This window comes from Typha angustifolia, chromosome 15 (assembly GCF_048772165.1).
Source record: "Typha angustifolia cultivar Huaian chromosome 15, ASM4877216v1, whole genome shotgun sequence".
NCBI classification, from domain to species: Eukaryota; Viridiplantae; Streptophyta; class Magnoliopsida; order Poales; family Typhaceae; genus Typha; species Typha angustifolia.
In genome coordinates, this window is record NC_133253.1 from 14,643,262 (window position 1) to 14,696,162 (window position 52,901).

The 52,901-nt window shown below is 37.0% G+C and overlaps 2 protein-coding genes and 1 long non-coding RNA gene across 3 annotated transcripts in view; 2 read left to right on the plus strand and 1 right to left on the minus strand.

Moving 5' to 3' along the window:
• Nucleotides 1-9,751: 9,751 nt before the first annotated feature.
• On the plus strand, nt 9,752-36,715 carry LOC140778932 (uncharacterized). Its single transcript, XR_012107265.1, has 3 exons — nt 9,752-12,174; nt 36,139-36,353; nt 36,438-36,715. It is a non-coding gene; the product is annotated as an uncharacterized lncRNA (long non-coding RNA).
• Nucleotides 36,716-48,083: 11,368 nt separating this feature from the next.
• LOC140779473 (alpha-1,3-arabinosyltransferase XAT3-like) lies at nt 48,084-50,090 on the plus strand. Its single transcript, XM_073124549.1, has 3 exons — nt 48,084-48,321; nt 48,478-48,546; nt 48,610-50,090. Exons 1-3 carry the CDS (start codon nt 48,147-48,149, stop codon nt 49,812-49,814), a joined length of 1,449 nt encoding a protein of 482 aa, XP_072980650.1. The 5' UTR covers nt 48,084-48,146; the 3' UTR covers nt 49,815-50,090.
• A 2,499-nt stretch (nt 50,091-52,589) lies between these two features.
• LOC140779402 (alpha-1,3-arabinosyltransferase XAT3-like) overlaps nt 52,590-52,901 on the minus strand; it is a 2,384-nt gene continuing 2,072 nt past the window's right edge. The window contains exon 4 of the mRNA XM_073124440.1: nt 52,590-52,901. This exon is cut by the window's right edge and continues 1,054 nt beyond it. Coding sequence (XP_072980541.1) covers nt 52,799-52,901 — 103 coding nt within the window. The 3' untranslated portion in view covers nt 52,590-52,798.

The following is a 52,901-nucleotide window of genomic DNA, read 5'->3' on the forward strand; positions in this document are numbered from 1 at the left end:
ATGAATTACCATCTCCGAATGTCACAACTCCCCCTTCATGTTTTTCAAGATTAGAAAATAACGACTTGTCACCCGACATATGTCTTGAACAGCCACTGTTTAAATACCATAAATCAGAATTTAAAGCTTTCAAGGCTGTATGCACAACATAACATTTCAAATCACTTTTCTTGACCCATATGGTTTTTGTTTTCATCCCATAAATGAAAGCAGTTCTAGGTTTTTGCAAAAATTTACAATAAGGTCGAATATGCCCTAGAATGCCACAATGATAGCATGTCGGAACAAACCCTTTTCTACTCACCTTTTGTCGAGGAGTGTGACTAAAGTTTACCTTTGGTGCCGTCAAAGATTCACCAGTTTGTAGATTCAACTTCAATTTTGAAGGATTCATCCAGGATTGCTTTGAAAATACGATTGATGGCTTCAGGTATTCTTCCTTTTGTTTACCTGCAGAAACAAAATTAGTTTTATTATTATTTGAATTACCAGTATATCCAACACCATACCTGTCTTTTCCAGAGATCTGAGCTTTTAAAATCTCGTCCAGTTTGTTCTTCCCTTTTAGAAAAGTAACTTCCTTATGCAATCGCTCTAGTTCAATTTCATCAGCCTTCATTTTATTTTTCGCATTGTCAAGTTGTTCAGAAAGGTCTTTGACACGTTCAAGCTCCAATTTGTACTTCTCCTCAAATTGAATTCTTTCTGGTTCAATTTCCTTGAGTCGTTGAAGTAGTCTAAGATTGCTTTTCTTGAGTTTAAACGACTCCAGGTACAAGTCATTATATGCCTTTTGAATTTTAGATTCATCTTCCTCAGCCGGTAGCATATCAAGATCATCTGTACTATCAGTATCATCAACAGAGTCAGTATTAAGCAGAGAAGAGGCAAACGCTACAAAGTTTTCTTCGTCTTTATCAGAATCATCATTAGATTCATCTGAATCATCCCAAGTAACTTTCATAGCTTTGCCCTTTCTCTTAAGACGATTAGGGCATTCTTGTGCGATGTGTCCAAAACCAAAACATTCAAAACATTGAACTTTATTTTCAGAATTCTTATTTTTCTGTTTGACATTGTTGTTGCTACCACCTGTATTCGAAGTCACAGTATTCTTCTTTTTCATAAAAGTTTTGTTTTTTCCAAACTTTTCAGTATTCAACTTGTTTGGCTTCCGAAAGAATTTATTGAACTTTTTGACAAACATAGCCAACATCTCAACATCTAAATCACCTTCATCTTCAGACTCCTCTAAATTTTGTTCAACAGTGGATAGAGCTATCCCTTTGGACTTCCTCGGTTTTGAAAGACTGGACTCAAATGTTTGTAGATTTCCTACCAATTGTTCAACTTTCATAGAGTCAATGTCCTTACTTTCCTCAATAGCTGTAACTTTCGCCTGAAACCTTTCTAGAAGAGACCTAAGGATCTTACGGACAATTCTATTTTCAGGAATTTTCTCTCCTAGGTTGAAACTGGAGTTGACTATATCACTTAACTTTGCATAGAACTCATCAAATGTTTCATTCTCCTCCATACGTAGGGTTTCAAAATTAGTAGTCAACCTCTGAAGTTTCAAAAGTTTTACAGCCATAGTACCTTCATGAGTTGTTTCTAAGATCATCCAGGCTTGTTTTGCTATTTCACAAGTAGATATTCTTCTAAATTCTTTCGAGGAAACACAACTAAAAATTGCATTTATTACTTTGCTATTCCAGCCAACTTTTTCATAATCTGTTTTATCCCATGACTCAATCGGTTTCTCAACTAACTCATCATTCACCATGTACATTGGTGGACTCCAACCGTTCATAATGACCATCCAAACTCTCTCATTTATAGACTTCAAATAAGCTCTCATCCTAGCTTTCCAATATCCATAATTTGATCCATCTAGAATAGGAGGTCTAATAGATGAGGGTCCATCTCTATGAAAATCCATGCCTATTTGATCTCTCTCAAAGAGTGAGAGAACCCGCTCTGATACCAATTGAAAAACCCCTAGACACACGTATGTATCTAACCTCTAGGCAATGATACTTCTCGTTCACTTAAGTAAAAGTCGGAAGAAATATTAAAAACGAAAGTAGAGATGAACGCCAAGATTTTAACGTGGAAAACCCAAACGGTAAAAAACCACAGATCCAAACTCGGATCAAAACCAATCACTATGATAGTAGCAGTTACAAGACTGACTCACAAAACAACCCGTCGATCCAAATGACTTTGTTCCTCTCAGTCTTGATCGCTAGAACCCACGATTCACTGCTTCTTGTGATTGAAGTCCAATCTCAGTAACCCTCGAGATTGATCTTTCGTCTAGATAGACCTTAAGACGAAAGATTAAGATTTGTAGATATGAAGGGCCTTGTTTGTTGAAGAACCGATGTAGCCTCCAAAAAGTCTCCTTGAATAATCTTCTTCAACCCCCCTAGGTTAGGGCAACACTATCCTTATATATGATCTCCAAGATAGAGCCAAATCCAACATATTCGTACTCACGAAAATCCAATAAATTGCAAACTTCATATGTGCGTTCGAATGCGGCCCGAGTGCGTTCGAACGGCCTAACTTAATCTCAGGTGCGTTCGAACGGGCCCAAGTGCGTTCGAACGCGACAGCTTGAATTCTTCAGGTTGCGTTCGAACGCGTTTGTGAATGCTGCTCTCGGTCTGTGTGAACGTAGTACCCGCGTTCGAACGCGTTTGTGAATGCGGCTCTCTGTCTGTGTGAACGCAGTGCCCGCGTTCGAACGCGTTTGTGAACACGGCTCTCTGTCTGTGTGAACGCAGTGCCCGCATTCGAACGCGTTTGTAAACGCTGCTCTCGGTCTGTGTGAACACAGTACCCGCATTCGAACGCGTTTGTGAACGCGGTGAGAACGCGAGGCTTTTCTCCAATGATCTTGCAATTCTTCACACCAGTGATATTCTAGACTTGTGTAAAGCTCAAATACATGAAAGAATACACTTAGAATATTTTGTACAAAATTGCCAATAAATAAAAAACCTAACACCTTTTGTCAATGAAGTTGTAGGTGGATCCGGTGTCGATCAAGATTCTCACTATAAATGTCTTGATTACACCGTTCACCTACAAAGTCCATGGTGCGGCTGTCTCGGAATAGACGTGGAGGAAGATCTAGGCCATCATGTCCTCCCTAGGTCGCTCCTCAGCTACTCCTCCTTGCTGTCCAGCCACACGGTCATCTTCATTTGCAATCTCATCCTCAGCCTCCTCCAATCCATCTATTAGCATTACCGATCCCATCAGTTTAGCACAGCGATACCCGGGTACAAACTTTTCATCACAGCAAAAGCATAGGCCTTTGGCTCTTCGTTTCTCCACTTAAGCAGGTGTGAGTGCTCATTCCGGACCTCTAAGTGCGTACTTCACATCTTGGGATGGCTTCAGGGGTGCTCGAGGAAGCACCATTGCAGCAACGGTTCTTAGTACTCTAGTAACATTTCCTGCCGCTATGGTTGGTTAAACTGAATTGCAGCTTACTTGGCTCGTTCAATTCTGTTTTAGGTGTAACTTCATGGCCTTGTGTTTGTCTTCCGTGAGCACCGCATCTTCGAAGGCCTCCTTTAAAGTTCTATGCCTTAAATCCCTCACGTCAGCTTGTATGTCTCCCTGCAGCCCGGAGATAAAGGTGCTGCAAAGTTGCTGATCCGTCCATGGGGGTTGACATCGACTACTTATCCTCCCAAATTCTTCTTGGTATGCCTCAACCGTGGTCTTTTGCACCATCTTTGAGAGGAGAGCATCGAAGTCTTCATACCCCAACGCTCCAAATCGTCGCGTGATGTTGGCACAAAAGTCAGCCCAAGTTTTGATAGCCTCATTGGCATTGGCTGCTCTAAACCAATGAAGCGCCGCATCTTCAAGGTGGAAGCCCGCAAGCATCACCTTATATTCTTCCGTCGTACCCTGGTATGCGAAGAATTGCTCCGCCCTATACAACCAATCGATCAGATCGCCACCTTTAAACTTGGGAAATTCGAGATGCACGATTTGCCCACGGATGCCGTTGTCTTGATCTGGATTATATCCAAGTCCTTGTCTAACCAAAGGAGGATGCACCATGAATGGTTGATGATCCCTCCTTCAATTTTGATTAACTCGTTGTGGTTCAGGTTCGTATTGCCCCGCCCACAGATCTAGATCTCCAAGGTGATCTCCAAGGTGATCTCCATAGTGGTTAGCTCATCGGATGGGCTCACCTGCAGCTGGGCCTGGTGGAACCATCCTTGCTAGTCTCTGGCCATAGGATGGTGGCAGCAGCGGCTCTCGTGGTTGCAAATTCTGGACTGGTGGCGACGAGTTCATGGGAGTGGGCTCACGTCGTGGGGTCGATGGTGCGTTTCCATTCGCCATGGCTTCCCTTGTTGCCCGTAATTCCCGCATCATCTCCATCATCATCTGGTTGTTATTGGCCATTTGTTCAGAAAGAGACCCCAACACGGCTTGAACACCACGTTCTTCTGTATTCCGGTTTGGCCGGGCAGTTCCGCCGGTGGAAGTCCCTGCGACCGTTTCCCCTTCCTCTATTAGGAGAATCTCTTCTTCCTCGTCTCATCGTGCAGCCATAGCTCTAGTTGTCATCATAGGAAGCACGTGTCCGCGGAAAGGTGGCTCTGATACCAGCTTGATACAATCTCCCATTTAGGCTAAGGTTCGATCTCTTTCGATTTTCAGATCTGAACAGGATCTGACACGGAACTTTAAAAATAGATTTTGAAAGATTTCATTATCGAATCAACTTGAGATTTTGATATGTTGTAGCCCTAGAAAAGATCGTTCCAACAAATTAGGTTTTAAGTGAATCGGATGTAGAGATCTTAAGATATCATCTCATTAGTGGATGAACATCGGAGGGTTTGTCTAAGGATCCGTGGATGGAGGCACGAGATCCTAGATGTTGGTGGATGGTGGTGGAACAACGTTAATGGGGTGGCACCGGTGAATAAGTGGTGGTGGAAGGGTTTTGGGTGATGGAAGGGTTAGGACAAGTGTTGGATAGATTGGAAGAAATGGGAGGAGTGGGCCGCCCTAAGGGACTAAGGTGATTGGCCAGTCGAGGGAGGTTAGAAGCGGTGTCACCAGGAATCGAGAGAACGGGAGAGAAGAAGACGAAGGAGACGAGGTAAAATACTCAATTCATCAATAATGACTATGGTTGCCATCCACACCTTTAGAGGCTAACCAAACAATTCAAAAATAACCCTAAATAGTATATTTTTGACGACCGCGTTCGAACGTGCCCGATCGCGTTCAAACGCACATATTTCTCACTTCTTTAGATTTGTGAATGCGATGCAGGCGTTCGCAGTACGTTCGAACGCACATATTTCTCACTTCTCTGGATTTGCGACCGCGATGCAGACGTTCACAGGTGTATTCGAACACACAATTCACTCTCGGGATGTGCAAACCTGATGCAGGCGTTCACAACAGCGTTCGAACGCACTCCACCTGCGTTCGAACGCGGCATACAAAAAACTTATTTTTTTAAGAATTAAACACTAAAACAAGAAATAAAGACATCCCTAAAGTGTATCCATGCTCGAGACAACATCGGTGAAGTCTGAATCATATCACACTGCCCCTGTTGCTGGCTTGGGAGGAGGTGCTTTTATCCTTCAAGAGATTACAGCTTGGCAAGGTGAGCTTACATCGAGTGCTTGGGGTTGGATTTGGCACTAGGTTTGGTAAATCACCTTCGACGCTTACGGAGACAAAGGGGGAGGAGAGGGTGGAGTCAGGGAATGATTGAGGGCATGATGAGTAGGAAGAGTAGAATGGGGATGTCGGAGCTCGATGTGGACTAGAGTTTTGAGCTGGTGAACTAATATGGGTATGCCTACAAGATGTTCGTGAATATTACTATTTGTGGGCAAAAAGATATATTTTGTAGATATATGTGAAAGTGGTGGTGGGAAAGAGAAGGATTGATCTAATTTTGGGGTAGGAGAGTTGGATTAGACCTACCAAAAGAGGAGGTGCATTAATGGATATTCAAGTTGTGATTTCGATTGATTTCTTAGCAAATTGTTGTGCCACTTAACTTCTTTGCTTATGTTTCATCTAATTGTTTATTACCGCTTGAGTTTATTATTTAGTTTGTCTGACTTCTATGTGAAGTTGTCATTAGATGTCATGTTTTATTTGTCTAAATATTGTAATATATCTACTTTCTTCCATTTTGCAAATTTATATGAACAATATATTGTTTATATAATTTGATGAAAATAATTTTGAAGAAGAGAAAGAAGTTAGTATTTTGGTTATAATAAAAAGCCTCTCTTAAGTTGTCACCTGAGGGTATTCTCACCATAAGTTGTCACATGACCATTACATAACAACTTAATATAACCCTAACAGAATGGGTCGAGCGAGGTTTTTGATAGTTTAAGGAGTCAGTGTGTACTAACAAAAAAATATTCAAGGGATCATTGGAAAAAAATGATAGTTCAAGGGATGAAAAAAATGATAGTTCAAGGGATGAAAAGAGAATTATCCCTAAATTTTACCCTAAGTAAGAGGTGGCAACTAGTTGGGTTAGCCAAGTTTGGGTCAGGACAGATATAGGTCAGGACATAATAATGCAAACACGAATACAAGTTGTATATTAAATAGGTAAAAAATTTAAACATGAACACGATCCATTCATTAAATAGATTATAAACGTGTTATCGGGTGGTACAAGTTATTAACATGTATATAAGTTATTTTGGTTATAAATAAATTTTTTATTATAATGAACTTTTCATGTTATAAATGGGTTCTTTCATATTATAAATGGGTTGGCTAAGTCATAAATAGGTTTTCTTATTATAACAAGTTATTGTGTTATAAATGGATCGGTGGGTCAAGTCATAAATGGGTTGAAGAATATGACTTGTTTAATAATCAGGTTAGATGAGTTGACTCATTTACAATTTAAACTCAGTCAGATTAAATTCAAACCCATCAAAAGTCGGGTTATCATGTTGAATTACTAGGTCTAATCAATTTTTGCCACCACTAATGCCAAGTTATTCCAATTTTAATCTTTGTGAGCAAACCCTCAAAAGCAAAATTGTGAGAAAAATCCTCAAGTCACTTCTTAAGTGGGTTCAAGCTAAAATGACAACTCTAGAAGAGAGCAAAGATGTTGATTTTCTTAACGTTGAATAATTGTAGGTAATTTTCAGACCTACGAGGCCACCCTCCGACCACCCAAAAAGAGTAAATGAATTGATTTGTCATCCATCAAGAGAGACAATGATGAATGATGAGTTATATAAAGATGATGACATTAATCCTAAGATAATTGAGATCACGAAAAAATTGACAATTTTTTTTGAAAAATTTGAAAGGTACCATGACCAACAAGATTAAAGCTTAGGGCCAAAGTTCTAGAGAAAAACAAAAATTCTTGTCAATCCTCCATTATTCCTATCACTAAATGCCTAAGGTCTAAGAGCAAAAAACAACGGAGAAAGGTTCAATATTATGAATGTCATGGTTATAACATTGCTAAAAATGTATAAAACTATAAGAAAATATGCAAAGTTCTACAAGCCACTTGAGATAATACTAATAAATCTAAGGATGATGATCCTAAACCTAAGCAAGAGAAATTTATTATTTTTATTAGTTCATTGTTATCTACAAATTGTCTTTTGTATGATGTCTATGATGCATGTGAACATAGCAAAAATGATTATGATAATAATGGAGAGATAGACATTCACACAGCTTATAATGAACTATTTAGATAATCATAAAAGTTTAAGAAAATCAATATAAATCTAGATTGTAGAAAAACTTAAAACAACGATAGATAACAAACAAAGATGCTAAACCATAAATACATGATGACATAAAAGGAGGAGAAAAATAAGCTTCAAGAGAAATTGGATAACTCTATCTATCTCTCTAACTTTAACATCTAAAAATTCTTTGCTAGTTGATAAGATTAAGTTTTTAGAAGTGGAATAAGGCTAAGTTTTACGTAGGTCTAAAAAAGTTTGAGCCAACCAGCTGTAGCTCAAAATGAAGTTACCCTTGGGAAGGTGTTTGTTCATATTAAAATTGTTATATTTGTGTGTGCCCTTGTGTTTCAAATTTTGTTATTCTAAGTGAAATACATCTTCTACATAATATTAGATATTCTTTGGAACTGCATATACGAGTCTCCAGCAGATTAGTGGTTGATTTGATGACATGTACTCCTCAAGTAGATAACCTAGTGCAATCATAGCATAAGACAACTGATATCGAAGTATCATAGAGCTAGTTGGTATTACATAGTTTTTGGAGTATGGAAAAGGTTAATAGACTCATTCAAGTAGATAAAAAAATATATATAGTTGGTTCTTTTTATCATATTCATCGTCATTTTATCATTTCAACGTTACGGATCGACAGGCAAAAGAAGCAATCCGTAGAAAGATTTGGCACAGCTAACTAAATTTTGTGAACTATTATATATTTTTATATATCTTTTCTTAGACTTCTTTTTGTTATATAAAAACTCCTTAAATTATTGTGAACTAAAAAATCTTCTGGATATAATGTGAAAACTATATAATAATTAAGAAGATCTAACTGAAATTATCGTTTTTTCTTAATAGCTAAAAAAGGGTTAGCCGTAGTACTACGGGTGTGATCGAGTCAAGCTTAATTGGGCCAAACTCCAATCAAGTTTGGCTTGGTATTAATTAGTTCGAGCCCAAGTCAAAGCATCAAGCTTCAAATGATTAGATTCAATTTGAGCTAATTTTCAGCCTACTAATTAATTCATGCCTATTTTGTGCTCGAGCCAGATTTCACACCCTTTTAATAAGCAGATTCAAACTTATTTCAAATTAAGCCTAGCTAATTAGATAATGTTAATTTATTTAAAGGGATCATAATATTTAGTGGGACTTAGTTAAGTTCTCAATTCTCTCTTAAATTTTTTTGTAAAATCAAACTTGATTTGAATTAAACTTGACTTGAGATTAAAGTGGAGCTTTTGACAAAAATATTACCACAGTAAAAATATATTCTAAAAAGTACAATACCGTTCAAACTATTTTTCAAATTAGTACAGTGAAATCGTTGTCTCAAATAGCGATTTTTAGTCATTTCATCTATATAAATCGCTTTTAGAGAAAAAAAATTTCTATATAAATCGCTTTCTAGAAACAATGACGAAAAAAATAAATCGTTGTCTAAGACAATAATTTTTCTAATAGTTTTTCATTGTATTGAAAACAATTAAAAATCGCTTTCTTAGATAATGATTTTACTGTAATACTAGTTTGGAAAATAAATTAAATAGTGATCTAGTTTGATAAATATTTTATATTATAATAATAATTTGATAAAAAAACTCGATTAAAGTGACAGACTCTTGGAACCTAAAAATAAGTTTGTAGTTATAAACTTATACGTCATTGGTGAGGGCTAGCAATTTGTCTAATATATCAAAATATATCAACACTCTAACTGTTAAGAGGGAAAGAGAAGCATGTTCAATCATTCCTTTTCTTTCTTCTTCAATGTTCTTGTGGCCGCCAGACGTTCCACGAACGTCTTAGAGAGAGGTGTGCAACTTCTCTATTGTAGTTGCACAATAAAAACGTCCCAACGTTAGATATCATCAGATATCATGTGGACAAGAGGAGCTGGCACATCAAATCAGAGAAATTTTTTCTTTTAAGTAGAAAGAGAAAAGATTACGTCAAGCAAAATCAAAGATGGTTAGGTTCAGAACATGTAGGACCAACCTGAAGCGTGAAACCAATTCACCCGGATCCATACCTTTTCTTTGAAGAGAAAATTACTTTACCTCCGCCTAGCTGGGAGAGCTCATCATACCTCCGAAAAGAATGCCTTTTTCTTGCAACCTTATTTAATTCTTGTTACTTCATGAGCTTTCACATGCCACATGATTTTCCCATTAGCTTTTCTCATTCCTCTCTTTATAGCTCCCTTTCTATGTTCTCTTCTACTTAATTTTACGCTTTCCTTCTCATGGTATAAGAGGTTAGGTGGTGCTGATGTTGACAGAAGATAGACAGCACAGATGATTAGATGCACGGAGATCGGTGTATCTCACTCCTCTCCTTTGTGATCTCTATCCTTCTGTCATCACTTTTAAGCCTCTTTGCTTCATACCATGTCTGATTAACATGGAGGTTAACAAGGTTTGCTTCACATCCTTTTACTCAGATAAAATTGATGAAGGGCTCGAAAGCTTAGGATGTCAAGGGCGGAAGCTAGAGCGACAAATGGAGAAAGAAACACTTACGGTTTGCGATCGATCTTTATTGTTGCTTCCGTCGTTTCAGTTGCATGAGCTGTTTGATTATTCTCTCCCTTGGCACTCCTTTTCTCAATATCTTTTATGTGAGAATATGACTGGTTGACCAATGTAACAGTACTTGAGCACAAGTAGGGACTTTACGCTAAACGACATCTTCTTCTATAACAGTATCTGTAGATAAAACATTTTTCTTTACTATCAAATAGTTTTGTGTACATATTGGTAACTACTTCTCAGTGCGACCAAGGCTTGATGTGTTAGAGAAAGTATTTTATCTAACACATCAATCTCTGATGCTGTGTATGGATTAAAGTAACGCTCGCGAAACCAAAAAGTTGTTGTAGTTATATGTCGTTAGAAATGGTTGGTAGTTATACGTCGTTAAGAAGCAACTTTTAATCATTCATGTTCTCTCTTCTTTCATGTTCTTCTCTATAGCTGTTGTACGAGAAAAGTACTGATCATCAAACACTAACATGACGTGCGCTAGAAAGTTACCACCGGATTCAATTTATTTATCTTGGCTCTGGCTTGAAGTAGTGTATCAGAATCAAGATCTTTCTATTCATATATGCAGGAAATATCATAAATAATAGTAGAATATCTCAGGATAAGCACATTTTTTCTGCTTAATTTTATACGGGGGTCTCAATGTTTTTCTCAAAAGATATCTCCACAGTATGGTATATTTTTTACTGCTATAAATTTTTTTACCCCACAGTGTATATATCAATTGCGGATTTATCCAATATCTGATTCACATATTAATAGCTTTGTTTGGATTTTGATTGATAAAATTGTAGTGTTATGACCTTTAGTGACGATTAACTAGATAATGCCAGAAGGTTATCTGGTACATAAAATCATAAAGCAGGTGCTGCATGCAGATCCATGTAAGACATGGGTATCTGCAATATAATCATATTATAGGGATTATTTGCAAAAAGAAAACACCATCCTTTTCCTAAGAAAAAGAAGCTAACTGGAATCTTCTTTTACCTTTAAGTAATTTGAATGGTAAAAGTGTTGGCCAAAATACATGAAGCAAACATGTCAATAAGAGAGGCACCAAAGACATGAGCAGTCACTGGAAGCAGGTGAGCAATCAATGTTTCATGTCTCTTGACATGATAAGTATACCTCCTAAAATTAGTTATCATGTGATATCATGTGGAGAATAGGGGCTAGCACATCAAATCAGAGAAAGTTTTTTCTATTTTTTTAATAGAAAGAGAAATGATTATGTCAAACCAAATGAAAGATGATTAGGTTCCAACCTGAAGGCTGGAACCAACCAGGATGCATACCTTTTCTTTGAAGAGAAAACTACTTTACCTCCACGTAGCTGGGAGAGATCATTGTACCTCCTAAAAGAAAGCCTTTTCTCCTGCAACCTTATTTAATATGGGGGGAGGAATGGAGAAATCTTGTTACTTCTTGAGCTTTCCTCATTCTTCTCTTTATAGCTCCCTTTCTATGCTTTGTTCTAGTTAATTTTATGCTTTCCGTCTCATGGTATAGGAGGTTATGTGGTGATGATGTTGACAGAAGATAGAGAGCACAGATGATGAGATGCATGGCGATCGGTGTATCTTACTCCTTTGTGCTCTCTATCCTTCTGTCATCACTTTTAAGCCTCTTTGCCTCATACCATGTCTGATTAACATGAAGGCTAACAAGGTTTTCTTCACATCCTTTTACCCAGATAAATTTCAGAGGGCTTGAAAGCTTAGGATGTCCACGGCGAAAGGTACGTAGGGCGATTTTTTATGTGAGAACATGACTGCTGGACTAATGAAACAGTACTTGAGCACAAGGAAGAACTTTACTCTAAACGACATCTTCGAACGTAACTGTATCTGTATCTGTAGGTAAGACATTTTTCTCACCTATCAAATTGTCATTGTGTGCATTATCTTTAACTACTTTTCAATGCCACCTAGGCTTGTTCTCTTTCTAAATTTCTTCATTGATTAGCCACGAGTTTGTTTCGAGGATTTTTTTTAAACAATGGCCGTTGATTTCTAAAGTAAGCATTACATGCCACATTGTTAAATTGGACAATTACTTGTATCTATTTTAAACAGTACTGGCTGCGGCCTTCTTTGTTTTCCACGGTTTTGCGCAGACTGAAGGCTGAATTCTTCAACCTGAAGCAATGTTTGCTTCAATTGTTATTCTAAGTTATATGTCCCTTATAGTATGTTCATAAGTTTTAAGGCTGTACACATAATTGAATGTGCTTTTGCTCATGAAACTTTGCCATCTAACATGCAAGTTAAACACTAACAGAGATATCTAATCCATCCAAGTACACTATATTTCATAGTTTTCTAATATATTCTAAAGTTCTTCAATGTATTATTAAGTTATGCAATAACTCATATCAGTTAGAGATATTTAATTATATTTCGAACTTTTTGATATATTTCATAACTTTTTGATATATTTCGAAGTTTTCTAACGTATTAGTAATTAAGTTATGCAGTAGCGCACAATAGAACATTGAGTTTATTTTTTAATTTACTATGAAGTTCATGTATGTCTAATAGACTGTAAGCTAGTATATTTAATGCAGCTAATAAATATATTGCACGATTTTCTCTCTCATTTTTATATGTATTGAGAACAATTTGGGTATAATATATTAAAATAACTAGATATGTAAAGAAAATGCAAAATGGATTTGATGTCTCGAAAAAAAGCACAAATCTTTTGTTTTTCGCAAATTACCAAAGCAGAGGAAAGGGAAGCTAAAATAAAATTAAGGGGCAAGGGAGAAATAGTAGGAGAAAACAAAAGTGAAGAAAGGATTATAAACCTTTTAGTCGAGCATATGGGTAGGATTTGGAACTAGGCTACTTGATCATCCACCAAGGGTAGTAACTTTTTATTTGATACAAATCCAAAGGGTAGCCTTAAATTGGTTTAGGTTAACATAATTAGATTGAATTATAAGCAATTGACTCATCTATCTTTGATTATTAAACTGGTCATATTTGTATTTAAAATCTCAACTCATTTATGATTGGACAATTTGAAAAGAAATAAAACTTACGCAAATACTTATATATACTCGATACTATTTAAAAAAAATAAACTTACATGAATACTTAGTTATGTTTTGATACCTATTGAAATATGTAATTAATGCACTAGGAGATAGGATATATCACACGTTATTGATGATAATATACGGAAAACAAAATGTGAAAAAATTAATCGCAAATACAAAAATTTTTACCTAAAAAAACTTCAAATCGGATAAAAAACTACATATCCAAATTTGGATCGAAACCAATCACTAAAACATATAACAATTAACGAGAAGCTTACAAATTACCTATCGATTCTTCTGATTCAATTTGTGCCGACCTTGCTTGCTAAACCCCACGACACACTACTTCTCACGATAGGTTTATAAACCTTAATGACCTTCAAGGTTGATACTTCCATCTTAGTGATCCTCAGACCCTCAACACGTAGTTCTTCCAAATTTAATATAGATACATTAATATGAGAACGACTCAACACAATTTGTCTAATGTAGAGAAATATACCTTACTTATCATATTCATCTAACACACATATGCATTAACAACCAATAACTTACCATATATCAATTTAGACTATCAAGTCCTCAAACTCAAGCTCTCACCGAGCTCCGCCCATAGGATATATTAACACTATACCGCATGATATGCATCATCTCAAACTACCAAGTTGATGCACTTAGTTAAGATTTATTTAATTAGCTAAATGTAACTCTACGTAATTTTAGGAAAATATTCGTAGAATATTTTATAAATATCCAAATAATATCAAACTAGTTGAATAAGGTTGCTAACCTCCAAATCTACAATTTTAATATTTATGACTTCTCTAGATTTGGAATCTATATGTGACAAAATGAAAGCTTAATCCGAGAGGTAATCGGAGAAGATAAGAAATACTGGTTTAATTGGTTTGTTAGGGTTTCATATTGTTTTAAGACTTGTTGGCTAACCTCTATAAATATGTGAATGGCAGCCAACTTCATTATGGAATTGGATTATTGATTTCTTGCCTCCTATCTTCTCTCTAGACTTCTCTCTCCTCTCTCTTCACCATCTTTCCACTTCTACTGTTGGCAAGGTTTCTCCTAACTTCTAATCTCCCTCGATTGTCGAGCCACCCTTCTTCTTTGAGATCTCGACCACTTCGTTTCCTTCGTCTACTTCTCTTAATCACATCCATAATCCACCCTCATCTTTATACCCATCCGTAACCCTAACATCTTCTCCACCCATCACCACCACCATCACCCACATTATTTCATATTTTTATTCCAGTTTCAGTTCGAATCTGCTAAGGGCGTAATACGAAAGTTGTAAATCAGGAAGTTACAGATCTAATCCAATTTGTTTCATAATTTTCTGACTACCGAAAAATATTTGACGAATATTTTCCCACAATTACACGAACTGTTTTCTGCAATAAATTCAGATCTTAAGGAATTGTTTAGTAGCCAATCTTTTAGTATAAGAACCCATCAATTTGGTATCAAAGCTTAACAATTGGTATCAGAGCCTATCAATTTGGTATCAGAGCTGAAAAACCCCTAGACATACGTATGTATCTAACCTCTAGGCAATGATATTTCTCGTTCGCTTAAGTAAAAGTCGGAAGAAATATTAAAAACGAAAGTAGAGATGAACGCCAAGATTTTAACGTGGAAAACCCAAACGGGAAAAAAACCACGGATCCAAACTCGGATCAAAACCAATCACTATGATAGTAGCAGTTACAAGACTGACTCACAAAACAACCCGTCGATCCAAACGACTTTGTTCCTCTTAGTCTTGATCACTAAAACCCACGATTCACTACTTCTTATGATTGAAGTCCAATCTCAGTAGCCCTCGAGATTGATCTTTCGTCTAGATATCCCTTAAGGCGAAAGATTAAGATTTGTAGATGCGAAGGGCCTTGTTTATTGAAGAACCGATGTAGCCTCCAAAAAGTCTCCTTGAATAATCTTCTTCAACTCCCCTAGGTTAGGGCAACACTATCCTTATATATGATCTCCAAGATAGAGCCAAATCCAAGTCATAATCGTACTCACGAAAATCCAATAAATTGCAAACTTCATAGGTGCGTTCGAACGCGGCCCGAGTGCGTTCGAACGGCCTAACTTAATCTCAGTTGCGTTCGAACGGGCCCAAGTGCGTTCAAACACGACAGCTTGAATTCTTCAGGTTGCATTCGAACGCATTTGTGAACGCTGCTCTCGGTCTGTGTGAACGCAGTACCCGCATTCGAACGCGTTTGTGAACGCGGCTCTCTGTCTGTGTGAACGCAGTGCCCGCGTTCGAACGCGCTTGTGAATGCGGCTCTCTCTCTATGTGAACGTAGTGCCCGCGTTCGAACGCGCTTGTGAACGCGGCTCTCTGTCTGTGTGAATGCAGTGCCCGCGTTCGAACGCGCTTGTGAACGCGGCTCTCTATCTGTGTGAACATAGTGCCCGCGTTCGAACGCGCTTGTGAACGCGGTTCTCTGTCTATGTGAACACAGATTTCGCGTTCAAACGCGTTTGTGAACGCGGTGAGAACACGACGGCTTTTCTCCAATGATCTTGCAATTCTTCACACTAGTGATATTCTAGACTTGTGTAAAGCTCATATATATGAAAAAATACACTTAGAATATTTTGTACAAAATTGCCAACAAATAAAAAACCTAACAATCTCCCCCTTTGGCAATTTGTGACAAAACACCTAGGTTACAAGATATTACAATGACTTCAAACTGAGCAATCAACAAGTCTAGAATATTTTGCACATCAATCCCTGCAAGGAAACATATACCAATCCAAGATCAAGTAAAAATAACTTGAAATAAAAAAAAATCAAAACACAAGTTATCACAAGAGCAAAAATTTAAACAGACAAAGATTAAACACACGTTATCACAATTACTTCAAGTTAAGTTCAAATGCCAACGACACTAAGACAAAGCAAAGTTCAACCATTAAGTAAACTCCACTAAACTCCCCCTATGCCCATACTCCCCCTACACACCTAGACACCTAAACACTGAGACACTCTCCCCCTTTTTGGCACAAATGCCAAAGACTAGGAACTCAGAGGAAACTGATGATGAAGAATCGTCAACACAGAATCAAGTACAGTTCCCTGACGGACTTGCTCAGTACGTAGATCATGCACTGCGGAATGGAGATCCTGCACTTGAGTACTAAGTTGATCGTACCGGTCCGAGTACTATGGTAACTCCCCCTCAGTGGGAGATGAGTCATCGGCAGAGCTATCATCAGAACTGTCGAGATGCGATGACCGACCAGCAGCGGAAGAGGATGGTTTGAGAGGAGACGTCTGGTCGTGAGCTTGACTCCGCTTCAGAGTAATCCGATCCAATGGTTTCTGCGAAGTAAGAGAAGGTTTCGAAGCATCTACTCGCACCCCACTCTGAGTGCACAAATTGGTAAGAAAAATGCCAAAAGGTAATCCCTCACGAGGTGCTTCTTTCTATGCAGCTGAGAGAATCGAATCATAGATCACTGCAGCTAAGTCAATAGAGACTCCCGATAACATGGCATGAAGAAGGAACGCACGATCCAAACTAATGCTGGAATGTTGAGTCTTGGGGGTGACATTGTACAGACAAAAGAGGTGAAGCATGCGAGCCATAGATGTCAGCCTTGCATGCGGCATCATGTTACCTTTCCAACGTTCCCCTTTGATCAGGATTGTACCGACATAGTCATTTATATTAGGGAGTGGAGCAGACGTCGGATACTGAAACTCACCATCAGGCAGACTCAGTTCAGCACGAATAACATCGGAATCCAGGTATATAGATATACCACGAACAGTAGAACGTATACAGTGATCAAAAATCGTGGCATTACTAAAGAATTCTCGAACAACTTCCACATAAGCAGTCCCGCTAATCCGACACACTGATAACCATCCTCGTTCAGTAAAGATCTGTTCAATCCCCAACTCAGAAAAATCAGATATAACCACAGGTCTTTCACAGATAACAGAACGGGTGCCAAAATTATGCTTGTAACGACCCGCAGCCGTTGTTGAAGAAAACTTGGGAGCCGAGGATGGCGAGGAAGGCGGCCTTGGTTTCTTGGTCACCGTCGTTTTCTTAGGCATTCTTGAAAAGAAAACACGTTTCAATATTCAATACATGCCGAAAGCAACCAAAAAAATTAGCAAGAAATCCAAAAAAAATGGTAGAAACCATGAAGCCCCAAAAGGAAAAACATCTTGCACTTGAAAAACGCTAAGATATCACGTTCAATCTCACAAGAACCATCAAGAGTTTAACATTAACGTGATCAAAAGTTGAGAACGCACAAATCACTCAAGATCAAGCATGTTTATTGAAAAAAAAAACTAAGAAAATAATGGATGATCATACCTTGGAAATGTGGGGAGAAACTCAAAATTTTGGTTGAAAGACACTAGATCCGGAGGAGATCTACCCCCAAAAAGGATTTGAAGTGAAAAATTCGATGAAAAACACCAAGATCTTGAAGATTTGAGAAGGGAAAAATGAAGGGTTTTTAGGGTTTGGAGAATGAAAGATGAAACCCTTGGGTTCGGACGCAATATTTAAAGAACCCACGCATGCGTTCGAACGCACCAGTCCGCGCGTTCGAACACGCCGCGTTCGAACTCAAGAATCCTCGTTCGAACTCAAGAATCCTCGTTCGAACGCCCTTTATTTTATTATTTTTTTTTATTTTTTATTTTTTTAACTAAAAACAAGTTAAAAATCTTTTTGAAGATGCACTTCTAGAATTCCAAAATATATTCAAGACATAGAATATGACAATCAAATAAAATAAGTCATACAAGATCAATCAAATCATCAAAAGCATATTATAATCAATTCGAATGCATCACTCAAAATTACATTAATCTTGATTGATCATAACGATATGCATATGCAAGATGAGCATAGATAACATGAACCAATCTTCTTAAACAAACTTTACTATATAAACAATGATGCAACACAGTAGTCAAACCGACTTAGTATAGAAATTTTGCACTTTTTGACTTATTCTCTATAATACAACAGGAATTTTTCCTGTATTTTTTTTTATTGAAACATATATGTGCAATGATGGCTTTCACACATGAGTAGGTAGCACTTTTCTTATAGTACAAATCAAACGATGTGCAAGAAGAAATTCACATATATCATTTTTTTTTAAATTTGCAAATAATGTACTGAGTCAAACTGAACTCGAAACAAGACGGCTTTCACACTAACTCATTGTAGCCCTTTTCATTGATCTTTTATAAAAATATATTTGATAACTAAGCATGAGGTCAAACTGTGCAAATCAAAGTTAATAGAGAGCTATTTAAAAAAAATATTCATGATATCATGCTCACTCAAGAATACACATACATTATGAGGCATTAAAAATTTATTATTATAGAAGTCGAGGGAGTGACAAAATCAAAATTGAAACAATATACTACAAGATGACAAAATTGACTATAATAACTCATAATCAAGAGAAAAATCATATTTTTATGTCAAGAGTATATTATTGAATCTAGGAGTGCATCAATGTTTTTTTTTTATGACAAAAACTCTCGATAAATCTGAAACTAAAACCAAAGAAAATTTCAGAGTAAATGAAAACCTAAAAAAAAATGAAACAAAAGAAACTCGCAAACTAAAAAGAACACAAATCCCAATAAAATCAGTCCAAAGATCAAATCCCTAAAGAAGTATGAAGATACTCAAATCTCTGTAAATCTAAAGGTTTTGTAAACAAGTCACCCAACTGTTTCTCCGTCTCAACATGTTCTAGTGCTATTGTTTTGTCTTCAACTAACTCGCATATAAAATGAACAGGATTTTTTGATATATTTATAGCACTCATGTTGTCACAATAAAGCACCATAGTATCTTGTTCAATGCCATAATCCTTAACCATCTGTTTCATCCATAGTAACTGAGAATAACAACTTCCTGCTGCAATGTACTCGGCCTCCGCAGTAGATAAAGATATCGAGTTTTGTTTCTTACTGTGCCAAGCAACCAGATTGTTTCCAATATAAAAACATCCACCTGAATTACTTTTTCTATCATCACATGAACCTGCCCAATCAGAATCCGTGTATGCCGATATAATAGCACCCGAGTCATAAGTAAACCAGATACCTAAATCAACTGTACCACTGACATATTTTATGATACGTTTCACAGCAAACAAATGTGACTCCTTGGGTTCAGACTGAAACCTAGTACATACACCGACACTAAATGCAATGTCAGGTCTACTAGTCGTTAAGTACAAAAGGCTACCGATCATGCTCCTATACACTGTCTGATCAACACTTTTTCCTGACATGTCCTTACCTAGTTTGGTAGTTATACTCATAGGAGTTCTAGCATGTTTTGCATTTTATAAACCAAATTTAGTCACAAGATCCTTAGCATACTTGGTTTGAGCGATAAAAATCCCTCTCTCCAATTGAGTAATTTGAAGCCCTAAAAAGAACTTCAACTCACCCATCATACTCATCTCAAAATGACTGTGCATGAGATCAGCAAACTCCTTAGCTAATAATTGACTCGTCGCCTCGAAGACAATGTCATCCACATATATTTGTGCCACAACTAAACTCTTGTTTTCACGTCTAATGAATAATGTCTTGTTCACTCCCCCGCATCCACTAAAAAGGTGGTCAACTTCTCATACCAAGCTCTTGGAGCTTGTTTTAGCCCGTAAAGAGCCTTTTTCAATTTAAAAACATGAGAAGGAAATTTTTGATCTTCGAAACCCTTAGGTTGTTCCACATAAACATCTTCATTCAGGATACCATTTAAGAAAGCACTTTTAACATCAATTTGAAACAATTTAAATTTTAAATGACAAGCAATGGCAAGCAGTATATGAATAGACTCTAATCTAGCAACAGGAGCAAATGTCTCATCAAAATCTATACCCTCAACCTGAGTGTATCCCTATGCTACTAGTCTGGCTTTATTTCGAACTATATTGCCATGTTCATCACTTTTATTTTTGTAAATCCATTTTGTTCTAATAACGTTCACATTCTTAGGTCTAGGAACTAAATACCAAACATCATTCCTAGAAAATTGCTCTAATTTCTCATGCATAGCATTTATCCAAGAATTGTCTAACAATGCTTCCTTCATATTTTTAGGTTCAAAAGAAGATGTATAACAAGTAAATGATACATCACTTTGGATTTGTCGTCTTGTCTTAATTGGTCCATTCACGTCTCCGATCACTTGTGACAGTGGATGATTTGATTTCACTCTAGCAGATGGTTCCAATACGTTGCAGTTATTTTTGTTCATTTCAACTTTGTCCTCGTCCTGATTCTCAATTTCCAGATCAAGCTCCTTTCCTATTTCTTCGTAATATGTATCTGCAGAAACAGAAATAGAAGTAGCTTTAGTTAAGTCAGTCGAGGATTCATCTATCATAACATTAGCAGATTCCATAACATTAGAAGTTTCAAGGTTAAATACTCTGTAGGCTCTACTATTATTCGAGTACCCCAAGAAGATGCCTTCGCTACTTCTAGTGTCAAATTTAGTCAAATATTCTCGATCACGCAAGATATAACATTTACTACCAAAAACTCAAAAATATTTAACACTAGGTTTCTTACCTTTCCAGATTTCATAAACCTTTGAGTAACCTTTTTAGCATGAAGCATAACCCTAGCCATTTCCTACACAACTCGATTTTTTCTTTCAACAATCCCGTTCTGTTGTGGAGTTATAGGAGCTAAAAACTCATGTTGAATACCAAGAGAATCGCAAAATATAGAAAAATTTTCATTTTCAAATTCTCTACCATGATCAGAACGAATCCTAACTAGGGTTGTAGATTTTTCATTCTGCAATTTTAAGTACAGTGATTTAAAAACTTCAAAGGTTTCAGACTTCTCACGTAGAAAGGCAACCCAGGTATATCTAGAGTAATTATCGACCATTAAGAATATATAGCGTTTACCTCCAAGACTTTCAGTTTTTGTTGGACCCATCAAGTCCATGTGAACTAATTGTAGCACATAGTCAGTGGTAGCTGTATTTACCTTCTTGTATGAGATACGAATTTGTTTTTCAATTTGACACGAACCACACACTCTTTTTGACATTTCTTTTATCTTAGGTATTCCTCTTACCACTTCATGTTTGGATAGAGTAAATAATTCATTGTGATTCATATGTCCAAGACGTTGATGCCAAAGATCTGCAATGTCGAAAGACGCACTGTTCATTTTATTTTTCGCATTGTCAAGTTGTTCAGAAAGGTCTTTGACACGTTCAAGCTCCAATTTGTACTTCTCCTCAAATTGAATTCTTTCTGATTCAATTTCCTTGAGTCGTTGAAGTAGTCTAAGATTGCTTTTCTTGAGTTTAAACGACTCCAAGTACAAGTCATTATATGCCTTTTGAATTTCAGATTCATCTTCCTCAGCTGGTAGCATATCAAGATCATCTGTACTATCAGTATCATCAACAGAGTCAGTATTAAGCAGAGAAGAGGCAAAGGCTACAAAGTTTTCTTCGTCTTTTTCAGAATCATCATTAGATTCATCTGAATCATCCCAAGTAACTTTCATAGCTTTGCCCTTTCTCTTAAGACGATTAGGGCATTCTTGTGCGATGTGTCCAAAACCAGAACATTCAAAACATTGAACTTTATTCTCAGAATTATTATTTTTATGTTTGACATTGTTGTTGCTACCACCTATATTCGAAGTCACAGTATTTTTCTTTTTCACAAAAGTTTTGTTTTTTTCAAACTTTTCAGTATTAAACTTGTTTGGCTTCCGAAAGAATTTATTGAACTTTTTGACAAACATAGCCAACATCTCAACATCTAAATCACCTTCATCTTCAGACTCCTCTAAATTTTGTTCAACAGTGGATAGAGCTATCCCTTTGGACTTCCTCGGTTTTGAAAGACTGGACTCAAATGTTTATAGATTTCCTACCAATTGTTCAACTTTCATAGAGTCAATGTCCTTACTTTTCTCAATAGCTGTAACTTTCGCCTAAAACCTTTCTGGAAGAGACCTAAGGATCTTACGGACAATTCTATTTTCAGGAATTTTCTCTCCTAGGTTGAAACTGGAGTTGACTATATCACTTAACTTTGCATAGAATTCATCAAATGTTTCATTCTCCTCCATACGTAGGGTTTCAAAATTAGTAGTCAACCTCTGAAGTTTCGAAAGTTTTATAGCCATAGTACCTTCATGAGTTATTTCTAAGATCATCCAGGCTTGTTTTGCTATTTCACAAGTAGATATTCTTCTAAATTCTTCCGAGGAAACATAACTAAAAATTGCATTTATAGCTTTGCTATTCCAGCCAATATTTTCATAATCTGTTTTATCCCATGACTCAGTTGGTTTCTCAACTAACTCATCATTCACCATGTACATTAGTGGACTCCAACTGTTCACAATGGCCATCCATACTCGGTCATCTATAGACTTCAAATAAGCTCTCATCCTAGCTTTCCAATATCCATAATTTGATTCATCTAGAATAGGAGGTCTAATAGATGAGGGTCCATCTCTATGAAAATCCATGCCTATCTGATCTCTCCCAAAGAGTGAGAGAACCTGCTCTGATACCAATTGAAAAACCCCTAGACACACGTATGTATCTAACCTCTAGGCAATGATATTTCTCGTTCGCTTAAGTAAAAGTCGGAAGAAATATTAAAAACGAAAGTAAAGATGAACGCCAAGATTTTAACGTGGAAAACCCAAACGGGAAAAAAACCACGGATCCAAACTCGGATCAAAACCAATCACTATGATAGTAGCAGTTACAAGATTGACTCACAAAACAACCCGTCAATCCAAACGACTTTGTTCCTCTTAGTCTTGATCGCTAGAACTCACGATTCACTGCTTCTTGTGATTGAAGTCCAATCTCAGTAGCCCTCGAGATTGATCTTTCGTCTAGATAGCCCTTAAGACGAAAGATTAAAATTTATAGATACGAAGGGCCTTGTTTATTGAAGAACCAATGTAGCCTCCAAAAAGTCTCCTTGAATAATCTTCTTTAACTCCCCTAGGTTAGGGCAACACTATCCTTATATATGATCTCCAAGATAGAGCCAAATCCAAGTCATAATCGTACTCACGAAAATCCAATAAATTGCAAACTTCATAGGTGCGTTCGAACGCGGCCCGAGTGCGTTCGAACGGCCTAACTTAATCTCAGGTGCGTTCGAACGGGCCCAAGTGCGTTCGAACGCGACAGCTTGAATTCATCAGGTTGCATTCGAACGCGTTTGTGAACGCTGCTCTCGGTCTGTGTGAAAGCAGTACCCGCGTTCGAACGCGTTTGTGAACGTGGCTCTCTATCTGTGTGAACGTAGTGCCCGCGTTCGAACGCGCTTGTGAACGCGGCTCTCTGTCTATGTGAACGCAGTGCCCGCGTTCGAACGCGCTTGTGAATGCGGCTCTCTATCTATGTGAATGCAGTGCCCGCGTTCGAATGCGCTTGTGAACGCGGCTCTCTATCTGTGTGAACATAGTGCCCGCGTTCGAACGCGCTTGTGAACGCGGCTCTCTGTCTGTGTGAACGCAGATTTCGCGTTCGAACACGTTTGTGAACGCAGTGAGAACGCGACGGCTTTTCTCCAATGATCTTGCAATTCTTCACACCAGTGATATTCTAGACTTGTGTAAAGCTAATATACATGAAAAAATACACTTAGAATATTTTGTACAAAATTGCCAATAAATAAAAAACCTAACAAGAGCTTACCAAATTGGTTCTAGAACTTATCTATGTCCTACTACTCTAGAGGAGGCCTTTGAAAAGGTCGTGAAGATGGAACAAAAGCATAGGGCTCTAAGGATGGCAGCGACAAATAATTGGGGCAACCAAGATGAGTAGTTTACACCTAGAACGGTGCATGCATATTCGGGTACTTCCGCACCGAGGACGTTACGGGTAGACGGACTCCTTAGAAAGTATTGTGTGCACATCCTCATCGATTCGGGAGATTGGGTTTGGATGCCGAACCAACCATGGTGAATACGACATCATTGTGAACTTATATCTGTTGGCGCTACGAGGAGCGGACATTGTCCTTGGTGCTTAGTAGTTACAGAGTTTGTGACCCGTCACATTTGATTTCCGGAGCATGTGGATGAAATATAAACAAGGAAACAAAGATGTGCGGCTTGATAGTGTTAGGTCTTCGCCGATTTCTGCGATGCAGCCTATGGTGGGGCTGTCTTGTGCGTATGATTTGGCATATCTTATTTAGTTAGGACCAATAGAAGATAAACCTCAAACGAGTTTAGGTACTATCATTAAATTGTCTAATTTATTAGATAACTTTTCTGGACTGTTTGAGGAGCCACAGGAGTTGCCACTGAGGAGAGCGGCGGACCATCGCATAGAGATTGTACCCGGGGCTATACTAGCAAACGTAAGGCCATATCGGTATCCACATGTGCAAAATGAAGTTATTTCAAAGATGGTAACTGAGATGTTAGAGCAAGGCCTCATTCAACCAAGTTATAGCGCATACTGATCCCCTGTGCTATTAGTGCGGAAAAAGGGCGGAACATGGCATTTTGTGTCGACTGTCGGGCACTAAACACTATTACTGTCAAGGACCGGTATCCCATTCCGGTTATCGAGGAGTTGCTGGACGAGCTTGTAGGGGCAACTATATTTAGTAAGCTTGACTTGAGGGCTGGGTATCATCAAATTAGAGTTCACCCGGCAGATATGCATAAAACTACATTTCGAACCCCGGACGGGCATTACGAGTTCCAGGTGATGCCTTTTGGTCTCACCAATGCTCGAGTTACTTTTCAAGGCCTCATGAATGATATATTCGGCCTCTGTTACGAAGGTATATCTTGGTATTTTTTAACGATATTTTGATGTATAGTAGGACTAAATTGGAGCATTGGCGGCATTTGAAAGATGTGCTGAATTTGTTGAATCAAAACCAATTGAAGATCAAGAAGTCTAAGTGCCTATGGGGAGTACAACAAGTGGAGTATTTAGGCCACATCATTTCAGTGGATGATGTAGTGGCGGATCCATAAAAGGTTGCATACATGACCGCTTGGCCTATTCCTATTACTACTACCAGATTAAGAGAATTTTTGGGGCTAACCGGTTATTATCATCGATTCATCGCCAGATATGACAAGATCGCTGCTCCTCTCACTTCTTTGTTGAAATAGGACTCTGTTAGATTTTTAGTGTTGGCAATTGTGTACAAAATATTATAAGTGCTTTTATACATGTACATGAACATTTATACAAGTCTAGAAAGTATTTGGTTTGAAGAATTACAAGATTAAAGGAAAAAACTTTTCGAGTTCATATCGCATTCACACCGCGTTCACAACGCATTCTCAACACGTTCTCACAGACAGTAACTGGTGTTTTCAAGCACGTTCGAACATGGATGCTGCCGTTCGCACAGACAGAGAGTAGCGTTCACAAATGAGTTCACAAGCGCGTTCGAACGGGAACGCAAGCATTTGCACAGACAAAGAGTAGTGTTCACAAGTGCATTCGAACGCGAGCGCAAGCGTTCGCACAGATAGAGAGTGTTGTTTTTGCGCGCGTTCAAACGCAATCATGGGGCTGTTCGAACGCACCCTGCTATGTTCATAGCATGTTCACACATCTAGAGGAGTGTACTTGGTTGTTCGAATGCAACCTGTGAAAATCAAGCCACTGCGTTCGAACGCACTTGGGCCTGTTCGAACGCACCCAGGCCGCGTTCGAACGCATCTACGAAGTTTGCAATTTTTGGACTTTCGTGAGTTTGGATAAGACTTAAATTTGGCTCTATCTTGGAAATCTTATATAAGTATTATGATTCCCTAACTCTTGAGTAGTTGGTGAAGCAATTTGAAGGAGAATTCTTAAGGCTACATCGCTTCTTCAACGAACAAGGTTCGACTCTTCTATAAGGTTTAAAACTTTCATCTTAAGGGCTATCTAGATGAAAAATTAATCTCGAGGGCTACTAAGGTTGGATATTAATCACGAAAAACGGTGAATCGTGGGTTCTAGCGAGCAAGACTGAGAAGAACAAAGTCGTGAGGATCGATGGATTGTTTTGTGAGTTAGTCTTGTAACTGCCATTATTCTAGTGATTGGTTTTGATCCGAGTTTGGATCCATGGTTTTTTCCCGTTTGGGTTTTTTCACATTAAAATCTTGGTGTTCATCTCTGCTTTTGCTTTTTAATATTTCTTCCAATTTTTACTTAAGCAAAGGAGTGATATCATTGCCTAGGGTTTAGATGCATACTATGTCTGGGTGTTCTTTTAATTGGTATCAGAGCAGGTTCTCTCACCCTTAGAGAGAGATTAGATAGGTATAGATTTTCATAGAGATGGACAATCGTCTATTAGACCTCCTATTCTAGATGAATCAAATTATGGATATTGGAAAGCTAGAATGAGAGCTTACTTGAAGTCTATAGATGAGCGAGTATGGATTGTCGTTGTGAACGGTTGGAGTGCACCAATGTACATAGTGAATGATAAGCTTGTTGAGAAACTGATTGAGTCGTGGGATAGGACAGATTATGAAAAAGTTGACTGGAATAGCAAGGCAATAAATGCAATTTTTAGTTGTGTTTCCTTGGAAAAATTTAGAAGAATTTCTACTTGTGAAATAGCAAAAAAAGCTTGGACGATCTTAGAAACTACTCATGAAGGAACTATGGCTGTAAAACTTTTGAAACTTCAAAGGTTGACTACTAGTTTTGAAACTCTACGTATGGATGAAAATGAGACATTTTATGAGTTTTATGCCAAGATGAGTGATATAGTCAATTCCAATTTCAACCTAGGAGAGAAAATTTCTGAAAATAGAATTGTTCGTAAGATCCTTAGGTCTCTCCCAGAAAGGTTTCAGGCCAAAGTTACAGCTATTGAGGAAAGTAAGGACATCGATTCTATGAAGGTTGAACAATTGGTATGAAATCTACAAACGTTTGAGTCCAGTCTTTCAAAACCGAGGAAGTCCAAACGGATAGCCCTATCTACTGTTGAACAAAATTTAGAGGAGTCTGATGATGAAGGTGATTTAGATGTTGGCCATGTTTGTGAAAAAGTTCAATAAATTTTTTCGGAAGCCAAACAAGTTGAATGCTGAAAAACTTGAGAAAAACAAAGCTTTTGTGAAAAAGAAGAATGCTATATGAGTTTGAATACTAGGGTGAGCAACAATAATGTGAAATAGAAAAATAAGAATTCTAATAATAAAGTTTGATGTTTTAAATTTTCTAGTTTTGGACACATCGCACAAGAATGCCCTAATCGTCTTAAGAAGATGGGTAAAGCTGTGAAAGTCACTTGGGATGACTTAGATGAATCCGATGATGATTTTGAGAAAGACGAAGAAAACTTTATAGCTTTCGTCTTCTCTCTTTTTAATACTGACTCTGTTGTTGATTCTGATAGTACAGATGATCAGAATGTGTTACCAATTGAGGAAGATGAATTTGAAATACAAAAGACATATAATGACTTGTACCTAGAGTCGTTTAAACTCAAGAAAAGTAATCTTAGACTACTTTAACAACTCAAGGTAATCAAACCAAAAAGAAATCAATTTGAGGAGAAGTACAAATTAGAATTTGAACGTGTCAAAAACCTTACTCAACAACTTGACAATGCAAAAGATAAGATGAAGGCTGATGAAATTGAACTAGAGCGATTGCAGAAGGAAGTAATATTTCTTAAAGGGAAGAACAAACTTGACGATATTTTAAATGCTCAAATTTCTGGAAAAGACAGGTATGGTATTGGATACACTGGTAATTCAAATAATAATAAAACTGTCTTTGTTTCTACAAGTATACAAAAGAAAGAAAACCTAAGGTCATCAACCATATTTACAAAGCAATCCTAGATGAATGTCTCTAAACTGAAGTCGAATCAACAAACTGGTAAATCTTCAACGGTGCCAAAGATAAACTTTAGACACACTCCTCAACAAAAGGTGTGTAAAAAAGGGTTTATTCCGACATGCTTTTATTGCGGCATTCTAGGGCATATTCGACCTCATTGCAAATTTTTACAAAAACCTAAGAGTGTCTTTATTTATGGGGTGAAAGCAAAGGCCATATGGGTCAAGAAAAGTGATTTAAAATGTTATGTTATGCATACAGCTTTGAAAGCTTTAAATTTTGACTTGTGGTATTTAGATAGTGGCTGTTCAAGACATATGTCGAGCAATAAATTCTTATTTTCTAATCTCAAAGAATATGAAGGGGGAGTTATGACATTTGGAGATAGTAATTCATTCAAGATAATAGGTAAGGGAAAGATAAGTACTCCAGGTGTTCGTATTCTTGAAAATGTTCTTTATGTTAAGGGCTTGAAAGCAAATTTATTAAGCATCAGTCAATTTTGTAATAAAGATTATGAGATAAAATTCTCCAAAAATGATTGTACTATTCTAGATCATGATGGTAATGTTATATGTTTTGGATCTAGAACATCTGATAATTATTATGTTGTTGGAACTTCACATAAACTGAAATATAGTAATGCTTCTTTTGATATTGCAGATCTTTGGCATCAATGTCTTAGACATGTGAATCACAAGAAATTATTTAATCTGTCCAAACAAGAAGTGGTAAGAAGAATACCTAAGATGAAGGAAATGTCAAAAAGAGTGTGCGATTCGTGTCAAATTAGAAAATAAATTAGGATCTCACACAAGAAAGTAAATGTAGCTACCACTGACTGTGTGTTATAATTAGTTCATATGGACTTAATGGGTCCAACAAAAACCAAAAGTCTTGGAGGTAAACGGTATATATTCTTAATGGTTGATGATTACTCCAGATATACCTGGGTTGTCTTTTTACATGAGAAGTCTAAAATCTTTGAAGTTTTTAAATCACTATGCTTGAAACTGCAGAATGAAAAATCTACTACCCTAGCTAGGATTCGTTCTGATCATGATAGAGAATTTGAAAATAATTTTTTTTTCATATTTTGTGATTTTCTTGGTATTTAGCATGAATTTTCAACTCCTATAACTCCACAACAGAATAGGATTGTGAAAAGAAAAACCATATTGTGTAGGAAATGGCTAGGGTTATGCTTCACGCTAAAAAAGTTCCTCAAAGGTTTTGGGCCGAGGCAGTTAATACGACGGTATATGTGATAAATCGTGTTTATCTAATACCAAGTAACAAAGATGACTACATATGAAATCTGGAAAGGTAAGAAACCTAATGTTAAATATTTTTGAGTATTTAGTAGCAAATGCTATATCTTGCGTGATCGAGAACATTTGACTAAATTCGACACTAGGAGTTGTGAGGGCATCTTCTTAGGGTATTCTAATAATAGCAGAGCCTACAGAGTATTCAATCTTGACACTTCTACTGTTATGGAATCTACTAATGCTAATGTTATTATAGATGAATCTACTGTTGACAAAACTAAAGCTACTCCTATTTTTGTTCCTATAGGTACACATGGCGAAGACATTGAAAAGGAGCTTGATCTAGCAATTGAGAAATAGGACGAGGACAAGATTGAAATGAACAAAGATGACTACAACGTACTAGAACTATCAGTCAGAGTGAAACTAAATCATCTACTGTCACAAGTGATTGGAGATGTGAATGAACCAATGAAGACAAAATGATAAATCCAAAGTGAGATATCATTTATGTGTTATACATCTTCTTTTGAACCTAATGTGAAGGAAGCATTGTTAGATGATTCTTGGGTCAATGCTATGCATGAGGAACTAGATCAATTTTCTAGGAATGATGTTTGATATTTAGTTCTTAGACCTAAGAATCTGAACGTAATTGGAACAAAATGGATATATAAGAATAAAAGTGATGAACATGGCAACATAGTTCAAAATAAAGCTAGACTAGTAGCACATGGATACACTCAGGTTGAGGGTATAGATTTTGATGAGACATTTATAATTTGTTGCTAGATTAGAGTCTACTCGTATATTGCTTACCATTGCTTGTCATTTAAAATTTAAATTGTTTCAAATGGATGTTAAAAGTGTTTTCTTGAATGATATCCTAAATGAAGATGTTTATGGAACAATCTAAGGGTTTCGAAGATCATAAATTTCCTTCTCATATTTTTAAATTGAAAAAAGACTCTCTACGGGCTAAAACAAGCTCCAAGAGAAGTTGATCACGTTTTTAGTGGATGCGGGGTTCACTCGAGGGGGAGTGGACAAGATATTGTTCATTAGATGTGAGAACAAAAGTTTAGTTGTGGCACAAATATATGTAGATGATATTGTCTTTGAAGCAACGAGTCAATCTTTAAGCTAAAGAGTTTGAAGATCTCATGCACAGTCATTTTGAGATAAGCATGATGGGTGAGTTGAAGTTCTTTTTGGGAATTCAAATTACTCAATTGGAGAGAGGGATTTTTATCGCTCAAACCAAGTATGCTAAAGATCTTATGATTAAATTCGGGTTAGAAAACGCAAAACATGCTAGAACTCCTATGAATACAACTACCAAACTAGAAAAGGACATTTCGAGAAAAAGTGTTGATCAGACACTATATAGGAGCATGATTAGTAGTCTTTTGTACTTAACTGCTAGTAGACCAGACATTACGTTTAGCGTTGGTGTGTGTGCTAGGTTTCAGTCTGAACCTAAGGAGACACATTTGTTTGCCGTGAAACGTATTATAAAATATGTCAGTGGCATAGTTGATTTAGGTATCTGGTTTACTTATGACTCGAGTGCTATCATATCGGGATACATAGATTTTGATTGGGCAGGTTCATGTGATGACAGAAAAAGTACCTCAGGTGGATGTTTCTATGTTGGAAACAATCTAGTTGCTTAGCATAGTAAGAAACAAAACTTGATATCTTTATCTACTACAGAGGCCGAGTACATTACAGCGGGCAATTGTTGTTTTTAGTTATTGTGGATGAAACAGATGGTCAAGGATTATGACATTGAACAAGATATTATGGTGCTTTATTGTGACAATATGAATGCTATTAATATATCGAAAAATTCTGTTCAACACTCGCGTACAAAACACATTGATATCCAACATTATTTTATACGGAAGTTAGTTGAAGACAAAGTAATAGCACTAGAACATATTGAGACGGAGAAACAGTTGGGAGATTTGTTTACAAAACCTTTAGATATACAGAGATTTGAGTATCTTCATACTTCTTTAGAGATTTGTGCTTTGGACTGATTTGTTTAGGGATTTGTGTTTTGGTTTGCGTGTTTTTATTTCTTTTCATATTTTTTAGGTTTTTCTTTTACTCTAAATTTTTTTTTTGGTTTTAGTTCTAGTTTTGTCAAGAGTTTCTTTTTAGTATTTGGTTATTTATAGTGAAACAAGTTGGGGCACTTCTAGATTCAAAAATATATTCTTGACATCTAAATATAATTTTTTTTCTTGATTATGAGTTATTATAGTCAATTTTGTTATCTTGTAGTATATTGTATCATTTCTGATTTATTCACTCTCTTGACTTCTATAATAATTAAATTAAATTTAATGCACTCATAATGTGTATATATTCTTGAGTGAGCATAACATCATGAAATATTTTCTTAAATAGCTTACTATTGACTTTGATTTGCACAATTTGACCTCATGCTTAGTCATCAGTAATGTGTTTATAAAAGATCAATGAAAATGGCTACAATGAATTAGTGTGAAAGCCATCTTGCACCTATATGACTTCAGTAAAAAAATAACAGGAAAAATTCCTGTCATGTTATGGAGAATAAGTCGGAAAGTGCAAAAATATATACTAAGTTGGTTTGACTACTGTGTTGGATCATTGTTTAAATAGAAAGTTTGTTTAAGAAGATTTTTTTATGTTATTTATGCTCAACTTGCATATACATATTATTATAATCAATCAAGATTAATTTATAATTTGAGTGATGCATTAGAGTTGATCATAATATGCTCTTGATGATTTGATTGACCTGTGTATGACTTATTTCATTTGATTGTCATATTCTATGTCTTGAATCTATTTTGAATTTTTAGATGTGAATCTCCAAAAATATTTTTTAGTCTTTTTTACTGATTTAAAAAAAAATGGCATTTGAACGCAAGCTTCTTGAGTTCGAACGCGGTGACTAGCGCATTCGAACGCATAGACTGATGCGTTCGAACGTACTTGGGGGTTCTTTAAATATTGCGTTCGAACCCAAGGGTTTCATCTTCCTCCTTCCAAACCCTAGAAACCCTTTATTTCCTCTCTCCCAAATCTTCAAAATCTTCACGTTTTTCACCAAAATTTTTACTTCAAATTCTTTTAAAGGCTATTTCTCCTCCAGATCTAGAGTTTTTCAGCCGAATCTTCAAGATTTTCATCACTTTTTGTGAGGTATGATCGTGCATACAATTCTTATTTTTTTTATTAAAATTAGCCTCTTGATCTTGGTTGATTTCGTGCGTTTTCGAGTTTTGATCACGATAGAATTTATATCTTGATGTTTCTTGAGTGATTGAACGTAACAACTTTACTTTTTCTAGTGGAAGATGGATTTCACTTAGGGCTTTCATGGTTTCTAGGATTTTTTTGGCTTTATTGCTATTTTTTGTATGCTTTGGGCATGTGGTGAATCTTGTGATTTATTTTTCTCTCTAGAATGCCTAAAAAAGTTACAGTTTCCAAGAAGCCAAGGCCGCCTTCCTCACCATATTCGGCTCCTAAGTTCACTTCATCAATTGCTGTAGGGAGATACAAACACAATATTGGAACTCATCCGATAATCTATGAAGGGTCGATTGTTATTTCTAATTTTGCCGCTTTAGGGATAGAAAAGATGTTCACTAAACGAGGATGGCTGTCAGTGTGTCAGATGGACGGGACAGCGTATGTGGAGGTTGTCCGAGAGTTTTTCAATAATGCCACTCTTTTGGAACGATGTATACAGTCCACCATCCGAGGGGTGTCCGTATACTTGGACTCTGAAATCATCCGTGCTGAATTCCAACTTCCTGATGGCGAGTTCGAGTATCCATCTTCTGATCCTTTTCCTGCTCTTCAAGATTATGCTAGTGATGTATTAATACAAGGGGAAGAGTGGATAGGTAACATGATGCCACATGCGAAACTGACATTGGTGGCTCGCATGTTACATCTCATCTGTCTCTACAATATCACTCTGAAGACTCAGCATTCCAGTATCAGTCATGACAGAGCCTTCCTCCTTCATGCGATGCTGTCAGGGGTTTATATTGATTTGGTTGCTATAATATATGATTCTATTTTAACTACACAAAAAGAAGCTCCTCGTGAAGGTTTGTCATTTGGTATTTTCATCACCAAACTGTGCATGCAAAGTAGTGTGAGAGTGGACACCACAGAAGCTTCAATTACTGCATAGAAACTATTGGATCAGATCACAATTAAGAGGAGTCAAGCTCATGATCCACCGTCTCCTTACAAGCCGACCTCCTCTTCCGTCGCTGAACGTCGATCACAGCGAGACAGCTCTGATGACAACTCTGACGATGACTCATATCACCTTGAGGGAGATTTTTCGTATCTCACTGAACGGTTTGATTAGCTTAGCACTCAGGTGCAAGACTTATAGTTGGCTGTGAATGACTTACGGGCTGAGCAAGCTCGTCAGGGGACAATGCTCGACTCAGTGTTATCGATCCTCCATTGTCAGTTTCCTCCTAGATCTTAGTATTTGATAATTTGTGTCAAAAGGGGGGAGAGTTAGTTTAGATGTGATCGTGTATTTAGGGAGAGTAAGGAGTGAGTTTAGGAGTTTAGGGGGAGTTCATTGAATGTTAATTTGCTTTGTGACTTGACTTGCATTATTGTGTTTGCTTGATAACTTGACTTGCATTATTGTGGTTGAATTGGTGACTTGACATGCATTATTATGTTTGAATTGTTTAGTAACTTTTATTATTGTTTAGTGAATGTATGATCTTACACTTCAAGTTATTTTCACTTGATCTTGGATTGGTACGTTTTTTATTTGCAGGGATTGAAGTGCTAAAACTTATAAACTTGTTGAATGCTCATTTAGGGTTCTTTGTAATTATTAGAAACTAGATATTTTGTCACAAATTACCAAAGGGGGAGATTGTTAGGTTTTAGTGTTGGCAATTGTGTACAAAATATTCTAAGTGTTTTTATACATGTACATAAGCATTTATACAAGTCTAGAAAGTATTTGGTTTGAAGAATTGCAAGATCAAAGGAGAAAAGTTTTCGAGTTCATATTGCGTTCACACCGCGTTCACAGCACATTCGCATAGACAGTAATTGATGTTTTCAAGCGCATTCGAACGCGGACACTGGTATTCCTACAGATTGAGAGTAGCGTTTACAAGCGCGTTCGAACGCAAGCGCAGGCATTCGCACAGACAGAGAGTAGTGTTCACAAGCGCGTTCGAACAGGAGCGTATGCGTTCGCACAGACAGAGAGTAACGTTCACAAGCGCATTCGAACGCGAGCACAGGCATTCACACAGATAGAGAGTGCTGTTTCTACGCACGTTCGAACACAGTCATGGGGCCGTTCAAACACACACTGCTACGTTCATAGCGTGTTCATACATCCAGAGGAGTGTGCTTGCCCATTCAAACGCAACCTGTGAAAATCAAGCCGCCACGTTCGAACACATTTGAGATCAAGTTAGGTCGTTCGAACGCATCCGGGCTGCATTCAAACACACCTACGAAGTTTGCAATTTTTGGACTTTCGTGAGTTTGGATAAGACTTGGATTTGGCTCTATCTTGGAGATCTTATATAAGTATTGTGATGCTCTAACTCTAGGGTAGTTGGTGAAGCAATTTGAAGGAGAATTCTTGAGGCTATATCGTTTCTTCGACGAACAAGGTCCGACTCTTCTACAAGATTTAAAACTTTCATCTGAAGGGCTATCTAGATGAAAGATCAATCTCGAGGGCTACTAAGGTTAGATATCAATCACGAGAAGCAGTGAATCGTGGGTTCTAGCGAGCAAGACTAAGAAGAACAAAGTCATGAGGATCGACAGGTTGTTTTGTGAGTTAGTCTTGTAACTGCCATTATTCTAGTGATTAGTTTTGATCCGAGTTTGGATCCGTGGATTTTTCTCGTTTGGGTTTTTCCACGTTAATTTTGGCGTTCATCTCTGCTTTTGCTTTTTAATATTTCTTCCGATTTTTACTTAAGCAAAGGAGTGATATCATTGCCTAGGGTTTAGATACATACTGTGTCTGGGTGTTTTTTCAAACTCTTGTAGATGGACGGATGAAGCTACAACAGCTTTTGAAAAATTAAAAACAGCCATGACGATAGCACCTGTATTAGCGCTATCGGACTTTACCAAAGAATTCATTGTGGAATGTGATGTGTCGGGTGTTGGCATAGGAGCTGTACTAATACAAGAAGGACGTCCCATTACATATCTTAGTGAGGCTTTATCTCAAAAATCTCAGCAATTATTGACTTATGAGAGAGATATTAGAAATTCTACATACGGTGACAAAGTGGAGGCCTTATTTGATCGGTAGACGATTCATTATCCGAACGGATTAAAGAAGCCTTCCATACTTTATGAAACAGCGTATACACACTCCGGCACAGCAAATATGAGTCACAAAATTGCTGGGGTATGATTATGAAATCCAATACAAAAAGGGAATGGAAAATAGAATGACGGATGCACTATCGCGCCAACCCGATACGGCCGAGCTTGCAGCCTATTCATTTTCCTACCTTTCCTTTCCTTGACAAGCTGAGGTATGCATGTATATCTGACCCTGATATTTTGAGATTGTTGCAGGAGGTGATGGATGATCCGCAGCGCCATCCAGAGTTGGAGAATCGAGGCGGGGTTTGCTGCTGGACTACGGATGCATTTAGGTGCCCGCAAATAAGGGATTGCGACAGAAATTGTTGGAGCACTTCCACCAAACTCCAGAGGCTAGTCATGAGTGTGTCTTGAGGACTTATAGGATGATATCTCAAAGTTGCATGTGGCTAGAATTGAGGCGAGATGTAAGGGTGCAACTATATCGACAGGTGACATTGCGTCTGATGTGTAATCAATAGTTAGCACATCGTTACTTTGGTCTGTTTCAGGTGTCGGAGCGTATTGGTCCGATTGCATATCTTTTGGAGCTGCCAGAAGGGTCAAGAGTGCATCTTGTCTTCCATATTTCATTGCTGAGTGAACGTATTAGAGATCATGAGATCGTTGAATCAATTCTACCAGAGCCATTGGAGGAGATAGAGATCGTAGAGCCAGTTTGTGTACTTGCTAGGCACCGACGATGACATTGTACCAGATTAGAGATGGAGATTCTAATTAAGTGGCTTGGTAATCCATCTGGTGAGGCGACATGGGAGTTGGAGACTGACATTTTGAAGCGTTTCCCCGACTTTACATCTTGAGGGCAAGGTGGGAGAAGCGTGGTGGGCTGATATTAAGATTTTATTTAATTAGCTAAATCTAGCTCTACGCAGTTTTGGAAAAATATTTATAGAATATTTTACACATATACAAATAATATCAAACTAGTTTAATAAAGTCGCCAACCTCTAGATCTACAACTTTGATATTCATCACTTCTCCAGATTTGGAATCTATCTGTGACAAAATGAAAACTTAATCTGAGATATAATCAGAGAAGATAAGGAATACTAGTTTAGTTGGTTTGTTAGGATTTCATATTATTTTAGGACTTGTTGGCTAGCCTCTATAAATATGTGGATGGCAGCCAACTTTATTATGAAATTAGATTATTGATTTCTTGTCTCCTATCTTCTCTCTAGACCTCTCTCCTCCCTCTTCACCATCCACTCCACCCATCACCACTACCATCACCTACGTTATTTCATGTTTTCGTCCTAGTTTCACTTTGAATCTATGAAGGGTATAAATACAAAAGTTGTAAATCAGGAAGTTACGGATCTAACCCAATTAGTTTCGTAATTTTATGACTACCGAAGAATATTTGATGAATATTTTTTCATGGTTGCATGGATTGCTTCCTATAATAAATTCAAATCTTAAGGAATTATTCAATAGCCGATCTTTTGGTACAAGAACCCATCAATTTGGTATCAGAGCTTAACAATTTGTATCAAAGCCTATCAATTTGGTATCAGATCTTATCAAATTGGTTCTAAAATTTATCATTTAGTATTAGAGCTCATCACAAGTCTATATTATCGGCTCATGTAAACCTACGCTCGTAGGTCACGTTAATACTTACACCTGACTACATATATACCCCCAAGGGAGGATAGACCATAATGGTAGAATCGGCAGCCCATCACCTAACAAACAACATAATCGATTGTTTGCCACAGCAAACTAAAGACCTTAGTCGTAAGCCCATCAGATAAGTCAATATCGCTCCGAGCCCTTGGCTCCACATCACACTATCATGTGGAAATCATAAGCCGTTGTTCACAAACACCCTCACCTTATATCATTGAGTACTACTATGTCTACATCATTTTACCCTTCTCTCTCTATTTTAAATACCCTAAAGATACGACTCTCATTAATCAACAAGCACATGCGTGCCCTAAGCCATAGTGCACATGTTGGTCACGCGTTGTAGATTTTTTTAGTGGGGTGTTACAGTTGGAGTAGTATGAAAAGATACCCAAAGGCGTAGTAATGACCACTCTCCATTCAACTATCTAATTTGTCATTCGAACAAGATGTTCAAATGCACTCTTAGGCCATTTGAACACATCCTATAGCTGCTCACACCGCGTTTGCACATATAAAAAGCTTGTTTTCACCATTCAAATGCACGTTGCAGGCTTTCATATATATAGAGGTTCATATTTGATTGTTCGTAGTGCATTCACACTTTAAGTCACCATGTTCGAATGCACTCAGATCGCGTTCGAATGCCTCCGCATAAATTGCAAATTCTACATTTTGTGAGACCTAATTTGACTTAAATTTATCTTTATTTCTAAGAGGTATTTATCTATCTCTAAAAAAATCCATGGAGAATCTTTGAAGAAATATTTATCTTATCTCTAATAAATAAGTATCTTATCTCTAATTGATATTTATCTTATCTCTGAAAGATAATTATCTTATTACTAAGAAATATATAAAGGGTTTTAATCTAACCCTAGGATAGAGGACAGTCAAGTATTGAATTAGACATTATCTCTTAGAGAAGCTGATCAATATTTTGAGATCATCTTTTCTAGGCTGTTAGAGCTCAATTCTTTGCTTTAAACGAAACGTGTTGAATCATTCTCATCTCTACACGTATATATCAAATTTGAAAGAACTACGTCTTGAGGGTCACTGAGATTAAAGGATCAATCTCAAGGGTTATTGAAGTTTGGAAACCAATCACGAAAAGTAATGTGTTGCAGGGTCCAATGAGCAAGGTTAATACAGATTGAATTGTATGAATTGATAAGTAATTTATAAGCTTTTTGTTAACTGCCATATGTTATGGTGATTGGTTTAGATCCGAGTTTTGATCGGTGGTTTTACCCGATTTGGAGTTTTTCCACGTAAAAACTATTGTGTTTGCAATCATCTTTTTTATACTTTATTTCCCACATATTATCATTAATAGCATGTGATAGATTTTTATCTCCTAAGATATTTCTTACGTTTTTCAATTGATATAAGAGCATTTCTAAGAATTCAGAAAACTTTTAGTTTTTTCAGCATGATTTAATTGACAAAAAAAAAATTCTTGTTTTAGAAGATATTTGGGATGATACTGATCTAAAGAAACTTGGTGAACTAGAATGAGATATTATTAATTTCAAAATTCAAATCAGTTAAATTTAATAATTAAAGGAATTTAAATTTAAATATTAAAGAATTTTAAAAGCTTTATTATGGATATAATGATAATTTATAATGGCTAATTGTCTGAATAAATTTAGGGGCTTAAAAATATTTATAGAAATTCAAAATACTCTAAAACACTTATATATATATCCTCATTTGTCTAGAAAACAAATACAATACCATCAAAGCTTTTTTACTTCTATGAAAAAAAATTTATTTTCCTACATATATTATTTTGATCAGATTGGCATAGCATGAATCTTACGGAGAAGTTTTGAAGAACTATGCGAATTAGTGATGCAGGTAAATTCTGGTTTACACCAACCAAAAATACTTATTACCCTTGCACTTGACGTGTTGTGGCCATCACTTTGTCCCCAAATTTGGCGTGGATGATTTTAACCTTTTCCATGCTAGTTTTCTAAAATTTAGCCTATAATATTTATGCAACTGAGAATTGTGGAGGATCTCTATTAGTAGTGAAGACCCTAGGAGAGCTCATTGGCTCAAAATGGGAGGAAAAAGTGAGTGGCTTGCAATTTGGGACAGTGAAATTTAGGAAATGCCTTGAGAGTAAAGTAAGAATTTTGCGTGCATTCTCATCTAAAGCAATGGTTTGTGTAATGCTCGTTGATAGGATTGTGGACTGATGAAGGCTTTATTTCTCCATCAATTGGAGCTAGAAGGAACATGCATCCAGAGGATATCGGTAGCAACTATTTAATGTCCTTGCTATGAAAGTCTTTCTTTCAAGATGAGGAATTAGATGACCTCAGCGAGGTACAAATTTGCACCATGCATGATCTAGTCCATGATCTTGCTTGCTCCGTTCGAGGGCTTGAATTCTCAACCAAATTGGAGGAGCCAAAGAAATGGCATTGTCTTGCAAGAGATTCTTCTGAAAGAAGGTTACAAATAGATGCAAATTCTAAAGCAAGGAAGTTGTGTTCCTTATTTTCTACAAAAGCAGGCATTTCATGCTTATGTGTCCTAGATCTCAAAGGAGTGGAAAGCAGAGTGGTCACTATATTAGCCAATGTAATTTTCATGCTAAAGCACTTGGAGATTCCTTGATTTGTCATGAAAGGGGGATAGAAACATTGCGGGAGGCTATTACTATCTTTCACAGTCTACAGGTTTTGAACCCCTGCTATTGCTCGTTTCTTAATAAGCTGCCTCAAGACACGACCAAGCTGACCAACCTAAGAATATGTTTGGCTACCATCTGCTCTACCTCCTGAGTTGGCCAGGTTAAGTGAACAGGAGAAGCTTAGTTATTTTCCTATTTGCAGAAAGCCCTGATTTACCATATCCAAGCTAAAACAGCTGAATATGCTCAGAGGTAATTTGGTAATCTAAGGTCTCAATAAAGTGAAAGATGCAGAGGAAGCTACGATGGCAGAGTTGATTGCAAAGACGAGCCTAAGCAATCTATCGTTTGAGTTGGTTGAAAATGAGTGGAGGTGATTCTGATTCTAGGGTGACAGAACTTGATCCTGCAAGAAATGGAAGCCCAATGGGTAGAATAATTGGTCGAATGACCTCATTTGTACGAAGTTGTTGTCGTGCTGAATTTGCGTCCGGGAGCATCGAAAATTCCTCTAAACTGAACGAACTGGGCATATATCGATGCACACCACCATTGGAATACTGGTAACAAGCGGACTTCCTTCTGGTACCCTCCACTTCGACATCTAAAAATAATCCATTGCGCGTCTACATTTGACAGCGCTGCCCAAATGGTTAGAGCATGTCACGTCCCTCATGTCTTTACATATTTTGAGGTGCGATAATTTGGAGACTATTCTCCAAGGTCTGGGGCACCTCTTGTATAACTCCAAAGATTGACAATTCCTTTTGGTATGCTCCTCGAGATTGGATTCGTATTACTGTAAGTGATCTCTTTGTCTCGCTCAACACAGTTTTCTGTTGTCATAGACTTTATTTGTTTTAAACTTTGAATATTGCTAGATCACTAACTCATATTAGTTCTAAATTCTTTGCAGGTTCTCTTCCTTTTCTTTTATTGGAACTTTATTATGTTAGAATTCTATCAGATCATCAAGGTATGTAAAACAAGAGAGTCCTCTCACGTTATATAAATGTTATTTCTAGTTTTAGTGATGAAACAATATATTGGTTAACCCTAGAATAGATTTAATGCTAAGAGAGGATGAAAAATATATTGCTTGAAATGATATAGAGGCTCTATTTGAACGCATTTTTCCAAGAGCGAAAAAATAAATTGGCATTTGAATGCCCTCAAGGCTGTTTGAACACTAGACTAGGTTCCTACGTCTAAGTGTTTTATTTTATTAGTTTTGTTTATGTTGGGTAATAAGATTGAGGATGTTTTATCCTATTGCCAAGTCTAATTGAGGATGTTTTATTCTAAGTCTCCTTTCTCCTTATTTGATTGCCTTTAAGATTTGGAACCCAATCCATGATATAGAATCTTTATTGTTGTCTTCCTCTTTATTTGACTGCACCCGCTTGACCCTAAAGAACGGTCTTACTTCTTCTTTATCCATTTCCTATCGTCTACCTCGATTTGCACCATTGTCATCTCCGCCACCTTACCACAACTCTTGGTCGATCACCACCACGCCTTATCGGCCTCCCATTTCTATGATCTATCCTAATAAATATGCTTTCCATCTCGAATCTATCTCAATCTCAAAAGTACTATATAATCTAACTATTTAATCTAAAATTACATCTTAACTTTGGAGATTTGCGATAACACTAACTTTCTAATTGTGAGTCAAAATACAATTCCGTCTTCGATTTTAGACTCGTAGTGATTATGGGGTTAGAAAGGTGATCGTTATAGTGGTATCAGAACATGTTGAACCTTGGACCACCTTGAAACTCTATTAATGGTGAATATAAGGTCTCGAAGGTTTGTCTAGTTTGATGCATGTCATGTTATAGATTATTAATATAATGAGTATGTGACACTAATGTATTGATTGGGATCATGATGACATAATCATATTTACCACATTATTGTATCTTTATTTACACTAATTTTAGACTGTAGAAGTGGATACTTATTGGGCTTTATACTCATCACATTTTGGTGAAAATATTTTTAGATCAATAGATTATCCTAAGTCTTCAGAGGAGCTACCGAGGATAGTTGATAGTGTTTATATTTTATTACTATTCTTGTATATTTCAATAGGAATTACTAGATGTATTGATTGTATAGATATGTATTTTATAGCTTGTCGTGGTCTATGATGTTTTAGACTTTATAGTTGTGTTATTTATAAAATGTCAGGAATTTATTTGGTATATTATACAGAAACACTGACTAATAGTTCACATGAAAATTATATGGGTTTTACTCATGTGAGGAACACATGTATTTGGAGGCAAATATTACATTATATCTCTTGGATGCTTCAATGTATTCATATTTTCAAGTTTGATGTATATATATAAGGTATTACTTATAGTTTCCTGTTGGATTATATGATCATAAATTGATGCCTGAGGGCTAAGGCGTGAGAACAAGAGCAAACTGAACTTCATATATTATTTTCTAGCTTTGCTTAGAATTTGGTCAGACGTTGAATGCCTAAGTTAAGTTGAAAGTATAAAAGTAACTTGAAATCAAGATGTTTAGCTAATTACATCGAGATAAAATATATTTCCCATTTCTTCGAGGTTACATTCCTGAGTGCTCCCTGGAATTTATTGAAATAGGCCACAATGCCTTTCTCTTATCATTTGAGAAGGAAAGAAACATTGAAAAACTTTGGTATGAGTTGCCACAAATCATTCAATAAGGATCTATTCATCATGGGCCAGTTTTAACCTACTTGTCCAATGGACTTTGCGCTCCAAAGTGGCTCTAAGTTAGACTTTCCGCCTTATTTTATTAGCTCACAATACTTTTATTAGAGAAGAGAAAGATGACAGATTGCAACTGATTTAAAATGAAACCTGTGGACAATCTTCAGGTCAATTAAACATAGACTTAGTTGTCTCTCAGTACATTCCTACCTTGTTTTCCCCTTGGTGAACTAAAATAAAAATCAAATCGGGGAGTCAAAATAGAAAAAATCAGGAACCACAATCTATATGAAGTTATTCTTTTGATGGAAAATGAAGAAGCCTGATACCAAACAAATGATAGAGGCTAGGCTAACTTTAAAGTTTTCTTAGCAAATAATTATTGCCTATATTATTATTCATAACCTACCAGATGAAAATTTGTTGTTCGACCCTTGTGTTTGACTTTAGTACCTCAAAATCATCCTCATATTAGTTTTCTTAGCAGATAATTATCATATAAATAAGTTAAATTAACTATAGATGCAAAATAACTTTAATACTATTGAATAAATTTTAAAGGTTTACGAGTTGATCTTTACTTGAAATTAACTCAGAATATTTTTGAGATATTAACATCAAATGTGTTGGCCGAATGATTAATATCTATATTACAGAGTGTGACCCATAATGAAAATGAAATATAGGATGCTTTCAATTTATTTCCTTGAATATTTATCAAAGATGTGCATTATCTTACTACTGCTATAACAGCTGCTAGTACTGTAGGACTAGAACCACTGCCTAATGATTCTTTGTTCCAAGTCTTTTATAATTGAGTGGTCCCCTAAACCTCTCTTGTTTCTCTAATCTTTTCTTCTTGCTTCTCGTTTCTTCCTTAGAGAAGATCTCTATCATGTAATATACTTGTATACAATCTGACTACTACTGTTAAAGAGATTCCTCGAGTGGTCCAAAAGACCTACCTCTCTTGTTCGCTAATTTCTTCTTCTGGGAAACATGTTCATATCTAAACACAAAAACTCAAACCATAATCTTTTTCTTAGTTAATAAACTAATACTTTAATAATAGGTAGGAATTCAAATACATTTTATCTGGATATGAGATCTGCAGGGTGTTACAGACGGTGCAGAATTCATATTAAATTTGGTGCAATACAGGACTCGGATCCAATGATCTCTCTCTCTCTCTCTCTGTCATGCAGATCACACTGCCTTGGTGTCTCTCTCTCTCTCTCTCTCTCTCTCTCTCTCTCTCTCTCAACTAAATTACACAAGGCGTTCTGACGAATTATTTGTCCCTTGCCAGGTTCATTGCCCAGCTTGCACCGACAAGCCATTCACTGCCAAGAACTGTGGTAATTTGGTTGTTTTGTAACTTCAGCTTTGAATAATTTTATGAACAAAGCTCTGTTTCTGAGGTTTTTGTTAGCCATTTTTTTTAACCTTTTTGTTAGTTTCTAAATACCCTTGCAGAAAATGGCATCGCGAAACTTGGTTAAGAACATTCTTCTAAGGGGCACCATTTGTAAGTGTGGTTAGTGTGAGATTAGTGTCTCAATTAGGAAGGTGATAAAATTGAGGAAGATTATGTTCATGATTGGCATGCACCCACTCAATAATTTGTCACTTCTCTCCATGTTGAAAATGGCAATCCCTCATGAGATTGAAGTTAGTCCACAGTCCAACAAGATGTCAAAAGCACCAAACTTTTTGCTTGTTTACATGAGGGAGCCACTAACAATTGATAGGGTCATAACATTCCATATTAAATGCATTTATATATATAACATGATTAGCAGTTTGATTCTCGTATAGGTTTGCAGCTTTGAGGTGGATGCCCTACCACCACCAAACCCTTTAAGAGTTGGGTCCAAAATCTAGCTAAGCCAGCTGTACCAAATAGCCCCACAAAACCAAACTAGGAAGCCCTAGAATCAAAGGATAGAGCCACACGTTTTAGTGGTTTCTAACAGTCAGAAGAAGTCTATGTCATTCTCTGTTCTCATAGACATTTTGCTTCTATTAACATTAATGCTCTGTTATATAGTAAAAACATCCAAAGTTAAATTTAGGGTTACTTACACTTAGACATTATGAAATATCATCTTTTTTTCACATATGTTTACTATTTTTTTTTTCTTTGTGACACAAAGACCTCTTTGAACTATTAAAAATATGTTCTATCCATAAATTATTATGTGCAAATCACATATGAGCAGCTATATAATATGTTTATTCTTATATTTTAGAAAAAAAGAAGATAGAGATATTTTAGTTTACCAAAATATTTTTATCTTCTCATAGGATATTTTGTCTCCTCAATTTTCCATCTACGATATCAAGGATAAGACATTTTAAAAAATTTAGGGGATCTCTGTCACAAAATCATTCGAGGAGGTTTAAGAAAGAAGTTAATAGGTCAAAATATAATTATTCCTTAAATCTAAGTAAATAGCTACTAATGTAGTGGAGAATTTTTTAGCTATTTTTAAAATTAAAACTAAAATAACTTAAAATACTTCTCGACAATGTTGCCTACTCTATGGAACTATTACTGAGATGAAAGTACTTAAGTACAAATATTACCATTGTTGTATAAAAATAACTAATTTAACTTATTTAGATTTTTTTTTAATAAGAAAATCTATAGACCGATGATTCATTCAACTTAATAATATGTTACAACTTGATACACTAAATAAAGAAGGGAATTAGGGCATCAGCCCTTTCACAAGGTCTATACAAGCCCTACAATTTGCAAAGAAATAAAAGAAACGAGACAATTGCCTAAAAATAAGTCTCACATTTGGCTAATATTAGCAGCACCATAAATAGAAATAGTAAGAAGCTTGAAAGAATACTGCATATACAAGCGATTCAACCTTGTATGATATAGTTGATACCACAATAGACCTAAAAGAGCATACCAACAGGCTGCAACACAAAACTACAAACCCTAAAGAAGTAAAAGCAAACGGATGAAGATGTAGGCTAGCCTAGAGCAACTCCAAAACAAATATAACTTCTCACAGAATAGAAAACCTTACTAAGCATAACTTGAGAAAGAAAAAAAAAATCTTACAAAACTACAAACTGGCACAAACAAAGCATAGCTTAAAAATAACAGAGAACACAAACAAACAAGAGACAATGGAGCCGTAGCATAATGAGGAGGCTACGACTTTAGCGTTGCCTGTAGAGAACATCTTGGAGAGAAAAGGAGGAGAAGCAGAGATAAGTGAATGAGAAAAGAAAATGTGTATGACCTGCAAAAAGGCTTCAAAGTAAGAGAAGAAAAGAACAATGAGAGAGGAGGAAAGAGCTCCTCCCCTCCACCTAGCTGAATGGCTAGGGGAAAGGGGAGAGAGAAGTTGCCAACAAAAGAGCCAGCAGCGAAGCCCTCAATGTGATAGTGGGAAAAACATTTAAACCTAGCGAAGCTCTGCTAGGACCGAGGGAGTGGAATTAAGTCATTTACTATAGTAAAACCTAACGCTAGAATAATAAACAAAAGGAAAAGGTAAAGTATATTCAATAATTGTTCATATATTTCCTAAACACCTACGTGGATTTAGTTGCCATTTGCTTGTGAAAGCCATGATTACATTGGCATATAATTGCAGCTGCGAGAAGGGAAAAAAAAACTATAGAGACCTTCAGATGCGAGGTAGAAGTAGATTCGTGGGCCGAGTAAAAGGACCATATAAATGTGGTAGGATCAAAGTTAAATTAAATGCCTTACCCGCTGTGGCATATGAAGCTAGACAAGGACTAGACCTGACGACTTGAATCCATGAAACATTTGTTAGGTGTTTGGTGATGGTTGTTTGATGCAGTTCCGTGGTGGGGTAAACCTTCTCCCCTACTTTAAGTAATGGAAGCAACCCTCTCTCTCTCTCTCTCTCTCTCTCTGTATATATATATATATATATATATATATATATATATAATCGTCCTTTAGCTACGTACAATTTCCCTAAAGAAGGAGCGAGAACGACGTGACAACGATTACAAGAACGTGGATATTAATTGAAAAAGAGTGAGAGAGTTACTACGGCAGAAAGATGATAGTTCTTATTGGTTTGAGCTACTTCTAGTAATTCCCTGAATTTGTATATATAAAAGCAATTATTATCTAGGCCACCATTGTAGCCGAGAGATTTAGTCCTAACAGCTCGAAGAATTAAATAATTATAGTAAATTTTTCAATATAGATAATACGTGCATAATTTAGTTTTATTGTACATGATAAATTTCTCCGTGTCCTAGTACTAATGACCTGAATAATACACAATCTACGCCTAAATATTCCTTTTTTTTTAATTTTTTTTCTCTGAGGTTCTCTACCTAGGAAGTATGTAGTTTCGCAGACACTTGCTCTGAGATTCTTGATGCCATGGACATGCATGTATGAGTATTTGATGCAAAGAAGTGCAGAAATTAAATGCTCCCTGAAAGTTATTAATCAAGTTGATACCTTAACTTTTTATTACCTTATTCATTTAATTAAAATGAAGAGGATCCACATGTCGGTGTATTGCAGAGCACTTGCCTAGCTATTTATATAATCATCTTATAAATTCTTGGAAAATTTCTATTTTACACCATTCTTTTTATGTTTATTGTCGTCCACACCCAGTACTATCAGATATTCAATCTTATGTTTTCCCTCTATTGTTTCAAACACACCCTCTATCAAAGAATAGGGAAAAAATCAGAATATTATCCCTAAACATGTTAGGAAAATGATAATAAACGCAAAAGGGAGTGTCTAAAATATAATTTTCTTATAGTATTCACAACTTTATTGTACCGTTAGTGTGGGAGAGTTTTGTTTACAATATCTTTCTTATTTTCCTAAAGAAATTGAATATTTAAGATTAGATAAGAGTAACGACAATCCATGTGTTTTCCTCCGGACATGACTTTAAAGCTTAAATAATTCACTAGTCATGATGTTATTAATTAAATATGTATTAAGCTCTGTAGATCTTATATATATATATATATAGTTTCTCTCTTATTTTTTTACCTCTTAGGTGAAAGAGTGGTTAACCTTCCATATGTATTAGTAGCGGTTGTCACCTAGTCAACCAGGATGTGGAGTGTCCAACTTAGGCTTGTCCACTTTTTAAAGAAGGAACCAACTTGGTATAACATCCAAAGTCTTAAGGCAGCGAGGGCTAAGGGGAGAGATGAAGGTAGGGGAAGACAGAGGAGAAGAAGGAAGAAGGAAAGGGATGAAGTCCCAAAGAAATCTTTCCAGGCCAGAGCCCAGAAGGGTAGGCAATGTGGTCATCATTGCTGCCATGCTACTTTCCCTTTGCATCCTCTCTCTCATCAAAGCTCGCTATTGCTCTACTCCTTATGGTATTCTCTCTCTCTCTCTCTCTCTCTCTCTCTCTCTCTCTCTCTCTCTCTCTCTCTCTCTCTCTCTCTATCTCTTCTGGAACTTGGGTTTTTTGTTGGAATTTCTCTTCTTCTTTTTTTCTTTTAACAAGTATTTGTGGTGCTATCATTTTGTAGAGAAATCCGATGGGAATATGAGATTCGAAGCAGAGAGAAAGGAGAGCTTGAAGATTGCAACAGAAGCAGGTTAGTAGATGGATCTCCTTCACAATCTGGGAACAACTATTTGATCACCTGAATTATTTGCAGAGGATCATAAAGGGGAGGAGGAGGAAGACGCTTCTGATTCAATAGAAGCGGGCAGGGTAACATGCTTCCAAGAAACAAAGAGATCCGAGACATGCGAAGCTCATGGCGACATCAGAGTGCAGGGCAGCTCGCTAACCATCTTCGTGGACCAAATGCAGCAGGAGAAGAAGATTAAACCGTATTCGAGAAAGCACGACCCGGTGGCAATGGCCCATATCTCGGAATGGACATTCAAGCCATTCGCCGGCGGCCAGCCTCCGCCGGCCTGCACCGTGAACCACTCGGTCCCGGCCTTGGTCTTCTCCGTCGGAGGGTTCACCGGGAACCTCTTCCACGACTACACTGACTTGCTCGTCCCCGTGTTCATCACCTCGCACAAGTACCACGGCAAGGTCCAGTTCCTGATGAGCAACTATAAATCTTGGTGGGTGAACAAGTTCATGCAAATCTTCAAGCAACTCAGCAAGTATGAGATGATTGACATCGACAACGACCAAGAAGTCCGCTGCTTCCGCCGCGTCGTCGTGGGCCCCACGTTCCACAAGGAGATAGGCGTGGATCCGTCGAAAACTCCGGGGGGCTACTCGGTGGTGGACTTCAAAAAGGTGCTCCGGGAAGCCTTCGGGCTGGAACGGGCGACGGCGACGCCGACCGGCGACCAGTGGGACATACGGCGGAAGCCGCGGCTACTGATCATATCACGGAAGAGCACGAGGATGTTTCTGAACGAAAGGAAGATGGTGGACATGGCGACGAGCCTCGGATTCGACGTGCGGATCGGCGAGGCGGACATCAACACGGAGGTGTCCAAGTTCGCGCGGCTGGTGAATTCAGCGGACGTGATGATCGGCGTCCACGGGGCGGGGCTGACCAACATGGTGTTCCTCCCGGCGGGGGCAGTGCTCATACAAGTAGTTCCTTACGGTGGTCTAGAATGGCTTGCGAGGAGTACGTTCCATGATCCAGCAAAGGATATGGAGATCAACTACATGGAGTATAAGATTCAGCTGGACGAGACGACTCTCAGTGAGCAATACCCAAAAGACCACCCCGTGTTGAAGGATTACTACTCAATCCACAAGCAGGGGTGGGATGCAATCAAGACTATCTATTTGGATAAGCAAAATGTCAGGCCTCATCTGGGTAGGCTCAAGATCACCTTGCAAGAAGCCCTCAAACTCTTGCCTCATACTCATCCCAATTGAGGAGTAGTATACCAATACCCTCTACTTAATTAGATCGTTCATGAGCTGCCCCTTAATTTCCTCTTCTCCATTCTGAGAATTTTTACTTCATTGTTTCAGTATAAGCAGATCAACATAAGTGTTTGTGTAAATGCTCACCATAAAAAAGAAAAAAATTATCATCGTCAGATTCTTCTTTCTTAATTTCTTGAAGGGTATAGGTTGTTTTCACCAGTTAGCTAGCTAGAGGTTTTGTATACGTTTGCATTTGTGTGAGCCATGAAAGAGATGATGGCTTTAAAGATTATGATATGATTATTAATTCGAGTTACTTTCTCCTTTATGCTTATGAATCTAACCTAAGTGGTTGGCTGATCCCTTCAAAGGGGCCACCATTAACGGAAAGAAAAGGGAGCACCTGCTTCGTTAGCTTTAGGGTTGGAAGGCATGATTGGAGAAGAGGATGGAGAAGTTTTACCTTACAGTACTACTTTTTCTTTAACATTTTTTCTTTTTTCGAACATGGTCTTTATTATATGTCGACGTAACATGAGCAATCGATTTCAATATGTTTCATGTCTTAATCATACACTGAGTTAGAAAGGTGTAATTACCATTATCTTCAAATTTTGTTTCATCTTTTGAACTCACTATTAGTGCAAAATTTTGGCTTGTTAAGGCGTAACAAAAGTCTTCCATGATAGAATCTAGGTTCAAAGCATAAGCTATAAGCTATAGAACATAAATGAGAAATTTATGAGTAATTTTCTCATCAACTCAGAACAATCATATTTAGGTAAGATCAAGCTTTCAAATTTTTTTAAACAAATATAGATAATAATTGGAATTGATTGAAATTTGTTCATTTAAACTAACTACTATTCCTATCATTACTACTCGCCTTCTATTCCGGAATGTTACTAGTCTCCTCTTTTTCTTGACTTCAATTATTAATACTTAGAAGATGAACATTAACTCCATTCTCTTGAAATCAATATCTGAAGCTTTCTTTCTTTCTTTCTTTCCAAACAAACATTCCAAGTAATTATATTTCAAAACAAACATTCAAACTCTAATTGCAGCTCATGAGCAAATAGGAATATTGTCGGTCAGTTTATCTATCAGCTAAGGTGGTAATTAATAATTGAATACAATTCTAAACCATTTTTTAAAGACTAAAGACTCATATGAACTTATGCTCATCATAATTATCAGTGGGAGATAGAAGAGATGCCCTCACACATGAAGGACAGCTAGCTAGAAAGATGATTAAAACTAAAGCTTTGAAGAATTTCTTTAGAAAAAAAAAAAAGGAAGAACATTGCTGCGCATATTCATGCTTTTGAGCTAGCTAGCAGGCAAATGGTGGTGAAAATACTACCCTCCAACTTTGAGCATCATCTTTTAACTCCATTCTCACTCTGTGCCAAGATTCCCCTTGTTCCACGGAGACCAAAACTCTCTCTACCTTTCAAATTTGATAATGATATCTTATCGTTCTTTTAGGGAGCACAGCAGCGGAGGAGCACGTGGCTCAAAGTACTCGTTGGATGCACCCACTCTCCCTAATCCACGTACCCACGTTTTAATAAGAGAAAATTATAAGATATTAATGATCAAATGAAAGTCTCTTATTAGTTCATTGTCGATATTAGTAGAGAAATTCGACTACTACGAGCCAAGCTCATGGCAACTGTAACGCCTAACAAAGTCGACAACCAAATAGACAAGGAGGAGAAGAGAGAGAGAGAGAGGGGCGTGTTCAGAGATTTGCCGCAACGTGGGCTGCTTTTTAAGTTACATCCAACACTTGAAGACAATGAAATACTAACCACCTCCATTGGATTCACACAGGTGTTATGTGTTACTTTTTCACAATACACCACGTTATTAAGTTCACGGCCACCTCATGGACACGAGCTATGGTTTTATATATAAATATAGTCTTTCTCTCTCTCTCTGAAAGACTGAAAGAGGTAGGTGGGTTTAGTATGTGCATCACATGCAACCAACCAAATTAATACACAACCTCTCCCTCTCTCACTTCATAAATTAAAATACATAATTGACACATGTCACCGACGTGTTCTTGTATTTATTTTTCGTAGATAATAACTCGTAAGCTAATTATAAACTAAATAAAAAGATACTCTAAATTATGTGCATGTAGCGTTTTAAAAAAAATAAAATCTAGAACCTATTACCTCGGCTACAGCGTGTGTCGGCAGAGATGCAAAGACTTAAAAGGAGATTTTATTTAGACATTGATAGCCATTTTGTTTTGTTTTTGGACTTCCATGGTTACCACCTGGCATGGAGGAATTTATTAATTATGCCTGCTGCGAGCTAGGATTCCCCCCTCCCCCCCCCATGAGGTTGATGTCTCTACTACTAGGGTGGCATATATAATTAATATATTGTTTCCATAAGTCATTGGCCCAGCTTGAACATGAAATTAATAGAAAATGTCACTGAAAATTAAGGCCGCGAAGGATGGGCTCAAATTTAGAGTTTGAAAGTTTGGTTGGTCTAAGAGTTTGAATATTCAAACCAAGCCACAATGTTCAATCATTCTACTTATCTATAACACTGCTTTTCGGATGGTCATCTTGATATTTCCATCCTTTAAGAGTAGAATTCTTTTGGTCCCTGTCTATAAGTCGACCATCAAATGAATGCCTTTTTTAAAAGGGACTAGCCTTCCCAATATCAAGGCCGGCAATAAAAGCTATCTATGCTCTTTGGTAGTATAATTACCAGTATAGCTACCAAATTACCCAAAACTGAGCATCGATCTAATGGTAAACAATTGCTTTGATTTTATTTAATCTTTTCAATCTTTTAGTAGCCGCGCTCTATATCATAAACAACATCACGTACCATTCCTTCCTTGTGACCACGATTTTAAAAAAGAAACAAAATAGTAAAATGAAAAAGAAAGAAAGAAAGAAAGAAAGATTTGAAAGGCAGCATAATAACAAATTTAGTTCCTCCTCCTCTATAATCTATTGGTTGAGGTGATCAAGTGCTTGAATTAGTACAGTCCTAAACCTGGCGGCGTCCAGCTTCACATTCTGGCCGTCCAAGAAGGTGTGCCTGATGAATGCG

Coding starts and splice junctions, on each gene's coding strand:
- LOC140779473 (XM_073124549.1), top strand. CDS start 48,147: ATGAAGGTAGGGGAAGACAGAGGAGAAGAAGGAAGAAGGAAAGGGATG. Junction 48,322..48,477: donor CTATTGCTCTACTCCTTATG/GTATTCTCTCTC, acceptor ATCATTTTGTAG/AGAAATCCGATGGGAATATG. Junction 48,547..48,609: donor GAAGATTGCAACAGAAGCAG/GTTAGTAGATGG, acceptor AATTATTTGCAG/AGGATCATAAAGGGGAGGAG.